The 71,390-nt window shown below is 49.2% G+C and overlaps 3 protein-coding genes across 3 annotated transcripts; all 3 read left to right on the top strand.

The window, feature by feature from the left end:
- Positions 1-35,392: 35,392 nt before the first annotated feature.
- On the top strand, positions 35,393-40,480 carry LOC123116373 (aspartyl protease family protein At5g10770-like). The gene is made up of 2 exons (XM_044537341.1): positions 35,393-35,666; positions 39,027-40,480. The coding sequence occupies exons 1-2, from the start codon at positions 35,474-35,476 to the stop codon at positions 40,280-40,282; spliced, it is 1,449 nt and encodes a 482-aa protein (XP_044393276.1). The 5' UTR covers positions 35,393-35,473; the 3' UTR covers positions 40,283-40,480.
- Positions 40,481-48,306: 7,826 nt separating this feature from the next.
- LOC123112347 (protein UXT homolog) lies at positions 48,307-52,352 on the top strand. The gene is made up of 6 exons (XM_044533304.1): positions 48,307-48,580; positions 49,722-49,873; positions 50,015-50,116; positions 50,751-50,858; positions 51,903-51,957; positions 52,054-52,352. The coding sequence occupies exons 2-6, from the start codon at positions 49,737-49,739 to the stop codon at positions 52,096-52,098; spliced, it is 447 nt and encodes a 148-aa protein (XP_044389239.1). The 5' UTR covers positions 48,307-48,580; positions 49,722-49,736; the 3' UTR covers positions 52,099-52,352.
- Positions 52,353-64,075: 11,723 nt separating this feature from the next.
- LOC123116372 (condensin-2 complex subunit H2-like) lies at positions 64,076-67,305 on the top strand. Its single transcript, XM_044537340.1, has 6 exons — positions 64,076-64,379; positions 64,846-64,945; positions 65,353-65,456; positions 65,610-65,746; positions 65,838-66,833; positions 66,925-67,305. The coding sequence occupies exons 1-5, from the start codon at positions 64,202-64,204 to the stop codon at positions 66,354-66,356; spliced, it is 1,038 nt and encodes a 345-aa protein (XP_044393275.1). The 5' UTR covers positions 64,076-64,201; the 3' UTR covers positions 66,357-66,833; positions 66,925-67,305.
- The last annotated feature ends 4,085 nt before the right edge of the window (positions 67,306-71,390 follow it).

Here is a 71,390-nt window from a genome sequence, read left to right as displayed (position 1 = left end):
CTTAAAGTAGCCAGCATGATACCAAGTTTGATTTGCTCAAGGTTATAATCTGCCAAGTGCCCACAAGATCTGCAAATTATAAAGACTTCGGGATAATTGCATTCTTCAACCGCGGTCTCGCCTATCTGACAGGTCACTGCGGTAAGTGGACAAATCTGCACGTCCATCGCAGGATCATACATCCTCCATGGTTCTCTGATGCCATTACACACAAGGGCTTCATTTACACTGTCGACTCCTACTATGGCTGGACGTATTGCTGGCCTACTCCAGTCATCGCTACAATCGGCTGTTACAGCAGTATGTTACTTTCCTATGATATCATGATGGCTTGCTTATATTATTGTCAATATTTAGTGAAAAAATATTCATGCTCATAACATGTTGTTCTTAAGATTGACTACATCAAGAGCCCTTTTTATTTGACTCCAACTTGATATGATGTTGTAGGCCGCCTGGTGTCCCTACCCTTCCTAATCCGAGAACCTTTCAAAGAAAAGAGGCATGGTAGTTGCAGCTGGTTCCTGGCTCGATCAGACGATGGCGAACGATTGACGATCGTTCGCACGTACCGGACGTGTTGTTTCACGGAATACAATCACAGTCACTGCAAGGTCTTTGAGCAGGATCCCAGCTTCTCTGGGCCTTCAAGAATTTTTGACTGGAGGCTGGTAAGTAGCCTTGGTACACGCTCTCTGTTTGTCGGACTGAATTATCCGATTAACCAGGATATAACCGATGGCAAGGATCATGATGGCAGCACGGTTTCGTTCATCAGGCAAAACTGTGTGTACACATCGTACCATGCGTCTCTGCATGCACCATACCCCGATATGTGCCGCCACGCTCTGCAGCCCATAGTAGGAGAGAGGGTCGCAAGTATCAGACTTCGACCTGCTGGCTGGAGTTTCCGCCGTCAGGCACCCATCTGGTTCAAGCCGTCAGTCAATCTCCACAGATTAATAAATAGTAACGTCTAACTGAGCCAGTTAGTTAGATGCGTACACTTGGTGTAGTAGGATCTTTATTTAGTTTGATGCATACACTTGTTCTTATTTGGTAGCCCTTTTGTAATAATGGCTAATGTTTGGTTTGGAAGAGAGAGCTGCGTCTTCACTCTTCTGGCCTGCTTACTGCTTCTGTTGCACCCCCAGCCCTGGTTGTTGCTGCTGTTGTTTTCAATGTACAATCAGTAGTATATTTCGTCTATTCGTTGAATAAGTGTGTTGTTAGAACGACGAACACAATGTTTTGGAAATCGTTGCACGGTTTGATCCTTAGTGCCCGTACTGTATGTAACGCATATTATTTTTCATACAGAACACATTTTCCACTTGTTGATAACATGCAGCCCACTGATGAAGGCCCAATAGAGGAGCCCATAATTAAGTGGAAGGGAGGCTCTCACATGAATCCGGCCCAGGTACATGCTCATGGTCCCCTAAAAATAAATAAGTAAATAAATAAAGCTAAATGCTCATGCCCCTTTCAATTTGTTGCTTGGGTTCTGTTTCTAGCCTTCCCCATGGACTATCAGACAGACCACTACATCAACAAGGCGGTATCTTGCTTTGGCAAATTAGATCTATGGCACGGACCGGGGCAGAACAAGGAGAGGGATCTCGTCAGAGTTCTTCTCAGTAACATTGCGCAGGTGCCACACAGTCTGGTTGTCAAGCGTATCGGCACCTTGCCGGGCATGGGAAGATCTTGGTCCATTCCGGTGTATGTCCTTAACAGCAGAAATGTTCTCCCCGAGCTGGTTGGTAATGAAGATGAGGCTCCTCCAATGAATGCATCACCCCATCCTTATGAGTTGCCCTATTTGACAGCAGCACAGCAATGGCTGCTTGATCACCAGCAGATCGATGCGGCATGGGAACAGCAAGCTCCTCTTCAACAGCAGCAAAATGATAGCTGGGGAGTTTGGCCTGTAGCACCCCCACCGTACAGAGGATTTAGCTTTAGAACCTTGTTCCAATACAATGGACCCTCGCTAATGGATGGAGTGGAGCAGGAAAGTAACATATCTGATGATTCACAGGATGAATGGTCTGTCTATTCTGAGGTTGAGGAAGTTGTTGATGCTCTGATCAATGGCAGGGAAGTGCCTGGAGCACTTTTCGTTCGAGCTATGGTCATCTCTCACACGATGAGGGTGGGAGTTGAGGATGATTTTTCTTTGCTGGAATTTCTCTGGATGATCTCTCTGGGCAGATTCACTCGCTGCATTGAAGGGCCCGAAAATTGCTCTGTTTCAACACTGTACCATGGGTGCCTGCCGATAAACCCCCTCGCTTTCTGTATTGCTGTTACTCAGGCAGTCGCCAGAGGAAGATGTGCTGTGAGCATTGGCCGTGGCTGCCCCATGCCTGCTAGTTTTGACATGCCTGTCATCATCAAGTTGGAGGTCTGGGACAGGTATGCTACACAGCTCTCCCCTGCAATTGTTGGAGTCGGCTTGGCGTCTTAAACTTCTGTTGAAGCTCCTGACACTTTTATGCCGGAGTTACACACTGCCAAGCCAACCAATCAGTATCTACGGAAGATCATCACAGCAGAAAAGGCCCCTATTGACACTGCTTCTCTGCGCCGCAGCTCTCGCTCCATGAAATACGACGGATTCAGAATTCCCCAGGTCACTGACATGAAGAAGGGGCAGTCCAGGGTCAAGCAGCGGGGCGCGCCTTCTGTGGTATGCTCTTCCAAGGTAACGGCTCCATCCACCAACCTGCTGATCAGTGACCCTCTCGCGGCCGACGACCAGGTGCCTCCCCGATTCCTATCCAACAGCTTCAATTTGTTAGCACTACTCTCTGTGGGATTTCACCTGATGATCTGAGCTCCCAGAAGCTTCTAGATGGCGAGCAAGGGGAGGCAGACCCGAAGCTGCACTAGGGGAGATGTCGCAGAATAAGCAGTGGAACGTTCTCTGCTAGAATGTTCGCGGGATCAACTCTGAAAAGAAGGAGTTGGCGATCTGTAATCCTATAGATATTAGTGGGTGTTCAATGGTTTGTCTACAAGAAACTAACCGCGACTCTTTTGATGCTTCCTTTGTTAAGCAGTTCTTTCCGAAGAAATTTGATATGTTTGAATATGTATCCTCTGTTGGGAACTCAGGTGGTCTTATTACTATTTGGATGAGTTCGGTTTTCACTGGTGTTACAATTTTTTCTGAAACCTTTGCGCTCGGCGTCAGGCTCACTTCGACGCAGTCTAATGATTCATGGACGTTAGTTAATATCTATGGACCATGTGTCGATCCTCGTCGAACGATTTTCACAAATTGGTTGTTTGACCTTGATATCCCCCACAGTGAAGATTGGCTCATTCTCGGTGATTTTAATTTTATTCGAGAACCAGACAACCAAAACAGGGGAGGGGGAGACGCTAATGATATGTTACTCTTCAATGAGTTCATCAGAAGGCAGTCGCTAGTTGAATTGCCGATCAAGGGGCGTTCGTTCACCTGGAGTAACATGCAATTAGATCCGTTGCTTGAGCAACTCGATTGGCATTTTACCATTGTTAACTGGGCCGCGAAGTATCCTAACACTGTTGTTATGTCTTTGGGTAAACCCACGTCTGACCATGTACCCTGCTATGTCAGTATCCAATCTAAAATTCCCAAGTCCAAAATCTTTCACTTTGAAGATTATTGGATCAAAATGCCGAGTTTCCTTGACGTTGTCAAATGATCGTGGGCCAAACGTTGCTATGCCCCGAACACAGTCGCGGTGCTGTGCAAGAAGCTTAAAACACTTTGATATGACCTCAAGCAGTGGAGCAAGAAAAACTCCAAGCTCTCGATGCTCATTGATAATTGCAACAAGACCCTCTTGGAGATTGACGGGCCGGAGGAGAAAAGAAGACTGTCTGTTCCTGAGACCAACTTCAGATTGATCCTGAGACAACACCTACTCCATTTATTAGACTGCAAGAAAGTTTATTGGAAGAAGCATTGCACGGTCAGATACTTCAAGTATGGAGACGTCAACACGAAATTCTTTCATAGAGTGGCCACTGAGCGGTACCGTAGAAACAGCATTGCATCTCTCAGATTGCCCGATGACTCGATCATACATGATCACGCAGGCAAGGAGGTTGTGCTTTTTCAAGCGTTTAAGGAAAGACTTGGGTGCTCCAACTAGAATAACATGAAATTTGACTTGTCTCGGATCATCAAGAGGGTAGAAGGGCTCCAAGCTCTGTCTGCTCCTTTCACCCACAAGGAAATTGACGAGGTGATCAAAGAGATGCCGGCCAATCGTGCCCCAAGCCCGGATGGTTTCAGTGGTAGTTTCATCAAATCATGTTGGCACATCATTAAGGGAGATTTCTACCGATTCTGCTTCGAGTTTCATGCAGGTACTCTGAACCTTGACAGCCTGAACACGGGGTTTATAACTCTTATCCCTAAAATCCAATCGCCACAAACTGCTAATGACTATCGAAAAAATCACCCTGCTGAACTATTGCCTTAAGATCCTGACCAAGCTACTCGCTAACCGTTTACAATGAGTCGTCCTCAAGATTATACATTGCAACCAGTATGGTTTTCTGAAAGGCCGATCGTTTCAAGACTGTGTTGCATGGGCGTACAAATTCATCCATCAGTGTCAGGCCTCGGGACGTGAGATTGCGATCTTGAAGTTGGATTTCGCTAAAGCCTTCAACACGATCGAACATGCCCCAATGATGGAAATTATGAAATGCATGGGTTTTGATGATCGGTGGCTTGGATGGATCAAGTGCTTGTTCTCGACGGCCAAATCCTCGGTTCTACTCAATGGGACACCAGGCAGACAATTCTTATGCTTGCGTGGAGTGCGCCAAGGAGACCCGCTTTCTCCTCTAATTTTTGTGCTCGCAGCAGATCTGTTGCAGGCTGCAGTCAATGACGCTTATAGAGCAGGTAATCTCCAGTTGCCCATCCCAGCCCGGGAGGATGACTACCCTATGATACAGTACGCCGATGACACAATTCTTGTGTTGCCCGCGGAGGAGAGCCAAGCTGAAACCATCAAGTCCATCCTTCAAGACTATGCATCGTCTGTGGGGCTGCACATAAATTTTCAGAAATCAACTCTGATTACAGTCAACACAGCCGCGGACACCACCTCTCGCTTGGCGTAGGTTTATGGCTGCTCCATTGGGTCCATGCCTTTTACTTATCTAGGGTTGCCCATGGGAACGGCCAGGCCGACTGTCGTGGACCTCATGCCGCTGGTGTCATCGGTAGAGCGCAAAATCTCTACGGCAGCCTCTCTGCTCGACCTTGGTTCAAAGCTTACTCTGGTGAACTTAGTGATTTCCTCCCTTGCAATCTATGTGATATGTTCCATCAGGCTCCCCCCCGAAAATACTAGATCATCTGGATAAACTAAGGCGATATTGCCTTTGGACAAAGAACACGGACGATGGATTGAAAGTTGTCTCCATGGCATCCTGGGAGTTAGTTTGGAGGCCCAAGCACGAGGGAGGGCTCGGGGTGCTAGACTTGAAGATCCAAAATCAGGGCCTACTGCTCAAACAGCTGCACAAATTCTATAACTGCATGGACATTCCATGGGTTCATCTTATTTGGAACACATAATATGAAGGCTTAGCCCCGCATGCTTCTGGTCCGTGTGGGTCGTTCTGGTGGAAAGACGTAATGAATCTAGCGCCAACCTACAGAGCAATCACTTCGGTTGAGCTTGGGGATGGGGGTTCAACCTTGTTCTGGAAGGATGCCTGGCATGGTGACATTCTGGCTGATAGTCATCCCCATCTCTTCTCCTTCACCAAGCACGAAGACATATCTGTCAAATTACTCCTGACATCACCTACGCTTGGCCAAAACTTCTATCTGCCACTTTTGGTGCAAGCCAGAGAAGAGCTCGATGACTTACAAACCTCCCTGGCTTCGGTGGAGCTCACGGAGGTGAACGATGCCTGGCGTCTGATCTGGGGTGCCGAGGAGCTCGCCTCCAGCAAATTCTATCTGCACTGTTTTCGGGACATGGAAGTGGACGTTGCATTTAAGTGCATCTGGAAATCCAAGTGCACCAACAAATGGAAGGTTTTTGCATGGCTGCTTCTTGCGGATAGGCTGAACACTAGGGGGCTGCTCAAGAGGAAGCTGATGAAGCTGAGGGATGACAACTATGCATGCCTACTGTGTCACCATTCACCCGAGGAAACGGTAGAACATTTGTTCTTTCACTGTGAATTTAGTCAAACATGTTGGGGGAAGCTGGGGATCACATGGCCACTGCATGGCAACCGGGTGCAACTTTTGCATGCAGCTAAAAGCACGTGGGGCAGGCCAATGTTCATGGATGTCTTCATCATAGCCTCCTGGAGCATATGGAAGGAACGTTACAATAAACTATTTAGAAGTGTGGCACCGACCGTCGAGGGGTGGACCCAGAGATTCAAAATGGACTTTGGCATGATGAGACACAGGACCAACCAGGCCTTGGTGCCTTTTGTTAATCAAGTAGTTGACCTGATCTAGCTACATATACCTTGTACCTTTGATGTATAGGGACACCCTAACTCCTCCTACCCCTATGTAATTGCTATCCCTTGTAAATTTGTGCCTTGAAATGTAATACAAAAGTCAGTGGGGGGCTGCCCTCACTGTCCCAAGTTCTCAAAAAATGCTCATGCACCAGTTCTTTAAATTCATGATTTAACAGGAGGATATTATTTCCTATGATAGTGTCGTTACATTCAGCCGATATTATTTTTAGGCAAAGATAGCGACCAGTCTTCTTTCTCCCAGCATTTTCTTCCTGCAACCAGTGGACCCATGCAAATCGTAGTCAACATTGTAAATAGTTCCGGTCCATTTATTTTTCAATAAGAATGTCCAACCTAGCCCGGCACATTGGTGACAGCACTTTATCCTCCACCTTGGTGCGCTCGCCGCGGCGCCGCCGTCTGGCCCTGTCAACATAGTGAATCGGGAGAGAACTATAGTTGTGAGTATGACAGTACAGACCCACTAGGTCCACTCCCGAACACAAGCAAGCGCCTCTTTTACTACTCAGATGCACCCCTCGTTTTTACTCTAATCCACCCTGCTGATATCCGGGACCCACATCATTTTTAACGTATAGTCAATTAACGACAGAATTGCACAACTTTTTTTTGAGTAGTAATTCGGAGGAGCAGGCTATAACTGGGTTGTGCGGTCTCTGTGGCCCGTCTAACAACATGACCAGCCCAGCAGGTTTTTCTTTGGGAAAATAGGTAGCCCAGTATTTCTTTTTGAAGAATACCTAAGCTAGGCCTATTTGTTTTCTTCGACTTACTATGCTGCAAATCTTTCAAGACAAGGAGGGATGCATTCCGGCCTGGCCAAAGAGTATGGTCAGTGTCTGTTAAAAGTAATATCAAAGGGGTTGAAAATTCCAAAAAAATTATAGCAAATGGGATATTAGTTTATTTTTTTGTTTTTGTTCTTCACTGATATTTTATAGTATTTCATTTGATTTAACATGACATAGTACTAATTTATTTTTAAATTTGTTTTAGTATGGCTACTATTTTTTGGATTAAGAATATTTTGTTCCCCGGCAAAAAATTGCGAATTTTCAAAATTGCGCACATATTTAGTTATTTTTTTAACCCTAGTACTGACCAGAAAATGGGTAGCAATTCTAAAAATGGAAAACGGGCTGCAATAAATTCCATATGAATTAGAAAATGAGTAAAAATTATAAAAATAATAGCAAATGGGCTATACACGCCATAGATTTCGAGGCTGACTTGTTTACACAAGGCTTTGTCAGTCAACACATGATTCTAGCAGTAGTGACTGTTGGATGTCCATCCAACGGCGGACATGCTTCTTCAATCTCTGATCTTCCTGCTCCAGCCGCCTAAACTAGCACCGACGGGACTGCCTGCTCCCTCCTCTTGTGGGCCGCTGTGATGCCGCACGGGCTTCCCCGGCCCACCCTACTCCCTCTGTTGGCCTGGCTGCACGCAATCAACTGCCTCTTTATTACGCGAAAAAAATGATTCCTCCCACTGACATCTGGGGCGCACCGGTTGGGACGCTGACCTGTGGGCCTACTAAGTTGACACGTATGCAGGGCTTGTCAACTTAGTCAACAAACGATTGTAGCAGCAGTAACCATTAGATTTGAATCGAACGGTCATACTGCTTCTTCAAGTGCTGCTCTTCTTGCACCAGCCGCCCAAACCAGCGCCGGCGAGACCGCCTGCTCCTGCCTCCAATGGTCGGATGTGTTGTCATTGATGCCTCACCGCCCCTACTACTCCCACCGCTAGCTAGGCCCTGCAGCAACGGCAGCCTCACACTGCGGCCGAACCAGTGAACCCTCATACTCCTCTCCGCGTGGGCATCCACTGCTGCGTCTTCCCCGGCTCCGCGTCGTCCCCTTCCTAGGCCTCGTCGTCGTCCACCGCCCTGGTGCTCTCGGCACGGCATGGCTGACGTGGTCATGGAACGACTTCCATCGGACGTGGACTGTACGTGGAGAGGCCGATAGCTGGGTCCACGGCCACACAAAAGGAAATGTGTCCTTATTACACGCAATACAATGATTCCTCCAGCTCACATCTGGGACCCACCAGAAGGGCCTCTGTATTTCGTGAAAAAAATGTTCCCCCCACTGACAGGTCGGACTCACCAGCTATATCTTCGCATGCAAGGAAGTGTCTCCTTATTATACACAAAAAATGAATACCCCCTGCTAGCTGGGACCCACCATAGTGGGTGGCTGACTTGTAGGCCTACTAAGTTGATGGGGACGGAGGGCTTTGTCAACTTAGTCAATACTCCAGTGACCATATGATGTCCAGCCAATGGCCATAGTGCTTCTTCAACCTCTGGTCTTCTTGCTCCAGCCGCCCAAAGCAGCGCCGGTCGTGCCGCCTGCTCCTGCCTCCCGTGGCCGGTTGTGCTGCCGCGGAGGCCTCACCGCCCCCATACTACTCCCACCGCTGGCCAGGCCATCCCTCTACTCACCCACACCCCCTATTATTCTGCGGTGACGGCAGCCTCACACCACAGCCGAACCAGTGAACCCTCGTACTCCTCTCCGCGTGGGCATCCACTGTCGCGTCTTCCCCGGCTCTGCGTCGTCCCCTTCCTAGACCTCACCGTCGTCCACGCCGTGGTGCTCTCGGTGTGGCGTGTTTAACATGCTCAAGGAACGACTTCCATCGGACATGGACTGTACGTGGAGAGGCTGATAGCTGGGTCCACGGCCGCAGCAAGGAAGTACCTCCTTATTATGCGGAAAATAATGATACCTCCACCTGACAACAGGGACCCACCGGACGAGCCACTGTATTTCGTGAAAAAAATGTTTCCCCCCTGACTGCTGGGACCCACCAGCTACATCTTCACATGCAAGGAAGTGCGTTCGGGCAAAAAAAAACGATTTGCCCCCCCCCCCCCGACTGCTGGGACCCACCAGCTACATATTCGCACGCAAGGAAGTGCCTGACAGTCGGGACCCACCTGGTCGAATAGTACGTAGCATTGTCATTCTGGTCGCGAACGTGTATGTACATACTAGTCGATGTAGAGGCGTGCACGTGTCGTAGTCGAGGCGCTCACGTGTCGTAGTAGAGGTGCGCACGTAGCATGTACACGTATGTACAATGGCCAGGGTGCAAGAAAGAAAATACGGCCACGTACGTACATACGGCGGTGAGGGAGTTCTGGACTAGGGGGTGTCCGGATAGCCGAACTATCATCTTTGGCCGGACTCCTGGACTATGAAGATACAAGATTGAAGACTCCGTCCCATGTCCGGATGGGACTTTCCTTGGCGTGGAAGGCAAGGTTGGCGATACGAATATGTAGATCTCCTACCATTGTAACCGACTCTGTGTAACCCTAGCCCTCTCCGGTGTCTATATAAACCAGAGGGTTTTAGTCCATAGGACGAACAACAATCATACCATAGGCTAGCTTCTAGGGTTTAGCCTCTTTGATCTCGTGGTAGATCTACTCTTGTACTACCCATATCATCAATATTAATCAAGCAGGAGTAGGGTTTTACCTCCACCGAGAGGGCCCGAACCTGGGTAAAAACATCGTGTCCCTTGTCTCCTGTTACCATCCGCCTAGATGCACAGTTCGGGACCCCCTACCCGAGATCCGCCGGTTTTGACACCGACATTGGTGCTTTCATTGAGAGTTCCTCTGTGTCGTCACCTTTAGGCCTGATGGCTCCTTCGATCATCAACAATGACGCGGTCCAGGGTGAGACTTTTCTCCCCAGACAGATCTTCGTATTCGGCGGCTTTGCACTGCGGGCCAATTCACTTGGCCATCTGGAGCAGATCGAAAGCTTCGCCCCTGGCCATCAGGTCAGATTTGGGAGTTTGAACTACACGGCTGACATCCGCGAAGACTTGATCTTCGACGGATTCGAGCCACAGCCAAGCGCGCCGCACTGTCTCGATGGGTATGATCTAGCTCTGCCGCCGAACAGTACCCTGGAGGCCGCACAAGTGTTCGCTCCGACCCTTAGCTCGGAGCCGACTGCGCCAATCGAGGACGGGTGGCTGGACACCGCCTCGGGGGTGCTACCTCTGGGGCGATAAAGCCGAATACCAACCCTGTCCTTTGTGAAGCTCGTGACTCCAAGGTGCCGGACTCCTCTCCAGACTCTGAGCCTTCCGCGCCCCTGCCAATCGAATCCGATTGGGCGCGGATCATGGAGTTCACCGCTGCGGACATCTTTCAGCACTCGCCCTTTAGCGACATCCTGAATTCGCTAAAGTGTCTCTCTTTATCTGGAGTGCCCGGGCCGGATTATGGTCAGGATGGTTGGGATGCAGACAACAAAGAAATTCAAAGCCCACCCACCACCCACTTCGTAGCCACTGTCGATGATTTAACCGACATGCTCGACTTCGACTCCGAAGACATCAACGGTATGGACGACGATGCCGGAGATGACCAAGAACCAGCGCCTACAGGGCACTAGAAGGCCACCTCAACTCACGATGTATATATGGTGGATACACCTAAAGGAAGCAATAACGAGGAACAACGGGATGCTGCGAAGGATAATTCCCTCGAAAAGTAGTCAAAACAGCGACGTAAGCGCCGCTCAAAGTCCCGCCTCGACAAAGACAGCACCCATACAGACCTAGCCATAGAGCAAGGCGAACCGGTGGACGACGAACATGCCCTCGAGCAACCATCCGAACAGGATAACTTGGATAAACAATCCGTCCCCGGCGAAGATAACAGTCCGGACGATCTCACGCCGGACACATTGTTGGAGCAGAAGAACCTCCACAAAAGGCTCGTCGCCACTGCACATAGTCTGAAGAAGCAGAAGCGGAAGCTCAAAACAGCGGAAGACGCACTCAGAATGAGATGGAGCAAAGTACTCAACACCGCAGACAAATACGGCGATAGTCTCCAAACAAAGAGCTACCCGAAGCGCAAACTACTGCCCGAATTTGACGAGGAGGCCGTAGAGCCCCCACAATCAAAGAACAAAGAGGCCACCCGGTCGGATAGACGACCACATGGCAAACATAGAGCGGCAAGCGGCGCCGCACACAAGCCGGCATGCGATCCGCATAAGGATCCACACCAAAAGGATGGCCCAGTCAGGTCAATCTATGGGCCAAGAAAGCAAGCTCTAGAAAGCAATGCAACACGTCGAGCATTCGAACATCACGGCACACCCAAATACAGGGGCACCGCACACCCCCTATGTTTCACCGATGAGGTGCTGGATCATGAATTTCCAGCAGGATTAAAGCCCGTAAACATAGAGGCATACGACGGAACAACAGACCGGGGAGTCTGGATTGAGGATTACATCCTGCACATACACATGGCTAGAGGAGATGACCTCCACGCCATAAAATACTTACCCCTCAAGCTCAAAGGGCCAGCCCGGCATTGGCTCAAAAGCCTCCCGGAAAATACCATTAGAAGTTGGGAAGAGCTCGAGGATGCGTTTCGGGCAAATTTTCAAGGGACTTATGTCCGCCCTCCGGATGCAGACGATTTAAGCCACATAACTCAACAGCCCGGAGAGTCAGCCCGCAAATTCTGGAACAGGTTCCTCACCAAAAAGAACAAATAGTCGACTGTCCGGACGCCGAAGCCTTAGCAGCTTTCAAACACAACGTCCGAGATGAATGGCTTTCCAGACACCTTGGCCAAGAAAAGCTGAGAACAATGGCCGCACTAACAAGCCTCATGACCCGCTTTTGCGCGGGAGAGGATAGCTGGCTAGCAAGGTACAGTACCAGCAACCCAAGTACGTCCGAAGTCAGGGATGGAAATGGGAAACCACGACGCAGCAAGGACTAGCGCCGGACCAAGGGAAACAGTCCGAAGAGCACGGCAGTCAACGCCGGAATCAAAAGCTCTCGGCAGAACAATAAAAAACTACCTCTTAAGGACAACAGCGACGAGCTATCCAACCTAAACAAAATCTTGGACAAGATATGCCAAATCCATAGTACTCCCGGGAAGCCTGCAAACCATACCCACAGAGATTGTTGGGTCTTCAAGCAGTCCCGTCGACTTAACGCCGAACACAAGGGGCTCGACACACCAAGTGAGGACAATGACGAATGCCACAAGCAGAGCTTCGGAAAAAAAAAGAATTTCCCACAAGAGGTCAAAACAGTAAACTCACTTCAAGTGACAAAAGGGAAAAACAGAGCGGCGTCGACTGAAATACGCCCCGCACGGTCCACCCCAGCGGAGTCCCGACACTGGATGTCAAAACCAATCACCTTCGACCATCAGGATTACTCCGGAAGTATCCGGAACGCAGGATGGACTGCTTTGATATTAGATCCTATAATCGACGGACTACAATTTACACAAGTCCTAATGGACGGCGACAGTGATCTAAACCTGCTATATCAGGACACAATCCGCAGAATGGGGATAGACCCAACCAAAATTCGCCATAGCAACACTTCCTTTAAAGGAGTGACGTTAGGCCCATATGCCCATTGTACGGGCTCTCTACTACTAGAAGTTGAGTTCGGCTCATCCGACAACTTCCGTCGCGAAAATTTAGTCTTCCACATCGCCCCATTTAAAAGTAGCTATCAAGCACTATTGGGACGCGAAGCTTTCGCCCGCTTTAACGCAGTACCGCATTACACATCTCTTACACTTAAAATGCCCGGTCCACGCGGCATCATCTCATTAAAGGGAAACTTCGAGTGTTCCTCGAATACGGAAGAACGTGAGACTGCCTTGACAGCCACACACTAATCCGGCTTTGCTGATCAAAGCACCTAAACAGGTCATTCAGACCCCGGACACGGTTAGGCGAGTCCGGCATAAATAAACAAGGGGCTTACTAGCCGCGTACCCCCTTACAAGGGGCTTTCCAGTCGCGATATCCCCGGCTTGACGTAGCTCCTCCTTTATAGCTCTCATCGCAGAGCGGGCATCCTTGGCTTCGGCGGTGGCCTTCTTCAGGTCCTCTTGCTCCACTCGATGTTCTTTTTCAAGAAACTCGCAGCGGTCGGTAGCATTCTTCAACTTCCCGGCCATCTCGGCCATTTCCTCCCTGCTTCAGCAGTGAGCAGCCTATTTGGCTTTTAGCTCTTCGGCCGCCCTCAAGACAGCCGCATCGCTTTTTCTGGCTTGCTCCTTGACTCGGGCTAGATCCGCCCGAAGGTTCTCCATAGCAGCGGCACCATCTGCATAAAGCATACATGTTGTAAGGCATGGGCGTCAAGCTCCCTTACCAGGTGTCCGCAGAGAAGTTGCATACCTTGTGACTCATCAAGCCGCTTATTGACAAGCGCGATGTCCGCATCCGCCACGTCAAGTTGCCGCTTCAGTTCGGCAAACTGATCAGTCCGGCTAGCCACCGGACGCTCCGCCACCTATATAGGATAGGTGACATCTTACAACTGAGATTATGATCCTCGGCGCGCTGTCACTCTCGACAACGTACCGAGTCTCAGGGGCTACTATCTATACAGGGCGCATTCTATATGCAAAACTGTCAGAAGGTATATCATTTTCACGTACCTCAAACCCCGTCAGTAAACTTCTGACGGCTTCATGCAATCCGCTCTCAGCGGATGAAATCCTTTCAATCACCGTACCCATTAACGCACGGTGATCTTCTGAGATAGACGCTCGCCCGAGCAGATCCTTCAGCTCCTCCGACCGTACACCAGTTGGTGCCGGACCTCCTGGCCCCGCCGGACTCGGGGAAACCCTCCACGACGACACCTCAGGGTCGTCCGCCCCACATGACGGTGTGGCAGATGGAGGCGTTTCGCTCTCCATTATCTCCGGACGAAGATCCCCCGAAGATGAGCTCTGCTGAGAAGGGCTGAGATCCGAACTACAAGGTAAAACTTTGGTTATCATCAGAAATAAAAACAGGGATGTCCCTTATTACAAAACTCCCCTTTCTACTTATGGCTCACTGGAGGGCTGATTCCCTTGGGGAAATAGTGCGGCTGGGGCTTCTCCTGGCGCAGGACCCTCTAGTGAAGATTTCTTCCCCCGCTTTGAGGCCTTGGCCTCCGGATCTTCAAAAGCGGTCCTCTTCTCCCCTTGGAGGGAGGGATTCTCGATCCCCCCTTCCTTGAAAGCCTTCTTCGCGGAGGCGGTAGCTTCCTTGTTCCCCCCTTTGCCCTCTTCCAAAGGTGCAGCCTCCAGCATCTTGGTTAACACAGGATCCGGCGTGGTCTCAGGGAGGGGGGCCGGACACCTTATTAGTTTTGCTTTCGCTATGCACTCCTGTTCAAGGGATAGCTCTTTAAAGGGCAAGTTTATGATAAATGTACGGATAGCGTGTCCGGGCACAGGGCTACTTACTTGAGTATCCGGGCGATTGCAGCTCAGACCTGCGTCCTCGGTCAAGTCTGGACATATCTCTTGTGATCCGAAGAACAGTTTATACATCCCCATGGGCGTCGCGCCCATGAAGTGTTGGAGAGCTCGTGGTCCCTCCGGATTAAATTCCCACAGGCGGAGGGGGCGACGTTTGCAGGGCAGAAGGCTCTGAATCAGCATAACCTGCGCCACTACGACCAGATTGATCTCTCTCTCTTGGAGGTCCCGAATACGGCCCTGCAGCAGAGGAACGTCCTTGGATGGCCCCCAGTCGAGCCCTTGGTTGACCCATGACACCAGCCATTGTGGAGGACCCGGGCGGAAGGCAGGTGGCGCCACCCATTTGGTGCCCCTGGGAGCGGTGATGTAAAACCACTCATGTTGCCATAAACCGAGCACCTCTTGAAAAGAGCCCTCGGGCCAGGGAGCGTCAGCATTTTTGCTTATAACAGCCCCTCTGCACTCTGTCTATTGCCCCTTGATCATCTTCAGCTCCACTTTAAAGGTCTCGAGCCACAATCCGAAGTGAGGGGTAGTGCGGAGGAAGGCTTCGCATACGACAATGAAAGATGAGATGTGGAGGATGGACTCCGGATCCAAGTCGTGGAATTCTAGCCCATAATAAAACATGAGCCCCCTCACGAAGGGGTCCGTCGGGAAGCCTAAACCCCGAAGGAAGTGAGACACGAACACCATGCTCATCGAGAGGGGTCTGGCATACCGCAAAACGGAGGAAACGGACTTGTGTTGGACCTCCTACGGTTGAAACGGGGTCCTGTTGATCGGGAGGGGTGTGGCGTACCACAAAACGGACGAAACGGACTTGTGTTGGAGCGCGACGGTCGAAACGGGGGTCCTGTTCATCGTGAGGGGTGTGGCGTACCGCAAAACGTGACTCCCCGGGATACTATTCATCTCCACCGTCGACCTCCTCCAGCCTCCACGAGCTACTGTTCATCCACCGTCGACCTCCTCCAGCCTCCACCTGCGACAGTTCATCCACGGGCTCCTGTTCATCCAGCCTCCACCACGCGCTACTCCACTGGCTACTGTTCAACCACCCCTCTCCACGGGCTCCTGTTCAACCACCCCTCCATGGGCTACTGTTCATCTAGCCCTCCATCGTCTACTATTCATCCATCCCTCTACGGGGTCGTCCTATTCATCCAGCCCTCCACATGGTCTTGTTCATCCAGCCCCAACCGGCTCGATCGATCAGGGCCCTATTCATCCAGAGGCAACGCCACGGGGTCCTGTTCATCCACCCCCACCGCTCACTGTTCATCCAAACCCCCCTGCAACGCTCACTGTTCATCCAGAGGCAGCATCGATCGGCTTCAGTTAGCAGCAGTAGCAAAGGAATCGCTCGATCGCTCGGGTTCCGTAACGCGTAGCCTCGAGTGCAATCGCTCGGGTTCAGTTAGGTGACGCCTCGCTCGGGTTCGGTTAGAGCCCAACGCCTCGCACACACGTGCGTACGTGTATGAGAGAAACACGCATCGCTCGGCCCCCGACCACCCACCGTAACCGGGAACTCCCCAAAATTTTCCTCGCCCTCGCTTCTACCACAGTTTTTTCCATCATGGACGGCCCAAAGAATGTCATGCAGCTGCGTCTCCGGCCCGCCCAGGACGAAAAGCCCATTTTCTGTCATGATTTTTTGTCATAGAAGTAGGAGCCCACCACATCTATGATGATACTGGGTGCTGTCACAATTATCGTCATAGAAGTGTCATAAGTATGACAGAAAAAAATTTGTTCGGCCCAAAAAATGTCATGGATGTGTCTTTTTTTGTAGTGTGACCTAGCGCGTCCTGAGAGTGACGCAAAGGGCTCTTCCCGCAGTGGCGCCCGGGGGCACCGACGTCGTGGTGTTGCTCATCGCGCGCGGCCTGGGAAGGTCGTAGCACAGACGCCGGTTGGGGCGTTCGGGAAGTCGCCGCACCGCCCGTGGGCAGCACAGTCCCGTCCCCGGGCCTAGCAGCATGTAGGTCGTCGTCTTGGACCCGAACGATGCCGCTCACTTGGCTCCGATTGCCAGAGTGTCATGGATGCTCGCGGGCCGCGCCTCCGGCGCCATCTGTGGCCACCCCGTTGCCCGCCCGTGCTGGTGCGGACGGGCCGGCTCCGGACGACCCGATCGCTATGATCCCCTTCTTCTTGGGGGCCATGGTGATGATGAAGATGATGTGCTAACTTCCAAACCGGATTTTCACAACTGCGCCCCCCTACCTGGCGTGCCCAAATTACTCTTTCCATCCCACGGTCAGCGTCATACACCCCCTACCTGGCGTGCCAAAGATGTCAGGGAAATGACACCTATGGGACCACGAGGATCCCTTCTACCGTTGGCGGGCGCGAGGCTGTGGAAAGAGTGGGTCTGGCGAGTTAGTATGAGGAGATTTTACCCAGGTTCGGGCCGCGAGGAAGCGTAATACCCTAGTCCTGCTTTGTTGTATATTTGAGTGTTCTTGAGTTCTTGAACTAGCTGTGGTGCATGCCTAGCCAAAAAGTCTGAATCCTCCCTTAGTACACCTCGAGCCTCCTTTTATAGGTTAAAGAGGTCGCCACAGCGCACACAGGAGGTGGAAAGTATGTACAGTGTACAAGCTTATCGCCTGACATCACAGGACAAAACGCATTTAATGCGCTACTTAGGTGTCCTCTTTCTTTATCGGGGACTGCAATGAAGCCCGTCCCGTCCATCGCCGCTTCGCCTTGCTTCGACACGCGTCCAGACCAATGAGGCATGTAGTGCCATGTAGGCTGGCAGGCTGCTGAGCTAAGGCGGTGGCAGTGTCTTCACGAAGATCTGCATGCCACCACGCAGGTGCTTGACTAGTTGGTCTAGAAGCCATGCACTACCATGTGGGTACTTGCTTAGTTGGTGGGTTGGCGACGGGGCGACAAAGCCTTGTCGCGGTCTTGCTGATATTCCCGGCAAGGGTCTTGCCGGGGCCTTACGAGCGCCCTCGGCGAGAGTCTTGCCAGGGCTTCGTGGATGTCTTTGGCAGGAGCCTTCCGGGGCTTCATGGGCGTCCTTGGCAAAGGGGCCTTTCCAGTGTCTTGCCTTCTGGTTCTCATCTAGCCCTCAAAGGCCTTTTGTCTTTACAAAGATCTGCATGTCACCAAGCAGGCACCTCCCGAGCCTTGGTCCCAACATTGTCGATGGTGTCGGAACTCTCAGGCTCAAGGGTGGTGGCCTTGCTGGTGTTGGGTAAGTTGCCCCGGCAAGGCTCTTGTCGGGGCTACGTAGGCCACTCTGGCAAGGCTCTTGCCGGGGGAAGCCCATCTTGTCGCTTTGTTCTTCGCGCCCTTGGTTTGGGCGTTGCTCTCGTAGTCTTGTACTTTGTCTCCTTTGCCCGGCCAAGCGCGGCCACCAGTGTGGCTACGACTGCCCGTGCACAAGTTAAGGGATACAGAAGAGACCCCTACTTTTGTACACCAATAGGAGCCCCCAGGCCTGGGCCACACATAAGCACAAAGCGTTGTCGGGCCAGGCCCAAAACGGTGCGCGGGCACCGAAGAAGGAGACGATGACAACTATCCTATGTTCCCTGAATACGGTGGTACTGCTGAAGAAGAGGGGGAAGCTGAAGATCAAGAGGCACCAGATGTGCCCGATGATGATCTTCGTCGGGTCATTGTTAATGCACATAGAGGATGCGAAAGTGAAAGGGAGAAGTTGAAGTTCGAGCGCATGTTAGAGGATCACAAAAAAGGGTTGTACCCAAATTGCAAAGATGGCAACACAAAGCTCGGTACCACACATGAATTGCTGCAAATGGAAGGCAGAGAATGGGGGATTTGGTTTGCTACTAAAATAATGAAAAAGAAGCTTCTAAAGGATAATGAATTGCTTGATAGTACGTACGAAGCAAAGAAGGTTCTCTGCCCTCTAGGATTAGAGGTGCAGAAGATACATGCATGCCCTAATTACTACATCCTCTACCGCGGTGAGGAGTACGAGAATTTGAATGCATGCCCGGTATGCAGTGCATTGCGGTATAAGATCAGACGAGATGACCCTGGTGATGTTGAGGGCGCGTGCCCCAGGAAGATGTCGGTGTCAAAACCGGCGGATCTCGGGTAGGGGGTCCCGAACTATGCGTCTAAGGCTAATGGTAACAGGAGGCGGGGGACACGATGTTTACCCAGGTTCGGGCCCTCTCAATGGAGGTAATACCCTACTTCCTGCTTGATTGATCTTGATGATATGAGTATTACAAGAGTTGATCTACCACGAGATCGTAGAGGCTAAACCCTAGAAGCTAGCCTATGATTCTGATTGTTCTTGTCCAACGGACTAAACCCTCCGGTTTATATAGACACCGGAGGGGGCTTGGGTTACGCAGAGTCGGTTACAGAGAAGGAGATCTACATATCCGAATTACCAAGCTTGCCTTCCACGCAAAGGAGAGTCCCATCCGGACACGAGACGAAGTCTTCAATCTTGTATCTTCATAGTCCAATAGTCCGGCCAAAGTATATAGTCCGGTTGTCCGAGGACCCCTTAATCCAGGACTCCCTCAGTAGCCCCTGAACTAGGCTTCAATGACCATGAGTCCGGCGCGCAGATTGTCTTCGGCATTGCAAGGCGGGTTCCTTCTCCAAATACTTCATAGAAGATTTTGAACACGAGAATCATGTCCGGCTCTGCAAAACAAATTCCACGTACCACCGTAGAGAGCACAATATTCCACAAATCTAATCTGCTGACAATTTTTCATAGCATGATGCCACGCCACGGCCCGGTCATTATTTGAACCGTTTTTCTCCACCACCCACTACACGCGCTGCCAGGCGGTTTTATTGGCATGTCTTGTCGAAGCAGAGATCGTGTTCCCCTTATCACGGGATTCTCATCAATACAGGTGTGGGTAACCCAACCACGCTTGTTTAATATGACTCCTCGATTTTAGGCAAGTTCCAAACGGTCACGCGGGGGACGCTTGATATTCGTCCTCTTTATAAGGGGGCCAAGGCCTGTCCTTTTCTTCCCATGCTCGATCCTTCCCCTCCTGCACCTCGAGTTCCAACACCCAAGGCTCAAGCTAAGCACTTCGGACCTTCAACCATGTCCAGATCCAACCTTCAAGGCCGGTGGATGGCCTCCTCCGTCACGGAGGAGGACGTCAAGAAGCTTAGGGAGGCCAGGTATCTCAACACCGAGATTCCGCATAGGCTGCCTGCTCAAGGGCAGGTCATCCCCACTCCCAAACCCAACGAGAGTGTCATGTTTATTTCCCACTTTCTCCGAGGGCTAGGTTTTAGTCTTGATCCCTTCGTGAGAGGGCTCATGTTCTACTACAGGCTAGATTTCCACGATCTAGCTCCGGATTCCATCCTTCACATATCGTCGTTTATCGTCCTGTGTGAAGCCTTCCTCCGCATCACCCCCCACTTCGGCCTATGGCTCAAGACCTTCAATGTGAGGCCGAAGGTGATCGACGGGCGTCACGTGGAGTGCGAAGGTGCTATAATAAGCAAAGGCACCGACGCCCCATGGCCAAAGAGTTCCTTCACAGAAACTTCAGACTTATGGCAGCGGGAGTGGTTTTACATCACAGCTCCCCGAGGTACAAAGCGGGCGGCCGCTCCAGCATTCCACTCGGGCACTCCGCCGCAATTGGTGTCAAGGGTCAACAAGGGGCTGGACTGCGGGCCAACCAATGACGTGCTGACGCTGCAAAGCCACATCCGAGACCTTCTAAAGAAGGATGTCAATCTTGTCAAGATAATGCAAGTAATGTTGGTTCGCCAGGTCCTGCCCTGCCAACGTCGACCTCTCCGTATGTGGGAGTTCAACCCAGAAGGACCGTGAACCATTCAACAATTCTTCGCCTTGACGCTCAAAGAGATGTGTGGGTCGTTCTTCGGATCACAAATAAAGTGTCCGGACACCACCGAGGACGTGGGTCTCAACTGCAATCGTCCGGATACCCAAGTAAGTAATTCCGCTACCGAACACATCATCGTTTATGTTTGTTATAACATCATTCTAAAAAATTGCTCTCTGCCAGGATTGGATAAGGAAGGCGGAGAGGATTAGGTGTTCGGCCCCTCTTCCCGAAGGCTCGCCGGATGCTTTATTGATGAGGATGCTTGAGCGTGCACCGTATTAGGTGCCATCAGGAGAAGATGATGGGAGGAATATAGAAGCCACCAGTGCTCATACTTTACACATCAAAATCGTGGGAGTAAGTCCTTCCGCGAAGGAGGATTATCTGGGAGGTGAATCCAAAAATCTCCTCTCCTTACGGTAAGAAAAGGGCCGCCTCTGAAAGCTTGGAAACGGAGGTTTACAAATGAGGGAAGAGACCCTCGCCAGGGGGCCCTGCCCCAGAAGGCGTCCTTACCGCACAGCGCCCGCAAGGGGGCCAGCCCTCAACCGAGTTGTAAGTGAAAAAAGGTACTTTGATAGGTATATCTTGTTTTGTATCTGAGAATAATAACTGAGACATACTTGTTGCAGTCCGGCTCGTAGCCCTTCTCCACAGAGTTCGTCTTCGGGGGATCTTCTTCCGGAGATGATGGAGAGCGAAATGCCTCCTCCTGCCTCCCCGCCACATGGGGCGGACGACCTCGAGGTGTCATCACAGAGGGTTTCTCCTGATCCGCCAAGGCCATAAGTTGACACTTCGGCTGCCCAAAGTCCGGAATATTCGGCTCCCAAGGAGAGCTTCGTAAAGAGTCCGGGATTGTCCGGCACACAGCCGGACACACTGATGGGTCTTCTAGAGCGAGCGGCCATCTCAGAGACACATCGTGCCTTAATGGGTACGGTGGTTGAGAGGATTTCATCCGCCAAAAGCGGTTTGAATGAAGCTTTTACGAGTCTGCTAAGAGGCTCTGAGGTACGCAAAAAATAATATATGTATCTTTTAGGGTACCGCACATGCTAGGTGTGCTTTGTATAGATAGTAGCCCCTGAGACTCTGGTTGCCATCCCAAGGTGACAAACAAAGGATCATAATCTCTGGTAATAATCATGCTGCTTTATGTGCAGGCGGCTGAGGGTCCGGCGGCTGACCGGACTGCTGATTTTGCCGAACTGAAGCGACAGCTTGACGTGGCCGATGCCGACATCGCGCTTGTTAACAAGCGGCTTGACGAGGCCCAGGGTATGTATTGTCAACAAATATTTAAGAGGAGCATGATGCTAGTATCTATAATATGTTGTGACTGCAGATGGAGCTGCTGCCGTAGAGACCCTTCAAGCGGAGCTTGCCCACGCCAAGGAGCAAGCCCGAGTAAGTGATGTGGCCGCTCCGAAGGCGGTCAAAGAGTTAAAAGCCGAACAAGCTACTCATCGCCAGTGCGAAGGAAAGATAGCCCAGATGGTTGCTGAGCTGAAAGATGTCTCCGACCGCCATGATCTCCTTGAAAAAGAAAACCAAGTGAAAGCGGCTGACCTGAAAAAGGCCCTGGAGGCCGCCAAGGAAACCCGCTCTGAAATGAGAGGGATAAGAGAATAGCTTCGTGAAGCCGGAGATATCACGGTTGGGAGGCCCTATTTGTTGTGAATGAAGTTCGGAGATCCGAAGTATGCCCCTCTCGATTAGTTGTGGAGCGCTGCAGACGCATATGCGGACCTGGCAAAGAGTGTTGCTGATGCGACCGAATTTTACAAGGATCGGAAAGACCATAAGGTAGAAAGGTTATTCTGGTCGCAGTTCAGTGCCCCGACGTGTCCGCTGCCATTGAATGAAAGGATGGCTGCATGGGCCGAGCTCCATAGGTTGTTCGGGCTTGCTATGAGGTCTGTCGTGGATCATCTTTGGCCACGGGGACCAAGGCCGGATAGTTATTTTGGATTAGTGCAACAATTCCTTGGTGTTGTGTCGCATATCGATGCTGTGAAGAGGTCGGCGTGCATAGAGGATGCGTGGATGGCTCTTGCCCGTGTTAAAACATACTGGGCAGGGATGGAAGCCACTGCTATTTCAACCCGGGGTCCGGCGGGAGGCCAGGACCCGGCCGAGCACTATTTTGAAGAAGTCTTAGAAGGCGCCCGTTTAATAGAGGCTCAGTGCTCGAAGAGTCCCATGTTCGAGGGACATGTATCTCGATTGTAAAAACAATGCTATTTTGATTATAAAGGTTGTGTTTATACTTTTGCCCAAAAGTATTATAGCGCCTCATGTGCGGCCATTTATGTATGTTTGTATATAACCTGAAAGTTTGCAGTCGTCGGCTTCAGCCCCCATGCATATAATGCGGGAGTGTTCGGAAAAGCGCGTAATCACACTTGATCCAACGTCTTGGTCCGTTAAGGAGGTGATAGCGCGGCGAACTAGGCAATCAGACTATATAGCTTTAACACTTTTACTTAGCCATAGGAGTTTGACGATGGGGCTACTATATAGCCCCTGGTATGTCCACATTCATCCGAATGTGGTGCGCGTATGTACATGACCGGGAAACCAGTCCTTCGTTAATGCAGAGGAATCGCGAAGATTCCGCTGAGTCATCGAGTGGTTGACCAGTCTCGCGCTATATCATGACAGTCAGTTTTTGGCTTTCTCTACTGAGGTGCTCACCCAGGTGAACCAGGGCACAATCGCAGTAGTTCTCCCGGTGCCCCCTTAGCCGGTAGAGCGGAACGTAAGGTAGCAAAACACGGGAGCCGGGCAAACCCAACATTTGACCAAAGACATGATTCGGAGCTGATGCATATAAGGCCAAACTCGTGACGCCGAACACTCCCTAAGGTATTCGTACTTTAAGACATATACTGGGCTGAGTAACGCCCACGATAATGAGCCCTATGTTTCCAGGCACATGCATTAGTCTGGTGTGACGAAGTGTCCAGAACGCCAGTATCCCTCCCAGTTGTGTTAAGTGTCCGGAGGGTATGAAGCAACAAGAGACATTAAAAAGGTTTATGCAGGGTCTTAATCTAAAAATAAACCTTTGAGCGGGGCCCTGCTGCATGTCTGCGCCTTTATCTCCGTTGTGCCGTATCCTGGAGGGGTGTAGCACAATGATCATCTGTAAAAAGGGGAGAATCCAGGTGAAAGACTATTGCGAAGAGTTGGTTAATCTGAATGAACCATGAAAATGCAATATGTATTGTATTAATGGGGTCGAGCCGAACTATGGGCTTCGTTTTGTTTTGCGAGCAGCCCCTAGCACCACTTATGGGGGTATCCCCAGCTCAAGTTTATCTGGGCTGTTACATCTTGGTGGAGCGCCGGACTCGTTGAACCGTGTCCGTGGTCTTGATGACCGACCGTTTATTCTGGCTGGAGGGGCCGCTCAGTGTTCGGCTGCTAGAGCCGCCAAATATTCTTCCGCGCATAGGGAACTCTCTGTATTTCCGCTAATTGTGATGACGCCATGTGGACCGGGCATCTTAAGTTTGAGATAGGCATAGTTCAGTACTGCATTAAAACGAGCAAAGGTCATTCTTCCGAGTAGTGTGTGATAGCCGCCTTGGAACGGAGCGATGTCGAAGATTAGTTCTTCGCTTCTGAAGTTGTCGGGAGAACCGAATACAACCTCTAGTACTAGAGAGCCCGTACAGCGGACCTCGACGCCTGGTATCACTCCTTTAAAGGTAGTGTTGCTTTGGTTGATTCTTGACGGGTCTATCCCCATTTTGCGGACAGTGTCCTGATATATCAGGTTAAGACTGCTGCCGCCATCCATAAGGACTCGATTGAGATGGTATCCATCGATTATTGGGTCGAGAACCAAGGCAACCGATCCTCCATGCCGGATACTAGTCGGATGATCCCTGCGATCAAAGGTGATCGGGCAGGCCGACCAGGGGTTGAATTTGGGGGCGACGGGCTCCACAGCGTATATGTCTCGGAGTGCGCGTTTGCGCCTTCTCTTTGGAATGTGAGTTGCGTAAATCATATTCACTGTTTTGACTTCTGGTGGGAATTTTTTCTGTCCCCCAGTGTTCGGCTGGCGAGGCTCATCCTCGTCTTCACTTGGCGTCTCCCTCCCCTAGTGTTCAGCATTTAGCTTGTCGGCCTGCTTGAAAACCCAGCACTCTTTTATGGGTGTGATTTGCAGGTTTTTCGAGGGTGCCATGAATCTGACATAATTTGTCTAGAATCTTATTTAGGCTGGACGGTCCATCTCTGCTGCCTTTAAATGGCTTCTTCCGTTGACCGGGTCGAGAGCCCCTGAATCCGGCGTTGACCTTCGTGTTATCTAGGTTGTCTTCATTGTTTTGATGCTTGTTTTTATTGCGTTGCGGCTTCCCGTTGCCATCTCTGACTTCGGATGTGCCCGGTTTGCTGGTGCCACTACGGGCCAGCCAACTGTCCTCGCCCGCACAAAAGCGGGTCATGAGGCTTGTTAAGGCTGCCATTGTCCTCGGCTTTTCCTGGCCGAGGTGTCTGGCAAGCCATTCGTCCCAGACACTGTGCTTGAAGGCCGCTAAGGCTTCGGCATCCGGGCAGTCGACGATTTGATTCTTCTTAGTAAGAAATCTGTTTCAAAGTTTTCGGGCTGACTCTCTGGGCTGTTGAATTATGTGACTTAAGTCGTCTGCATCCGGAGGTCGGACATAGGTCCCTTGAAAATTGGCCCTAAAAGCATCCTCAAGTTCTTCCCAACTTCCAATTGAGTTTTCGGGGAGGCTTTTCAACCAGTGTCGAGCTGGTCCTTTCAACTTGGGGGGTAGGTATTTAATGGCGTGGAGACCATCTCCGTGGGCCATGTGGATGTGAAAGATAAAGTCCTCAATCCAGACCCCCGGGGTCTGTTGTTCCGTCGTATGCCTCTATATTCACGGGTTTAAATCATTCCGAAAATTCATGGTCCATCACCTCATCGGTGAATCACAGGGGGTGTGCAGCACCCCTGTATTTGGACGTGTCGTGGCATGCTGTCGATGGTTGTTGTGTTCGGTGCAGATTCCTAGCTGGTATTCGATCAATGTGATCGTTTTGGTAGCTCTAATCTTGTGCCGAAGCATGCTTCCTAGATCCATATATGGACCTTTCCAAACTGGACTTTTGTTCCAGGAGCTCACGTAAATCGTGTGCTAACTTGTGTGCAGCATCATTAGCCGTCCTGTCGCGGCCATGGGGTGGTCGGCCCGGCTGATCGGCCGTTTTCGGCTGAATGGGCTCTATGGCCTCGTCGTCGAATTCGGGCAGCAGCTTGCGCTTTGGATAGCTCTTTGTGTGGCGGTCGCCACCGTATTTCTCTTCAGTGTCAAGCACTTTGTTCCATCTGCGGTTGAGCGTGTCCTGCGCGGCCTTAAGCCTTTGCTTCTGCTTCTTTAGGATCCTCGCGGTGGCAATAAGCCTTCTGTGGAGGTTCTCTTGTTCCGAGTGTTTTTTTGGGATGATGAGTGCATCATCGTCCAGACTGTTCCCCTCTCCGGAGACAGGTTGATGGATTTTACCCTCGAGATTGGCGTCATCTGATGTCGGCTCTGGACTATGTTCACCGTCCCCTGGATCATCCTACTCCATCGCTAGGTCCATGGGGTTGTCGTTTCCTTTAGAGTCGACCGGGGTATTATTCTTTCTTGCGCTGTTGTCGCTGTTTTTACTGTGGCGGGATTTAGAGCGGCGCCTATGGCGTCGCTTTGGTGGCTTATCGAGGGAATTATCCTTCATTGCCTCATCACCATCGCCTTCTTTTGGCGTGTCCACCATATATATATCATATGATGAGGTGGCAGTCCAGCGCCCAGTGGGCAGTGGTTCCTGTTCTTCTCCTACGTTGTCGTAAATGCCGTCGATGTCTTTGGAGTTGAAATCGAGCGTGTCAGTTAAGTCATCGACAGTGGCTATGAAGTGGGTGGTGGGTGGGGAACGAATTTCTTCGTCGTCCGCTTCCCACTCGAGCCGGACATAGTTCGGCCAAGAGTCTCCCGACAAGGAAAGAGACCTTAATGAATTTAGCACATCACCCAAGGGCGAGTGCTGAAAAATATCCGGAGGTGAACTCCATGACCGGTGCCCAATCAGATTTGATAGGCACAGGCGTACGCGGTTCGGATCCTATAGCCGGAGACGAGTCCGAGGGTCTGATGACACCATCCTCTTAGGAGGTGGGATCAGTTTCGGCTCCAACGCCGATGAGTGTGCGGCCTCCGTGGCGGGTCCATCCACCCATCCTCGGAGGGCGTGATCTGCTCCGGATTGATTCCTGGGGCCACCGCAGGTGCGATCTCCCGAACACTGTCTGATGACAGATCTAAGTCATGCTCGTCGCGACTGTTCGGCGTACCTGACATGGGCTCGAATCCGTCGAAGATCCAGTCTCCGTGGATATTGGCAGCATAGTTCAAGCTTCCAAACCTGAGCTGATGGCCAGGGGCGTAGCTATCGATCTGCTCCAGGTGGCCAAGCGAGTTGGCCCGCAGTACGAAGCTGCTGAATACGAAGATCTGTCCGGGAAGGAAAACCTCCCCCTGGACCGCGTCGTTGAAGATGATTGAAGGGGCCATCAAACCCTATCGCGACGGCACAGTGGAACTCTCAATGAAATCACCAATGTCGGTGTCAAAACCGGCGGATCTCGGGTAGGGGGTCCCGAACTGTGCGTCTAAGGCTAATGGTAACAGGAGGCGAGGGACACGATGTTTACCCAGGTTCGGGCCCTCTCGATGGAGGTAATACCCTACTTCCTTCTTGATTGATCTTGATGATATGAGTATTACAAGAGTTGATCTACCACGAGATCATAGAGGCTAAACCCTAGAAGCTAGCCTGTGATTCTGATTGTTCTTGTCCTACGGACTAAACCCTCTGGTTTATATAGACACCGGAGGGGGCTAGGGTTACACAGAGTCGGTTACAGAGAAGGAGATCTACATATCCGAATTGCCAAGCTTGCCTTCCACGCAAAGGAGAGTCCCATCCGGACACGGGACAAAGTCTTCAATCTTGTATCTTCATAGTCCAACAGTCCGGCCAAAGTATATAGTCCGGCTGTCTGAGGACCCCTTAATCTAGGACTCCCTCAGAGGGTTCCTGCCAAGGTGATGTGGTATGCTCCTATAATACCATGGTTGAAACATCTGTTCAGAAACAAAGAGCATGCCAAGTTGTTGCGATGGCACAAAGAAGACCGTAAGAAGGTTGCAGTGGAGAAAAATCGAGAAAAAGTGGGCGGACTTTGCAGGTTATGCAAGGAACTTATTGTTTGGTTTAAGTGAAGATGGCATTAATCCTTTTGGGGAGCAGAGAAACAATCATAGCACCTGGCATGTGACTCTATGTATCTATAACCTTCCTCATTGGTTGTGCATGAAGCGAAAGTTTATTATGATGCCACTGCTCATCCAAGGCCCTAAGCAACCCGGCAACGACATTGATGTGCACCTTGTTAGGGAATGTAGCATGCAATTTCAAAAAATTCCTACGATCATGCAAAATCTATCTAGGAGATGCATAGCAACGAGAGGGGGAGAGTGTGTACACGTACCCTTGTAGACCGAAAGCGGGAGCGTTAGGTTAACGCAGTTGATGTAGTCGAACGTCTTCACGATCCAACCATCTAGTACTGAACCTATGTCACCTCCGAGTTCAGCACACGTTCAGTTCGATGACGTCCCTCAAACTCTTGATCCGGCAGAGGGTCGAGGGAGAGTTTCGGCAGCACGACGGCGTGGTGACGGTGATGGTGATGTGATCCGCGCAGGGCTTCACCTAAGCACTATGATGCTATGACCGGAGGAGTAAACTGTGGAGGGGGGCACCGCACACGGCTAAGAGAATAACTGATGTGCTATGGGGTGCCCCCTACCCCCGTATGTAAAGGAGGAGGGGAGGAGGCCGCCGGCCTAGGGGCCGCGCCAAGGGGGGAAACCAACTAGGACTCCTAGTCCTAGTAGGTTTCCCCCTTCCTTCTCCCGGAGGGGGAAATAGGGAAGAGAGAGGGAAGAGGAGAAGAAAAGGGGGGCGCGTCCCCTCCCCTAGTCTAATTCGGACTCCCTATGGGAGGGGGTGATACGTCTCCAACGTATCTATAATTTTTTTTATTGTTCCATGCTGTTATATTATCATTCTTGGATGTTTTACAAGCATTTTACAGTCATCTTATATCATTTTTGGGACTAACCTATTGACATAGTGCCAAGTGCCAATTGCTGTTTTCTACTTGTTTTTTACATCGCAGAAAATCAATATCAAACAGAGTCCAAATGCAGCAAAACTTTTTGGAGAACTTTTATGGACCAGAACACCTAGGATGGGCCAGAGCAGCACCTGGGGGGTGCCCTGAGGGGGCACAGCCCACCAGGGAGCGCCTCGGTGGCCTCCCGCACCCCCTCTTCGCCCTATAAATTCACAAATATTCCAAAACCCTTCGAGGTTAACCTAGATCAGAAGTTTCGCTGCTGCAAGGCTCTGTAGCCACGAGAAACCAATCTAGACCCTGTTCCGGCACCCTGCCGGAGGGGGAGATCATCACCGGTGGCCATCTTCATCATCTCGACGGCCACCACGATGAGGAGGGAGTAGTCCACCCTCGGGTCTGAGGGTTTGTACCAGTAACAATGTGTTTAATCTCTCTCTCGTGTTCTTGAGATGTCATGATCTTGATGTATCACGGGCTTTGTTAATATAGTCGGATATTATGGTGTTTTCCCCTCTCTATCTTGTTGTGATGAATTGAGTATTTCCCTTTGAGATCTCATTGTTATCGGATTGAATACTTTTATGGATTTGAGAACACTTGATATATGTCTTGCAATTGAATACTCGTGGTGACAACGGGGTATCGTATTGCTTCACTTGATATATGTTTTGGCACTCAACTCGCGGATTCCCGAGGTGACATTGGGGTAATCTATGCATAGGGGTTGATGCACGTTCTTGTCTTTGTTTCTCCAGTAGAAATCTTGGGGCACTCTTTGAAGTTCGTTGTGTTGGATTGACTATTATGAATATGAATTTGCTTTGGTGTTATTTTAGTACAAACTCTAGGATAGATCGAATGGAAAGAATAGCTTTATGTTATATTAGTACGAACTCTTGGATAGATCGAACGGAAAGAATAGCTTTGAGGTCGTTTCGTACCCTACAAACAATTTATTCTGATGTTCTTCGCTAGATAAGAACTTTGGAGTGATTCTTCGTTGCACGTTGAGGGATGGTTATATGATCCAACTATGTTAGCACTGTTGAGAGATTGCACTAGCGAAAGTACGGACCCTAGGCCTTGTTTCTAAGCATTGCAATACCATTTTTGTGCCCATTTACTATTTTATACCTTGCTGTTTTTATTTATTCAGATTATAAAAATATATTTCTACCATCAATATTACACTTTTATCACCATCTCTTCGCCGAACTAGTGCACCTATACAATTTGCCATTGTATTGGGTGTGTTGGGGACACAAGAGATTTCTTGTATTTGGTTGCAGGGTTGTTTGAGAGAGACCACCTTCATCCTACGCCTCCCATGGATTGATAAACATTAGGTCATCCACTTGAGGGAAAATTGCTACTGTCCTACAAAACTCTGCGCTTGGAGGCCCAACACGAGTCTACAAGAATAAAGTTGCATAGTAGACATCACGGGGCGCGACCACCCCTTGTGGGCTGCCTCCCCTCTCCACTAAGGCCCATATAGGCTCAATATTTCCCCAGGGGGTTCCGGTAACCTCCCGGTACTCCAAAAAATACCCGAAATGATCCGGAACCATTCCGGTGTCCAAACACCATCGTACAATATATCAATATTTACCTCTCGACCATTTCGAGACTCCTTGTCATGTCCGTGATCTCATCCGGGACTCCGAACAATCTTCGTTCACCAAAACACATAACTCATAATACAAATCATCATCGAACGTTAAGCGTGCGGACCCTACGGGTTCGAGAACTATGTAGACATGACCGAGACACATTTTCGATCAATAACCAATAGTGGAACCTGGAGGCTCATATTGGTTCCTACATATTCTACGAAGATCTTTATTGGTCAAACCACAATGAAAACATACGTTATTCCCTTTGTCATCGGTATGTTACTTGCCCGAGATTCGATCGTTGGTATCTTCATACCTAGTTCAATCTCGTTACCGGCAAGTCTCTTTACTCGTTCCATAATGCATCATCCTGTAACTAACTCATTAGTCACATTGCTTGCAAGGCTTATTGTGATGTGCATTACCGAGAGGGCCCAGAGATACCTCTCCGATACTCGGAGTGACAAATCCTAATCTTGATATATGCCAACCCAACAAACACCTTCAGAGACACCTATAGAGCATCTTTATAATCACCCATTTACGTTGTGACGTTTGATAGCACACAAGGTGTTCCTCCAGTATTCGGGAGTTGCATAATCTCATAGTCAAATGAATATGTATAAGTCATGAAGAAAGCAATAGCAATAAAACTAAAGATCATTATGCTAAGCTAATGGATGGGTCTTGTCCATCACATCATTCTGCTAATGATGTGATCCCGTTCATCAAATGACAACACATGTCTATGGCTAGGAAACTTAACCATCTTTGATTAACGAGCTAGTCTAGTAGAGGCTTACTAGGAACACCATGTTTTGTCTATGTATCCACACATGTATCAAGTTTCCGGTTAATACAATTCTAGCATGAATAATAAACATTTATCATTATATAAGGAAATATAATAACAACTTTATTATTGCCTCTAGGGCATATTTCCTTCATACCTAAGGCCATTAATTGAAGAACTTTTACAGCTATGGGATAAAAAAAGGTGTACGTGTGTGGGATGAGCACAAACAGAAGGAATTTGACCTACGAGCATTGCTGTTTGTAACCATCAATGATTGACCTGCTCTTAGTAACCTTTCAGGACCGACAAACAAGGGATACAATGCATTCACACCCTGTTTACATGAGACTGGAAGTATATATTTGGACAAATGCAAGAAGAATGTGTACCTGGGACATCCTCGATTTCTTCTGACCAAGCATGCCTTAAGAAAGAAAGGCAAGCATTTTAAAGGTGAGGCAGATCACCGTAAGAAGTCTGTCCTCCATACTGGTGATGATATACTTGATATGGTCAACGATTTACAAGTAATCTTTGGAAAGGGTCCTGTCGGACAATCTGTTTCGAATGACGCTGATGGACACGCACCCATGTGGAAGAAGAAATATATTTTGGGACCTACCCTATTGGAAAGACCTAGAGGTCCACTCTGCAATCGACATGATGCACGTGACGAAGAATGTTTGCGTGAACCTGCTAGGATTCTTGGGCGTGTATGGGAAGACAAAAGATACACCGGAGGCACGAAAGGACCAGCAACGTATGAACAAAAAATACGGCATGCATCTAAAGCAGTATCAAGGTCCTACTAGCTACGCTCTTACCAAAGTAGAAAAAGAAATCTTTTTTGAATGCCTGCTCAGTATTAAGGTCTAGTTTGGCTTCTCGTCGAATATAAAGGGAATAATAAATATGCCAGAGAAAAAAATCCAGAACCTAAAGTCTCATGATTGCCACGTGATTATGACGCAACTTCTTCCGATTGCATTGAGGGGGCTTCTACCATAAAATGTTCAATTAGCCATTGTGAAGCTATGTGCAGCCCTCAATGCAATTTCTCAGAAGGTAATCGATCCAGAAATCCTACCAAGGTTACAGAATGATTTGGTCCAATGTCTTGTCAGTTTCGAGTTGGTGTTCCCACCATCCTTCTTCAATATTATGACGCATGTCCTAGTTCACCTAGCGACAAGATTGCCATTCTGGGTCCTGTATTTCTACACAATATGTTCCCCTTTGAGAAGTTCATGGGAGTTTTAAAGAAATATCTTCGTAACCGTGCTAGGCCAGAAGGAAGCATCTCCAAGGACCATGAAACAGAGGAGGCCATTGCATTTTGTGTTGACTTTATTCCTGACCTTAAGTCGATTGGTGTTCCTCAATCGCGGATGAGGGGAGGCTGGGTGGAAAAGGCACGCTAGGAGCGGATTCAATAATATGTACGGGCGGGCATTCTTGGGCACCTACGCGATTTCATTCTACTTTGATCCGACAAAAGAGGGAACTCTGGAGTGATTCTTTACTGCATTTTTTGAGGGTATATATATTTGCGGTGGTTCAATAGATTAACATTAGAAAGACGACTTTGAGGTGTTTGCATATTTGCGCACCTACGCGATTTCATCCTACTTTGATCCAACAAAAGCGGGGACTTTGGAGTGAGTCTTTACTGGGTATATCATATTGTTTAACTATGTTAGTTATGTTGGGAGTTGGCCATAGTAAAAGTACGAGCCCTAAGCCTTGTTTCCAAGAATTGAGATACTGTTTTACTCATGTTTGCTACTGTTTATCTTGCTCCCTTATTTTTTCCAAAAATACAAAAATATTGTTACCACCCAAACTACCAATCTATCACACAAATTATTAATCTCTTTATCAAACTAGAGCATCTATACAACTGACAATTGTATCGGGTGTGCTGGGGACACAAGAGAATATCGGGTGTGCTAGGGACACAAGAGAATATCGGGTGTGCTGGAGACACAAGAGAATATTTTTATTTGTTTGCAGGGTTGTTTCAGAGGGACTACTTGCAATCTATGCCTCCCACAGATTGATAAACATTAAGCCATCCACTTAAGAAAAATTTATTGTTGTCCTATAATCCTCTGCGTTTGAAGGCCCAATAAAATCTTCAAGAATAAAAGTGTAGAGACATCAATGACCATGTTCCACTAGAAAATGGCGTACACCTCCCCCTCGGTGGATGCTTGAATCAGCTAGATGACTGGCTAAGGAGGGAGCTCATCCTAAACCAAACAGTTATGATTTGCACCATCTCATCATAAACCACACATGTAGACATTGATACAATAGTCACAAATGCAGACAACCAAACTACTTGCACACCGTAGCCGAGAGACTGTTTCTATACAACCACAAGTACATCCAAACAGCCCCCCCCCCCCCCTCTCCCTGCCTTTTATATGAATATAATAGAGGTAACGTTCATACTAAAAAAAAGGCCCCCCTTAAGAAAATGCACATGCTCCTTTATTTCGTTGTCGTGCGCGCGCGTACGTGTCTGAACAAAGAAATGGCAAGCTAGCATGTGAGTGCTCGGTTTTTTGTCTCCCTCTGCTCTTTGCAGTGCACGCATCAGGTCATGCCATTCGCAAAGTTCCAGATTTTTTTTAAAAGGATAATTTTGAAATAGAATGTTTAATAATTTATAAATGTTTGTGGATCCAGAAAATGTTCGTGATTTTTAAAAAATGTTCGCATATTCAAAAAATATTCACAAATTTGAAAACAAGTTTGGGAAATCAAAACATGTTCATGATTTTTAAATGTTCGTGTATTAAAAATGTCCATGAAATTGAATAAAATTTTGGCAATTCAAAAAATGTTCATGAATTGAAAAATATCCTAAAAATTCAAAAAGTGGTCTTGACTTACAAATAGTTTATTGGTTCATAAAATATTTGCCGATTCAAAAAATGATCATGCATTTCAAAAAGTTTTCTTAAATCAAAAAAATGTTTGTGAATTTCAAAGACTGTTCCACCAAACAATCTCCAAAAAAATGTTCGTCGATTCTAGAAATGTTCGGCTATTCTAGAAAATGTTTGCAAATAGTATAAAATGTTCTTGATTTTATAAAATGTTCAAAAATCTGTAAAAATGTTCACGAATATGAAAAATGTTCACAATTTTAGATATGTTCACAAGTTTGAAAAAATGTTCATGATTTCACGAAAATGAGAGTGATAGTGCATGTCAGTGATGCAGCAAAATATGGTCATCACCATTGGAAATTATGTTATTTTCTCCCGTTGCAACGCACGGGCCGATTCGCCCCCCTAAAAAAAAGTACATGCTCCTTTATTCCGTTGTCGTGCGCGCGTGCGTGTCTGAACAAAGAAACGGCAAGCTAGCATGCAAGTGCTCGGTTTGTTGTATCTATCCCTCTGCTCTTTGCAGTGCACGCATCAGGAGATCGTCTGGGTCTGTACCATCAAACAAAAACCACGACCCGTACCACGTGTATATACATCTAGTTTGGCTGCTGCTGGCTAGCTGACGCCGCACACTCAAAAACCGCCGTCTCTTTCATTTGCAACGATCTCAACATCATCACGCATGAGTGATTACACATGCACCTCCCGTCCGTCAGTGCATGGCCACTGCATGCTGTCGGCTCTGTCTCAACCGTAGTGGGCGAAAGCAACGTCCAACACCGTCGATCGGAACCCAAATCGGGGCGAAAGTAACGACGAGTGCGAGGGAAAAAGCCGCACATCTCGACGACCATATGTTTGTTTATCGGTGCGTGCGATCGCGTCCGAGGTGACAGGGGCCCTCGCCGTGCTCTGGTCTGGTCTTTGGCTACGTAGAGGCATGGAGTGCCGGCCGGCCCGTGCTCTGGCTGGCGGTGGCACACCACCGAACTTTTCCACGTACGGGTCGCCGGGCCGGGGTGGTGCCTGCTGACTTCGACGCCGACCGGTTTTTTCCACGCACGCACGGGCATGTGTGGTGGCCGGTGCACGGCTACGGCTAGCTTGGCTAGCTAGCCAGCCAACGCTATATAAGCACGCGGCGTGCGGCATCGGATCGCTCGCTCAGATCACACCCAGAGCAGCTACGAAGCTGGCCTTCGTGCACTTGTGCGGTGCCCTATGCCCGTGACCGATAAGCTAGAAGCTCCCGGTGGCTCGAATGGCTTCCGACGCGTCGCGTCGAGGCGCTCCGTTCAGGGTCTCGGTTATCCTCATCGCCGCCGCCCTGGTCCGCCTCGGCGCGTCGGCTCCTGATGCGGCGGAGAGGACGGCGGCGAGCGGCCCGGACCCGGACTGGCACGTCGTCAGCGTCGCCTCGCTACTGCCGCCCGCGGCCTGCACGGCGTCCAAGGGTACGTACGTACGTACTCCATGCACCGTGTCTCCGTTGTGTGATGGTTTCCTTCCTACGTAGTACGTTTACTCTTTCAAAAGGTATCATTCGAACTGTGTATAGTGGTCAGTACAAACGTAGGCTGTGTATGTGTACTACTCACTCCGTCCAAACTAAAACCACAACATTTATTTTAAACGGGATTGCTAAATCTCAGTCGAATGAGATTTAATCAAGTCATACTCGATGCTATAATCATAAGATCTTACGTGAAGATCCGTGATTCTTTTAACTTTTTGTCTCTTCTTTATATGTTATGTCACTTGACAGAGACTTGGTTAAATCTCAATCAACTGAGTCATGTTAAAATGTGTTGCCTAGTCATTTTCATCAGTTCGGACATTTGAGAAATTTGACTAGCGGATTAGTTCAATATGGTACCAGAGCCGAGAGGTCTTGGGTTCAAGACTCGGCCAACGCAGTATTAAAAAAAAAGCTTCTGCGGCCTACATTAATCCCACGTCTAAGGACTAAATAAGGCTAGGCATGAGGGTGAGTGTTGGAATATATTGCCTACCTTCTTTCATCTGTTCAGACTTTTAAGAAACTTGACTAGCACATCAATTTAATAAGCGAAGCGACTCCTTGGCGAAATCAAAACGAAAGGAGTGGCATAATTTGGAAGCAGGGAGATGGAGGGTAGGAAGGGAGTGGCATAATTTGGAAGCAGGGAGATGAGGGTAGGAAGGGAGTGGCATAATTTGGAAGCAGGGAGATGAGGGTAGGGTGGTGCATAACATGTGACGTGTCTAATGAGCGATATGTTTAACATTTATGGTAGAGCGAGGATTAAAAATGGCATCCCATCTCACGTGAAGAAATAGGTTATATCTATTCGAAAACAAGAATTCTAAGAAAGAACCTTTAAATCCGACATAAAAATAAATGGATTGTGAGATTACCAGTACCTGATTATAGAGATACAAGAAAAGGAAAGCCATAATGCACTGAAACTTCTTAAAAAAAAGTGGATTTTGATATTACCAGTATAATTTTGCAAATCTCCTTGCGGAATTTAGATGGACACGTGTACACCTTGATGTTAATGCATACTCCTTTTGTATCTAAATGTAAGACATTTTTGTAGTTCAATTTGAATGAAACATTTAGAAACTACTAGCAGCACTTTTTTAGGGTAATAAGGGCATGTACAATGGTGGCATATGGATACATATGCCCCATGACAAAAAGTAATTTGAGGCATCTGCATTTATTTTTTCTCCCCAATGCAAGCTACCACTAGTGGGCCTCATTAAGAGCATCTACAACGGCCGCGCCAAAAGACGCGCGCGTGCGGTAAACCCAGTTTCTAGCGCGTGCGGGACGTTTTGCCGCGCTCGAGCGGTGGCGGGAAACTCGCGCGCGCGGGAACCGCTTGCGCGCGTGCGCGAAAAGGCGGCAGCTCGCGCGCCATTTTTGGCGCACCGCTTCCGGCGCGCCTATAAAATGCGGCGCTCGCCACGCGCCTTCTCCACGACTCCTCTTCCTCTTCCTCTGCCACGCGCGCCTCCACCGCTCCAGCGCCCCGCCACCGACGCGCCACCATGCCGCCGCGCCGCCGAGGAGCGTCGGGCTTCCGCAGTGTCCGCCTGCGCCCCAACGGCGGGTACTACTCCGAGATACGCTCCGGCGATCTCCGGCTCGGCCTCGGCACCTACGAGACGGCGCGCGAGGCCGCCCGCGCGTACGACGTGGCGGCGTGGCGCCTAGGCAGGCCGCGCGGGCAGATGAATTTCCAGGACGACTACACGCTCCAGCAGGCGCTGGACGTCGCCCCGCCGCCTCGTCTTAACACGGCAGAAGACCGTGCGGAGCACGCTGAGCGGCAGCGCCGCCTCCTCGTCGCCCAAGAGGACGAGCGGGTCATGGGGGAGTGGCGCCGGCGCCACCCGGAGGACGTCGCCTATGAGCAAGCCTACTAGGCAAGGCGCCGCGAGGAGGACACGCGAAGGCGCCGCGAGTCGTGGTTGGACAGGCGTCGGCGAAAGGCATTGGCGAATGCGCAGTCGGATATTGTTGCAGCATGTGGGAGGTCATTCATCACGAAAAACGATGATCGTTGGTTGGACATATGGCTCGATACCTCGGACGACACCGACGAGGATGATGATGGTGATGATGATATCGACTTGGAGTAGTTTCTATCTAGTTGCGCCGGAGTTTATCTATGCTTTCGAACTATCTGTCTAGTTGCACCGATGTAAAATACCTTTGTATCGTTTTTTATTTATGCAATCTATCTAGTTTTTATTTATCTATGCTTTCGATTTATCTAAAAATAAAAAAATGTTGTGCGCGCGCTGCATTTTTTGCGCGCTGCTGGAGCGGCGCGCGCGCTGCATTTTAGCGCAGCTGCTGGAGCCAGCGCTGCACGCCGCGCCAAACCAGGCGATGAGCGCGCGGCAAACCAGTTTTTTGCGCGCGGCGCGTTCGGCGCCTGTTGGAGATGCTCTAAGAAACAGAAAATAAAGACTTTAATACACATGCATCTCTGCTTTTCACTTCAACCTTTTCAGCTTTTGTCACCGGATCACACTTTTTCTCTTCAAGCACCCGTCTCCTGGAGAGGATCCCGCTTCCCTCCGAACCTACTTTACGTCATTCGATCCTACATGGCATGTGAGGCATCACCTTGAGGCTATGCATTGTACGTGCCCTAAATGTACTCGGTAATTATAGTAACCGCATGAGCTGACACGGGCCATCTAGGCCAGAAAAGGAAAATGATGTATCAGTCTGGATGAGTCAAAGGTCGCTAACCTGGTCGCTTTAGTCTCTCCGTGAACGGAATCGCCACTTGATTTCTAAGACTACCCATAATGCATAGTAATATACACTAGTAACATACACATATCCCTAGACTATGTTACTATCTTCATAGTGGGTAGTAACATAAGTGTGATAACATACAAAGCTTCATTTATTAGGTTATAGACTCATATTGCATTGGGACATGTGATGTTACAGTAACTAGCTAAGTTACTAGTACTACATCTCTTCTCATTAACTCATTGCCACATAAGCAAATTTGCTGAGTTGGGCTCGATGTTACTACCGAAGTTACTCCCACTGTGGCTAGTCTAAACAAGTGCGCCTGTCTGAATTAATACCCACAAAACTCCTGGCCTCCTGCAGGGGACGAGGATCCCCTGCCGCAGGGTGATCACATCCTGATCCAAAAAACAAATAGGAGTAGTATTTTTGTTGTTATAATTTATCAGATCACTGGAAAGTGCAAACAGCGGTCAAAATTAAAATGTGATTGCAGTGTGCGTTGAGTTGTACACTAGTAGCTAATTTTGGTTCTGTCGCCCCGCAGCACCAGCATCAAACTCGTCGGCCCTCAACGTCGTGCACCGGCACGGCCCGTGCTCGCCGCTGCAGGCTCGCGGCGCCCCGCCGCCCCACGCCGAGCTCCTGAACGACGACCAGGCCAGGGTCGACTCCATACACCGCAGGATCGCGGCGGCGGCGTCGCCCGTGCTGGACCAAGCCCGTGGCCCCAAGGGCGTGACCCTGCCGGCGCAGCGGGGCATCTCCCTCGGCACCGGCAACTACGTCGTGTCCGTGGGCCTCGGCACCCCGGCCAGGGACATGACGGTGGTGTTTGACACCGGCAGCGACCTGTCGTGGGTGCAGTGTACGCCGTGCTCCGACTGCTACGACCAGAAGGACCCGCTCTTCGACCCGGCGCGGTCCTCGACGTACTCCGCCGTGCCCTGCGCCGGGCCGGAGTGCCAGGGGCTGGACTCGCGGAGCTGCTCGAGGGACAAGAAATGCCGGTACGAGGTCGTGTACGGCGACCAGTCGCAGACCGACGGCGCCCTGGCGCGCGACACGCTGACGCTGACGCCGTCCGACGCGCTCCCGGGGTTCGTCTTCGGGTGCGGCGAGCAGGACACCGGGCTGTTCGGCAGGGCCGACGGGCTGGTCGGGCTCGGCCGGGAGAAGGTGTCGCTGTCGTCCCAAGCGGCGTCCAAGTACGGGGCGGGGTTCTCCTACTGCCTCCCGTCGTCGCCGAGCACCGCAGGGTACCTCTCCCTCGGCGGGCCGGCGCCGGCGAACGCACGATTCACGGCGATGGAAACCCGCCACGAGACGCCGTCGTTCTACTACGTCGGCCTCGTCGGCGTCAAGGTCGCCGGGCGGACGGTCAGGGTCTCTCCCATCGTATTCTCCACCGCCGGCACGGTGATCGACTCGGGGACGGTGATCACCCGCCTGCCGCTGCGCGCGTACGCGGCGCTGCGGTCGGCGTTCGCGCAGTCCATGGGCAGGTACGGGTACAAGCGGGCGCCCGCGCTATCCATCCTGGACACGTGCTACGACTTCACGGGGCACACGACGGTGCGCATACCGTCGGTGGCGCTGGTGTTCGCCGGCGGCGCCGCCATGGGGCTCGACTTCAGCGGGGTGCTGTACGTGGCGAAGGTGTCGCAGGCGTGCCTGGCGTTCGCGCCCAACGGCGACGGCGCGGACGTCGGCATCCTCGGGAACACGCAGCAGAAGACGCTCGCGGTGGTGTACGACGTCGCCAACAACAAGATCGGGTTCGGCGCGAACGGCTGCAGCTGATGGCTGGCTGCTACTTGGTCGATCGAGCTTAATCGATCACCAATTTTTTTTCCTGATGAAGTGCCACATGGAAACGGAAGAAATCCAATATATCATGGTAATGCAAATACTGTATTTCTTTGTGTTGGAAACGATTGTTTTGGCAATGCTTCACGATGTATTGACCGGTGCAAAGCGCACGTATATATGGAGTACAAGATGGGCCACAACCTCAACTATACAAAGACTAGGAGGTGGGCCAGGCTATAAAATATGCATGCACAAACCATATATTCAACACCCCCCGCAGTCGAAGCGTCGCCGGAGACGCAAAGACTGGACCTGAACTCCTCGAAAACAGAAGTAGGCAATCCTTTCGTCATGACGTCGGCGAACTGCTGCGCTGTCGGGACGTGGAGGACCCGGATGCGCCCAAGAGCCACCTGCTCACGAACGAAGTGTATATCGAGCTCAATATGCTTCGTTCGACGATGATGGACCGGGTTGGCGGAGAGGTAAACGGCGGAGACGTTGTCGCAGTAGACAAGCGTAGCCTTGTGAACATCACAAAGCAACTCCTGGAGCAGCTGATGGAGCCAAGAGCATTCAGCAACGGCGTTAGCCACTGCTCGATACTCAGCCTCGGCACTCGAGCGGGAGACGGTGGGCTGTCGCTTGGAAGACCAAGAGATCAGGGACGGCCCAAGGTAGACACAGTACCCCGAGGTGGAGCACCGTGTGTCGGGGCAGCCAGCCTAGTCCGCATCAGAGTAGGCGACGAGGTCGGTGGAGGCGGAGGCCGTCAAAGTAAGTCCCAAGGACTGGGTGCCACGTATGTATCGGAGGATACGCTTCACCAGAGTCCAGTGAGAGTCGCGCGGAGCATGCATGTGAAGACAGACCTGCTGAACGGCATACTGCAAGTCGGGGCGCGTCAGGGTCAGGTACTGCAGGGCCCCCACAATGGAGCGGTAGAAGGCCGCATCAGATGCAGGCGAACCCTCCAAAGCGGAGACCTTGGCCTTGGTGTCAACTGGCGTGGGAGCAGGCTTGCAGTTAAGCATGCCGGCTCGGTCGAGAAGCTCATGGGCATAGCGCTGCTGATGCAGGAAGAACCCATCTGGCCGTTGAACCACCTCAATGCCAAGGAAATAATGCAAAGGACCCAAATCCTTCAGGGCAAACTCATCACGAAGACGAGCAGTAAGCCGCTGGAGGAGCGCGATAGTGGATGCCGTCAGAATGATGTCGTCGACGTACAGCAGCAAGTAGGCCGTGTCAACTCCGTGATGATACACGAATAGGGACGCATCGGAGCGAGTCGATGTAAATCCGAGCGTCTGCAGGAAGGCGGCGATGCGCTGGTACCAGGCTCGAGGTGCCTGCTTCAGCCCGTAGAGAGAACGGGAGAGCAAGCACACATGATCTGGATGCGTGGCGTCGACGAAGCCGGTGGGTTGCTCACAGAACACCTGCTCAGCCAGGTGGCCGTGCAAGAAGGCATTGGACACGTCCAACTGATGCACAGGCCATGCTCGGGACACGGCGAGCTGGAGCACGGCGCGGGTCGTGCCCGGTTTAACAACCGGGGCAAATGTGTCAGTGAAGTCCACGCCCGTGCGTTGCCGAAAACCCCCAACCACCCAGCGAGCTTTATAGCGCTCGAGAGTGCCATCCAGACGAGTCTTGTGCCGAAAGACCCACTTGCCCGTGATAATGTTGGCACGAGGCGGCCGAGGGACGAGCTGCCAGGTACGGTTCCGCTGGAGCGCATCGAACTCTTCCTGCATCGCAGCGAGCCAATGAGGATTACGAAGGGCGGCTCGAGCTGACGATGGGAGAGGAGACGGCTCAGAGACGGAAGCAGCGAGAAGATACTCATCGCTGGGGTACCGCGTGCTCGAGCGAAGGGTGCCAGCCCGAGAGCGAGTCATCGGGCGGGGCAGCGGGTCCAGAGGGGAGGCGGGCGAGGACGAAGATGAGCCCGCCTCCGATGTGACCGCCGCGGGCGAGGCCTCCGCGGACGAGGCCGCCGACAGGGTCGAGGCCGGGGACGCCGAGGGCGTCGCGGGCGTCGAGGGAGGTGCAGCCCCTAGGGCAGCCAAACGGGGAGAAACTCGACCCGTGGCGCGGGGGGCATCCTCAAAGCCGGGAGGCGGCCCAAGAGAGGCACGTGGGCGGCCATCACCGGGAGCGGGCAAGGCCGCATCATCCGAAGGTACCTGCTGAAACGGAAAAACCATCTCATCAAAGTAAACGTGTTGTGAAGTGATCACCCGATGAGAGATAGGATCATAGCAGCGGTAGCCTTTGGTGTTAGGAGGATAGCCGAGAAAGATGCAGGCCACAGACCTAGGTGCGAGCTTATGAGGAGCGGTGGAAGCGATGCTGGGGTAGCACAGGCAACCGAAGATGCGGAGCTCAGCATAGGAGGGTGGCGTGCCAAACAAGAGATGATGAGGTGCGAAATTCCCGCGAGTGCGACAGGGACGAATATTTATGAGTAGTGATGTAGTGGCAAGCGCGTCGGGCCAAAAACGTGGTGGCACGTTGGCGTGAAAGAGGAGGGTGCGAACGCAGTCATTGAGAGTGCGTAGCACGCGCTCAGCGCGGCCGTTTTATTGCGAAGTGTACGGGCAAGTGAGACGAAAGATCGTGCTGTGTGTGGCGAGAAGGTTGCGGATCGCAAGGTTATCGAACTCCTTCCCGTTGTCTGTTTGCAACGCATGAATGGGACGTCCAAACTGCATGGAGACATAGGAGTAGAAGGCGGTGAGAGTGGCAACAGAGTCCGACTTTCGCCGCAACGGGAAGGTCCACACATAGTGCGAAAAATCATCAAGTATGACGAGATAATAAAGATAGCCCGTGTTACTTGCAATAGGAGAGGTCCAGACATCACTATGAATTAACTCAAACGGGTATGATGCGACATGCGAGGAATTGCTAAAAGGAAGACGAACATGTTTGCCGAGGCGACAAGCATGACAAGTGTGATCGTCGATCTTATTACACGTGAATGAAAAACTCCGAAGAATATGATGAAGGGTGGCGATGTTGGGATGACCGAGACGAGCGTGCCAAAGGTCCACTCCGGCGGAAAGCGCCATGGGTGCAGCAACGGATGAGGTAGGTGAGTGGACCGGGTAGAGCTCGTCGGGGCTATCACATCGGTGGAGCACCATCCGGGTATGGGCATCCTTGACAGAAAAGCCAAACATGTCAAATTCAACGGTAACAGGATTTTCACGTGTAAGAGAACGAACGGAAACAAGATTTTTAATGATGTCAGGAGAAACAAGCACATTAGAAAGATATAATGGCATGGAGTTAGAAGGAAAAGCAGCATGGCCAACATGAGTAATGGGCATGGAAGAACCGTCACCCACGGTAATGCGAGCAGCGGTGTGAACGGGGTGAGCGGCAAGAAGGTTACCGGGGTTGGCGGCCATGTGAGCCGTGGCTCCGGTGTCCATATACAAGTCGCCACCGCCAGTGTACTGTTGCGGCGTGGGGGCGATGTGGAGAGCCGCTAGAAGCGCGGGATCCCAAGGCGCCGGCGGGAGGGCCGGGGCAGACGGCGCCGGCTGAGGCGGTGGCGCCACATACCCATAGCCCGAGGGGCCATAGAGCGGCGCGGGCTGGTACGCCTGAGGGGCCGCGTACAGGGCCTGATGAGGGGCCGGGCGGGCGCTAAAGGAACCGGGAATGGGGGCACGCGGTATAGGCATGGAGTACGCATGCACAACCCCCGTCCAAGGGTTCTGGCCGGCCTGCCAGGGCGCCGGCGGCAGCGGGTGCTGCGGCTGGCGGGAGGCCCCGCCGTGGGCAGCTGGCTGCTGCGGCTGCTGCTGCTTGCAGCCTCCGCGACCGCGACGCCCGCCCCGGCGCTGCTGCTGCTCGGCGGGGGGCGGAGGGGCCTGCGGCGGCGCCGGGTAGGGAAACCCGGGCGGCGGCGGCGCCTGGAAGGGGCCCGGGGCGGGCCACGGCGGTGGGCGGCGCACCGCCACGGGTACCGGCGGTGAGGGCCGTGTGGGTGGCCCGGGTACGTGACATCCGCATCCGCCGCTCCTCCAGCTTCAGGTACGCGACGATCTTGGGGAAGGTCGGGTTGGTGATGAGGGGGATGTTGGAGGCGGCATTCCCGAAGTCATCATTCAGGCCGGCGATGAGGGTGCTGAGGAGAAGCTCATCGGAGACCTTCTCGCCGAGGTCACGGAGCTCGTCAACAAGCTTCTTGAGGCGCATGCAATAATTGTCAACGGACGACTCAAGCTGCTGGCACCCAAAAAACTCGCCATGCAAGAAGACCTTGCGTTGGAGCACGTTGTCGGTGAAGAGGCCGTTGAGCTTGGTCCAAACGGCGTGAGCGTCATCGTCGGCGGAGACCACCGTGTGGAAGAGGTCCTTTGAGATGGTGGTGTAGAACCAACGGATGAGAGTGGCGTCGATGGCCGTCCACTCCTCATCGTCCTCCATGAAGCGGGAGTCCATGGAGCCATCAATGTGAACCCGAAGATTGTACTCACGGCAGACGAGGGAGAAGTACGTCTTCCAGACATAGTACGTGGAGGTGAGGTGGTCGAGGATGACGGGAACCCGGGCGAGGATGTTGAGGTCGCGGATGACGACGGGATCGGGACCTTCGAACGGGTTGGTGCGGCGGCTGCGGGAGGTACCGGTGGAACCGGGGGAGGCCATGGCCGAAAGGGGGTGGTGCGGCGGCGCTGGAGCGGCGACGCGGCAGGGAGGAGGGCGGCGCGGCTTTGGGGCGGCGCGGCAGGGAAGAGGGCGGCGCGGCTTGGGGGCGGCGCGGTGGTCGCTGGCGGAAGCGCGGGCGGCGGCGGCAGACCAGGGCGGCGGCGCGGCGGCGGCGGCGGCACGGGTTAGGGTTAGGATCGTAGGTATGATACCATGTTGGAAACGATTGTTTTGGCAATGCTTCGCGATGTATTGATCGGTGCAAAGTGCACGTATATATGGAGTACAAGGTGGGCCACAACCTCAACTATACAAAGACTAGGAGGTGGGCCAGGCTATACAATATACATGCACAAACCATATATTCAACACTTTACACTGTACAATCGAAATAGCTCACATACGCTCAGTGCATACACGCACACCCTACCCCTATGAGCACCTTCGAGATATTGGGCCAGCATAGCATCTTGATATTTTACATTTTTCTACAAATATTATATGTGTTAGCGAGCAACAATGCAAGTAGAAGCTGAAATCAAACATTACATTTTCTACCACTATGATTCATGTGTTCTAACTGTTGCCATCAATTTTATTTTTACATTGTGTTTTTTTAAATCCAAAAGCAAATTCTTCTTCTCCGCCTTCAATAGCAAGTTACCACGTGACATATGTGGTAAGCAATTCAAACTAATTCAAAAGAAATAGCAAGTTGTACACATGGAAAAAGACAATATCAAATGACATAGAATATAGTCGGCCAACAACTTGCATATCCGGTCAAATAACATAGAGCATAGCCGGCCAACAAGTTACATATCCGGCCAAAAAACGTAGAACATATCCAGCCAACAAATCGCATATCCGCCAAATGAAGAACACATAGAACGTCTTAACTTGCTTGGTGAGTTATGTGAGTTGTTTTAGATGGCTGCAATACTTGCTCACGGCCTCTTGGATGATGTATCTTCGTTGGTCGAGCGACTTTGTCCCACGATCTTGGATGAGTTGGTTACGGCAAGGCTTGACTGCAACGTCGTACACCACCGCGCCATAGGATGTATCCGGCCAACAAGTCACATATCCAGACAAAAGAGCAGAGGAGGCATATGTAAGGCAGAGGTAGGAGAAGGAGAGGGGTGCTCCCCCCTATATCCTCCAAGAAAAACGGAAGTGTTTGGCTTGACTGCGCGACATGTGCCCCACGTCTCCCGCGGTTTCCCATTTCGCGAGATGTAGGTGTGGGAATCCACGCATTAATCTGAAATTGACGGGCACCACGACGGTCCTCCTTCCAGTTATGACAAGACGAGATGGGGCTAGCTAATGATGTCTCGTTGCGTGGAAGATAAGGACCCCACTTGGGTTTCTCGTTCCTAAAGACAAAGACACTCCAACTCCAGACACGCTTGGGGCCTATTGACGGTGTAGTACACCAGGGATGGCCTCTCAAAAGGGATCCCAGCCTTCCATGGGGCCCAAGAGGCCTAACAAGTATCCTGTGACAGGTTGGAGCCCTGGAGCCCGAATAAGCATCCAGAAATCATCTTGGCGCACAAGTCAAGATGACAGTGGCTTAGATCAAATCGATCTCCTATAGACCCTAGCCCCGTCATCTATATTAGATTGGTGATAGGAAGGGTAGCCATTTTCATCTACTCTCATGGAACAACTCTTGGTAGTCATAACACCACCCCCCCATTGTAACCCTCTCACGAGGTGCTCCATCGTAAATACAAACTAAAGGCAGGACGTAGGCTATTACCTCTCCTAGAGGGCCCGAATCTAGGTAAAATCCTATTGTGATCTCCGTTCTGGTACTTCCGAGCACGTTCGCCACCCTACCGAGGATACTGACGGTTCCACATATCGTCAACCATACCTCTATGGAAGAGACCCTGGCGAAAACAGATAAAACGGGTGCACGGACGCGGTAAACCCCAATGAATCCTAATGCTACACCAAAAAAGGGTATACAACAACGCACAAATTGGACTCATCAGCATTATAACCTCATTTTCTTATCTAGTTACCTTAGAGTTCTAGGGTTACTGTAGCAGCTAGAACATTTCCCCAAATTATCTCTCGATCGCCTGCATTATGGCAGCTCGACTCTGATCCCTTCCGAGACATGACATCTACTGCTCATGGCGGTGAAGCAAGATCGGTGGCGCTGTCCACGACGACGGCGATGAATGGACATAGGTGCAGCTGCTACCCATGCCTCGTGAAAAGAGATATCATCGACGCTGCTACTTGGTCCTCGCGGTGAAGAAAACAATCAAGACGAGTGATATTACTCTACACCGGCCTATATTGGGTGTTTACAATTTTGTGAAGAACGGTTCACGATTACACGGGAACTGAAACCGGCGCAGTCAAAACAAACGCGGGTAATGTAATCACGAGCTGGTTTAATTGAGAGACCACCGCATATTCTATGGGTAGGTGTCCACCAGATAGACCCATCCCTCCACAAAAGAAGTGGCGTAGCCAAATGAAACCAACATTCGATAACGTTAGGTGTTGCCGTTGCCGTTGGAGATGCCCTAACCACGGTATATTTGTGGGTACGTGTCCTCCAGACACACCATCTAGACCCACCCCTCCACAAAGCAGTGGTGCAGCCAATGGGTAGGCCGGGTGCGGCCATGGCACACCCCAAAATTTCAGGATTTTCTTTTAGAGGAAAAAAGGCCTCACGCCCTGGCTCCATTTTATTGAAAACGAAGCCAATAGCCGATAAATGTTACAAATCACGCGGAGAAAACATCTGAGTACTGTCTCGGCAACAAGCCCAAAAAACATAACAGGCTGAACACAACTACGCTACGTTCCACAGACACACAGAGGACACCAAAGCAACCCGCTGACATGTTACATTCTGCAAAATACTCCCTCTGTTTTTATTTAGTCCGTGTATTAGCTTTAGTCAAAGTCAAGCTTTGTAAACTTTAACAAAGTTTGTAAACAAAAATATTAACATATACAATTAGAAATCGATTTCATTAGATTCATTGTTGGATGTACTTTCATGTCATGTAGATTTGTTATGGTAAATGTTTATATTTTTTTTATAAACTTGGTTAAACTTTATAAAGTTTGACTTTAGTCAAACCTAATGTGCAGAGTAAATAGAAACGGAGGGAGTACTTCTATGAAGTCTTTTCTGCCTTTCTGCTCCCCAACAATGGTGCAAGTCGATTGCGCCTTCGGCTTTATCATCACCTCCCCAGCTCCGATTTCAGGATTTTTTTTTTACCCCCATACTATTTTTTGTTTTTGAGGATTACCCCCATATTATTTGACCAAGGCCCATAAACATCCAACCGGCCCAGCAGCTGAGGTGAGCAGCCTGCAGTCTCTGCAGCCCACTTGAATCCGAGGCTCGCTCGCAAGGACCGACGCACGCCGCCGCTCCCTGCCGATTCCCCTTCCAGCCTGGTGCCCGCCGGCCGCCGCCCTCCTGTAGCTCGACTCCTCCTGCAGGGCTGCAGGCTCCAGCCTCTGCCGGACGCCGTCCTCCCGCAGCCTGGTGCCCGCCGGCCGTCTTCGGGTCCCCTTCTGCTCGCCCTCCCGCAGCCCCGTGCGGTGGTGCCCGCCGACCGCAGCAAGGTGAGGGTCAGGTGCTTCTGCTTTCTTCCCAGCGTTAAATTCTTGAGTGACAATGAGTATTGAGTTGAATCTCACATATAGGCTCATTTGTGTAGAATTGTATGGTGCCAATTAGTTGATGTTGATTTTGTTTGACCATGAGTATATTGATGCTTCCTGCTCACCTGTTGTCTGTATATGGGCTCATTTGTGTAAAAATAATAATTGGAGTGCCCTGGCTACGTCAGTGTGCCCAAGACATCATAATGCTGCAAATCCGATACGTTTTTTGTTGGCCAACAATAGGCAAGAAGCGTGTTATTGTTGCGTATTCATACTTGTGGCGCGGGTGTTTCCATTGGCAGTAGACATCGAGCAGCTGGACAGTCAAACTAAATGCCGTCTATGACCCTTACCATGTTAACTTAGTATGGAGAGAAGTTTGTGCAATGCAATATTTGCAACCGTGTCAGGTTTTATGGATGGTTGATATGTATAGTTTGCCGATTTTGCTAGCTTGGTTTGTTATGCTGTTTCTCAAAATTTGAAACTCTTGCTTTGGCTGGTGTTGCATCTATAATCCTACATGCACGATTTTCTTTTCATTAGTCGCTTCAGATTTTCACAAAGAGGTGGTAATATTCATGCCATGTTAATTTGACTCTTTTAATTGTTGGATTAGCCCTGGTTTTAAACTTTTAATTCATGCCAGTAAGCGATGATTTTTGGTGATGGTAATTGGGAGAAAGTTGAAAATTTAATGAGGCAAAGTGTCATCTCTGTGTCGTCAATTTGACAGCAACTATGATATATGCTATATTTGTGTCGACTTGACTGTAACTATGATACATATGTAAGTTGTAACATCTTTTTTAGCAAAAACAGTAGGGAAGACCCCTACTGCGCCGTTTTTTTGTTTTTATAAATGAGGGACATGTACAAATGAGGTTACATGGGGATTACATAAGTTGTGACAATGGGTTAAGCTTATTGTGATATATGCTATATAAAGTTGCGTGGGTACACCATGTCCTGAGTTGCCGATTATTTTAGCATGGTTGCATGACAACCTTAACTCATTGATTTTAAAATTTCACTGCCTTGGCAATGACCGCTTAACCCAGTACGGCATTATATATTTTGCGATTCGCAAATCTCATAGGAAACAGCTTAGGACATGGCAATGGCTGTGGAGGCGCGTCTCCGGCAGGAGAAGGTGAAGAAGTTTGAAGATTTCGTTGACCGGCGGCTCAAGCCTGACCTCGTTAACGCCATAGCCCAGCGCGATAACTTGTTCCAGCAGCAGAAGACATTGTAAGACTCGGTTCTCTCCTCGTCTTCCCTTGTGTTGTAACTGTACTGAAACATTTAGGCCCCTGGATTCTTGTTATTCAAATATATGGCCTTAATATTGCTCATTCTTCTGATCAATGAACCTTCATTTGGTGTTGGCAGCTTGGATTTGAAGAAGAACATCGAAAATTTGGAAAAGAATGGTGTAACGAGTATGCGATCTATGGTCAATCTTGGGTCAGAGGTGTACATGCAGGCAGAAATGTAAACATCCTTTTCCCTCTCCCCCGCCTAAACAATCTGAAGTATAGTAGCAAAAACTCTCTCTCGCTTTCTCTATAATCTCTAGAAAAGAAATTTCTCTATCCTAATGCTAATGTAAGACAAGTCAGAGACCATAATATTATTAGTGTAGGTGGTTTGCACTGTTTAGGGGCCAGTCTACATTACTCAACTGGAGTAGCTCTATGCTTGATGTAGCTTTTGCAGTAGGATAGACATGAGAAAGGCGTTCCTATATCGATCTGAAAAATACAAAAAAGGTCAGCTGCCTTTTTAAGAAAAAGGTGGTGTTCGCATATGGAGATGGCATGCAAGTGAATTAGTTTGGTGTTCACTTCATTTATTGGAAGAATGCAGTTGGCCATTACATAGTATAACAAGCAGGAACTTCCTTTGATATGTCCTTATGCTGCTTCTTTATTTCAACTCCATTCCTAACTGCAATTGTTTAACCAGATGTTAGCTTAAAATTACAAATTTGGAATAGCTTCATATCATCATTGTGAAGCGCTAATGAGAATTGACTGTTTCGAACATAACATAAGTTCCTACAGTCAGATTTCTTTAACTGTTGAGAGATCTTATTAATGCCATTATTCTGTGGTGATTTCCGCAGGCCGGACACGAAGCACATCTTTGTGGATATTGGTCTAGGTTTTCATGTGGAGTTTACTTGGCAAGAGGCTTTGCAGTTTATATCTGTAAGAGAAGCAAGGTTGGCCAGGTAACTCAACTCGAACATTTGAATATCAGATCTTGCTTTTGCGCAGCAATTTTTATTACACATGCAGCATGTTTTTATGAGAGGGGAGTTATGCTAAAGAGATATTGATGATTGAGGGTGGTTCGGGTGCTTCATGTTCTGTTCAACACAGTTTGTGTGGATACTGGATAGTATATACCCAGTACTTGTTTTAGGCATATTATGGAACTTGGTCGAAAATAGTGGTTTAGGTGAAGTGCTTGGATTCTCTTTTTCTTGTGAAGCAAAGAACAAGAGAAAGAGATGGTATTCTTGAGCCTTGTGATGGCTCTTAGATTTCTAGACAATATTTGTATCTAGCTATTCATGGTATCCATTTCTCTATTGGAGCTTGATGCTTGCTTCAGCCATCAGATGACGAATGGAAGCTACTGATTAGTTATTTATCATAAGCTAATACGTATACATTGTACAGAGGCAAAGCTGATTCTACTAATCTGGTGTGTTACTGATCTGCATCTAATATTCACTTCCGTAGACACCTTTGGAAATTTTATGAACATAACATACTTTATGTAGCATTAGTTAGCATTGTATAAACCATTATTATTCACCGTCGGACCATATTAGTGGTTTGCCTCATATGTGGCTAATAACATGTACTCCCTCCGTCCCGAATTACTTGTCGCTTAAACGGATGTATCTAGCACTACAATAGTGCTAGATACATCCGTTTGAGCGACAAGTAATTCCGAACGGAGGGAGTATGTATGTTCTTATGTCTCAACTCTTGAATGGGTTTATGTTTATTGACATTCCAGCATACAGCTAACTAGTACGGCCCCAGTTCTATAGACACATTATTCCATTCTGTCAGGCGTGTGGTTAGGTAGGTTGCAGCTGTTTGTACTAGGGTGACAGCCCTTGCCAATGTTTGGCCCTTAGACGACATTCATATGCTGTTGTAATTTCCCTTTTTATGCTTGAACGTGCTCCTGATTTTCTGTAGTTGACATTCATTCACTCACATGTTAATGTTGTAAACTTTTGCGTGTTTGTTTGCAGACAAATAGATGAGTACACACACCTCATAGCGAGCATAAAAGCACAGATCAAGTTGGTATGTACAATGAACTAGGTGCTTTGTGTGATGCAGTAGATGATGTGAATCTGCTTATATTCAGATGTTACCTCCTCTTATGTTGTTTAAATGCAGGTGTGTGAAGGTATCCGCGAACTCCTGCAATTACCAGCGGAGTAAGCGGACGGGATAAAATTAGCGGCAGAGAGATGCTTACACACCAAACTTGCGGTAGAGAAATTCTGATAGAGATGCTTGGTAGAGGGATATGATGTATCTTTCCATGGATTTTTTTGAAGATTCTTGCAACAAGCTGTATGCCAAGAATGCAGCTCTCCCAAGTCCCTATGTTGACTAGGAGGCTTTGTGTAAACTAAATATAGGTAAAAGAAGTGGCAAATGAGAATACTGCGATCATTGAACTTTTGTTTAAACCCTGCGAAGCTTGTTGCAAATCATCAAATGTCTACACTTGGTGTGAGTTGGCGGCAAATGCAATGTGTTGGGGAAATGATAACATTTCTTGCTGCCTGAAGGCTCTACAGTTTTGCTAGGAAAGAACCAGCTGCTCATTAATAACTACCGTACTCAAATTCATCGAAGGTATGGATAAGCTCACTCGAGCAGCGTGAGAGAAGGGAATTCTTTGTTTCGTACGCTACATGCATAGCGGTGCTTAAGATGTGCGTCCGTCTGTGTGACATAATGGCTTTAGAACCTAGCAGATCCCGCAAACCCGGCAATCCGGTATAATAGCTGCTGGTTTGCGGGAAGGGGCTGTACACTCGTCCCGAATAGATTCTTCAAATCCGGTCGTCCTGACTTTTTTTGTGGGATCCCGAATCCGCGAGCTCATTTCCTATATATCTACGGGAATTCACTCGATTTTGTTGGGCCCCATTTTCGTTGGCGCGAACCCACTTCCGCCGGCTTCAATTCCTACCTTCCGCACCGCAGCCGCCTCCAATCCCACCTCAAACCTCACCGCGCGGCCTCGCAGCGCCGGAATTCGTCCGGATGGGGTGCCCACCGCTACCCGGTGCCCCATACCATGCGTCGGCCGTGCCACCACCGCCGCTCCGTCCGCCCGCACCGGCAACGGCCCCAACTCCTCCCGCCACCGCCATCGAAAGGAAGAGGCAGGCGAACCACACCGTCCAAGGCGGCGTGACCAGTGTGACACCACCAACCTTCGGCCCCGCTTCGATTCCACCCGCCAAGGGTGTAGGTGGGAGGAAGAAGACCCCCTTCATCGGCCCGCGCCCGCCTGGAAGAAGGCGATGGCGACAAGGGGCTGGGCTCCTCCTCCGCCTCCGGCCGACGACGACATCCACATTCACGGCAAAGCCGCCGGCCACGCTTACAATGTGTTCAATGAAACGGGCGGGAGGTATAAACTTGTTCTTTTGCTTGGTTGGTGGTGCTTCGGCAAACCATGTGAATGGTGGTGGTGGTTGTTGGAGTTGTGTCGAATATTGTGTACAAGGTAGGTTACAGTTGGACTTGTAGTTGTATTCTGTTTACATAGGAGTTGTATCGTGTTCTAATAGGACACTTGTATCCTAGGCCTCTCATATATAGCGGGGGTAGACACACGATGTAACCTATGCCAAAATAATAGCACCGGAACGCAGGGGAAGCCGGTGGCATGTGCCGGTGTCCAGGGCGATCGGGTGCGGTATTGTGACGGTGTCACGGGGAGGAGCGCCCGTAGTCATGCCCCGGGGATGTAGCCATATCGGTGAACCTCGTTAACAAATCTCGGTGTCGTCATTGTGCTGTGATTGCTTGTTCCTCGGTGGATCAATCGTGTACCTCGGATTTATTCTAACAAGTGGTATCATGAGCAAAGGTCGAAGAGGTAGTTGTGCGTCGATTTAGAGGAAGATCAAAGTTGAGTTCGTCGTGGAGATGACGTGGAAGTCTATCTTGTACCACGGTCGATTTATACTATGAAATCTCAGTGGAGATTGCAAGCATCGCGACGGAAGGATCGTGGTCGGCGGTGGCAGCAGCAGGCTCGAACAAGCAGTCAGGCAGGCGCCTTGTCGATCAGATCGATCTGGAGCGGCGAGGGGCGTTGTGCCGTAGAAGTGCGAGGCGCGTGCTATGGAGGCAGGAGGCCGATGTTTGGCGCGTGGATGCTGGGGATCAGGGCCTCGTGGGACACCGTGGCTAGGTGCAAGTGCGTTTTGCGGCTGAGGAGGGCGTCGGGCGAGCGATGCAGGCTGCAGAGGACAGAAGCGATCGGACAAAGATTTGCTTTTTGAAAAAAGGAGACCGAGTCTCTATAGTACTATACGACACAGGCAGATCAAATCTTGCGAAGGAATAATCCATTGATACATCCATCGGGGATGAAAGTGCAACTATCCCTAGGTGGTTTTGGTAATTCATAACAACATATAGCTCATTGAGCTAATGATATTCCAAGACTATTATTTCAGGAAAGTTCATTGAATGGTATGGCATGGATGATGAAAGTGGATCCCTCAAAATGTGAAGGACAAAAGATTGGCTCAAGCTCAAAAGTTTAAGACTCTTCATTTTACATTTTAGTGATCCAAGATCACATTGAGTCTATAGGAAAAGCCAATACTATCAGGGAGGGATGAGGTGTTGCTTAATGAGCCTCTTGCTTCAAGTGCTTAGTGATATGCTCCAAAAACCCTCAACTACTTTCTCACATCCACATATGACCTAAACCCAAAGTCAAACTCGGCCATACCGATTCTTTCTATCCGGCGCCACCGAGTTCAAATGTCATAGCCACTGCCACAAACCCTAGGAAAATCGGTCTCACCGATAGGGATCTCGGTCTCACCGAGATGGGATCATAATCTCTCTGTTTCCCTTCGTAACGTTTCGGTCTAACCGAAGTGAGCGATCGGTCCCACCGAGATTGCAATGTAAACTCTCTGTTTCCTTTTCGTAACATTTCGGTCTCACCGAGAAGAGCGAATCGGTCCCACCGAGTTTACCTGACCAACTCTCTGGTTAGCTTATTACCAAAATCGGTCTCACCGAGTTTGTGTAATCGGTCTCACCGAGATTACGTTATGCCCTAACCCTAACCATATCGGTCCTACCGAGTTGCATGTCGGTCCCACCGAAAATCCTAACGGTCACTAGATTTGCTAAATCGGTCCGACCGAGTTTGTTGATTCGGTCCCACCGAGTTTGGTAAATTGTGTGTAACGGTTAGATTTTGTGTGGAGGCTATATATACCCCTCCACCTCCTCTTCATTCGTTGAGAGAGCCATCAGAACAAACCTACACTTCCAACTTACCATTTCTGAGAGAGAACCACCTACTCATGTGTTGAGGCCAAGATATTCCATTCGTACCATATGAATCTTGATCTCTAGCCTTCCCCAAGTTGCTTTCCACTCAAATCTTCTTTCCACCAGATCCAAATCCCATGAGAGAGAGTTGAGTGTTGGGGAGACTATCATTTGAAGCACAAGAGCAAGGAGTTCATCATCAACGCACCATTTGTTACTTCTTGGAGAGTGGTGTCTCCTAGATTGGCTAGGTGTCACTTGGGAGCCTCCGACAAGATTGTGGAGTTGAACCAAGGAGTTTGTAAGGGCAAGGAGATCGCCTACTTCGTGAAGATCTACCGCTAGTGAGGCAAGTCCTTCGTAGGCGACGGCCATGGTGGGATAGACAAGGTTGCTTCTTCGTGGACCCTTCGTGGGTGGAGCCCTCCGTGGACTCGCGCAACCGTTACCCTTCGTGGGTTGAAGTCTCCATCAACGTGGATGTACGATAGCACCACCTATCGGAACCACGACAAAAACATCCGTGTCTCCAATTGCGTTTGAATCCTCCAAACCCTTCCCTTTACGTTCTTGCAAGTTGCATGCTTTAATTTCCGCTGCTCATATACTCTTTGCATGCTTGCTTGAATTGTGTGAAGATTGCTTGACTTGTCCAAAGATAGCTAAAATCTGCCAAAGTCTAAAATTGGGAAAAGTTTAAGTTTTTAATTGGTCAAGTAGTCTAATCACCCCCCTCTAGACATACTTCAAGGTCCTACAAGTGGTATCAGAGCTTTGGTCTCCATTTGCTTTGATTTTCATAGCTTTTGGTGGTCATAGCCTTGGTTTCACAACCTAGGAGAGTATGGCGTCTAGTGAGGGAAATTATCACCGTAGAGGTCCTTACTTTGATGGTACTAATTTTGCTAGTTGGAAGCATAAGATGAAAACGCATATTCTCGGACATAACCCCGCCGTTTGGGCTATTGTGTGTATTGGCTTGCAAGGTGAATTCTTTGATGGGAGAGAGCCAAACCATGAAGCTAGCGTGGATGAATTGAAAATGCTGCAATACAATGCTCAAGCTTGTGATATCCTCTTCAATGGCTTGTGCCCTGAGGAATTCAATAAAATCAGCCGTCTTGAGAATGCAAAGGAAATTTGGGATACTTTGATTGATATGCATGAAGGTACCGACTCCATCAAGGAATCCAGGTTGGATGTGCTCCAAAGTCAGCTTGACAAGTTCAAAATGAAGGATGGTGAAGGTGTCGCTGAAATGTACTCTAGGCTTGCTCTTTATCACGAATGAGATTGCCGGCTTAGGGAGTGAAGAAATGACTGACAGATTCATCATCAAGAATATCCTAAGAGCATTGGATGGAAAGTATGATACCGTGTGCACATTAATCCAAATGATGCCAAATTACAAAAATCTCAAGCCAACGGAAGTCATTGGAAGAATTGTTGCTCATGAGATGTCACTCAAGGATAAGGAGGAACTTCACAACAAGTCAAGTGGTGCTTACAAAGCCTCATGTGAAGCCCCCACATCATCAAGTGAGAAACAAACCTTCAATGAAGAACTGAGCTTAATGGTGAAGAACTTCAACAAATTCTACAAGAGTAGAAGCAAAGAAAGAAGCTCTAAGTCAAGGTCCTATAATGACAAAAGATCTTCTAGTCGAGAGAGCAATTGCTACAATTGTGGGAGACCCGGACACTATTCCAATGAGTGTACGGCACCCTACAAAAGAAGAGAAGATTCTCCAAAAAGAAGAAGTAAAAGAGAAGAATCACCACCAAGAGAGAGGAGGAGTAGAGATGATCGTTATGAACGAAGACCCTCACGGAGAAGCAGGGATTCGGAAAGGAAGGACAAGTCATCAAGGAGCTACACAAAACGAATACATCAAGCTCATGTTGGTGAATGGGTATCCGGCTCCGACTCCGACAATCACTCCGAGAGAAGCTATCACTCCGACTCCGACAATCACTCCGAGAGAAGCTATCACTCCGACTCCGAATATACTCAAGATGAAGGTGTTGCCGGTCTAGCACTTGTGTCAACCAACTCCTACGACATATTTGATTCACCAAATGAAGGAATTGGAAGATGCTTCATGGCCAAAGGTCCAAAGGTAACACACTCTGAGTATGTTGATTTCAATAGTGATGAAGATGACTTGCTAGGTGATGATGATTTACTTGTTGAAAACTCTAGTGATGAATACTATGATGAAATGTCAATTAATCATGCTAATCAAGATAAAACGAATGACAATGATAAGGAGAACATTGAGCTTCTAACTAAAGAACTAAACACTATTAAGTTAGCTCATGAAACTATCTCCGAAGATCATCGAGAACTTTTAAGGGTTCATGAGAAGTTACGCTTTGAAAAGCTCAATCTTGAGCAAGAACATGAGTTCTTAAAGGCAATCAATGATGATCTCTGTAAGAAAAGTTCTTCTTACATTGCCAAGCGTTTACTCTTATCTACTTACATGCCTCAAGTCAAGTCTAGTAACAAGAACAAGAAAGATCCTTCCTCTAGTAGTAACAATAATAATGCCAAATCCAATATTGTTGCTTCTAGTAGTTCTCTTGATTCCACTAATGATTCTCTTAGCCAAGTTACACTTGAGCAAGAAAATAGCTTATTGAAGGGAATTATAGAGAAAGGTGTATACAAGAGCCTTGCCGGAAGTAAGCAATTCGAGGAAATTGTACGCAAGCAAGGAAGGCACCGGAAGAATCAAGGTGTTGGTTTTGAACGAAAGTTCAATGCCAATGGAGTTGAGTGGGAAGAAGATCAATACCCCAAGACGAAGTTTGTTCCTCAACAAGAGAAGTGTGATCCTACTTCCTTCAAGGGAACACAAGCACAAGATGATCTTCCACCACAAGACCACAAGAACAAAGGCAAGGACAAGCTTCAAGAGGAGATTGATGCATTTCAAGAAGCACCTAAGGCCTTGGTCAAGTGGGTTCCCAAGACTACATCAAGTTCTACTTCATCAAGTACAACTACAACTCCAAGGATTCCCATCAAGATGATGTGGATCCCGAAGAAGAAGAACTAGAGAGTTCTTGAGGGTGACTCCGCCAACATTCTTCACTCATATCATTATGGCAAGGACAAGTGCAATCAACTTTTATATCTTGCACTAGTTCAAGGAGTCACAAACCCTCATGTTGGTAAGGCAAGGGACAAGGTAACCTAATTATTTCATGGACATCATCTTGTGTGTGCATCACTCTATGTCTATGGATATTCTTGTTTGTTCCTTGTGGGACTAACCCATGTAGGTATTGAAAGTGCAACTCACTCCAAAGGATTGCTCCAAATGATCTACATCAACACTGAGCATCCACATCTTCAACACCTATATGAAGTCATCATCGACAAAACCCAAGGTTAGTTCATCCCTCTAAGGGGGGATCTCACATCTAGGGGGAGTTTAACTCTAAGAATTGAGTCAAAGCAACTCTAATGATGTGAACACATCAATGCATTATGTAAAAGTGGTAACGCCACTTGATCTTAAACGATGAGTATGACCTATGATCAAATGTTCTCATTTGACTCCTAAGTCAATATACTCATATATAGATGACCTAGTTATCGCCAATTGTTTGATAGATGCTAGAATTGGTTGTGCATGCTTTGCCACATATTTCATTTGCCATTTTATTGTGTGAGCATGTTGGATGCATATTTTACTCATTCGAGGACATCCACTTGTTGCTTTGATTGATTGGCTTCTTTTTCTTTGGCCAAGTGGATGGACAAGAATGCCTAAGAACCTTCTCTAGCTATCTATGTTTTTCTCGTCTCAAACTCTATTCATGCTACATCACAAAATTTGATCAAGTCAGATTCAAACCACTCTGTGTGAGGAGCACTCGGAGTCCCCGATTCGTCATAGACTTAAAACTTCCAAAACTTCTTTGTAATTCTCGGTCTGACCGATTCCTCCATTTCGGTCCTACCGAGATCACTAAGTCGATCTAGGTTTTCAATCTCGGTGTGATGTCTACTACACAACCTTCTTCTTGTAGACGTTGTTGGGCTTGCAAGTGCACAGGTTTGTAGGACAGTAGCAAATTTCCCTCAAGTGGATGACCTAAGGTTTATCAATCCGTAGGAGGCATAGGATGAAGATGGTCTCTCTCAAGCAACCCTGCAACCAAATAACAAAGAGTCTCTTGTGTCCCCAACACACCCAATACAATGATAAATTGTATAGGTGCACTAGTTCGGCGAAGAGATGGTGATACAAGTGCAAAATAGATAGTAGATATAGGTTTTTGTAATCTGAAAATATAAAAACAGCAAGGTAACTAATGATAAAAGTGAGCGTAAACGGTATTGCAATGATAGGAAACAACGGTATTGCAAGTTCTCTCAACAATAATAACATATATAGATCATATAACAAGCCCTCAACATGCAACAAAGAGTCACTCCAAAGCCACTAATAGCGGAGAACAAACATAGAGATTATGGTAGGGTATGAAACCACCTCAAAGTTATTCTTTCGGATCGATCTATAAAAGAGTTCGTACTAGAATAACATCTTAAGATACAAATCAACCAAAACCCTAATGTCACCTAGATTCTCCATTGTCACCTCAAGTATCTGTGGGCATGATTATATGATATGCATCACACAATCTCAGATTCATCCAACCAACACAAAGTACTTCAAAGAGTGCCCTAAAGTTTCTATCGGAGAGTCAAGAACGTGTGCCAACCCCTATGCATAGGTTCCCAATGTCACGAAACCCGCAAGTTGATCACCAAAACATACATCAAGTGGCACATGATATCCCATTGTCACCACAGATAATCACGGCAAGTTATACATCAAGTGTTCATAAAAGACTCAATCCGATAAGATAACTTCAAAGGGGAAACTCAATTCATCACAAGAGAGTAGAGGGGGAGAAACATCACAAGATCCAACTACAATAACAAAGCTCGGGATACATCAAGATCGTGCCATGGAGGAACACGAGAGAGAGCAAGAGAGAGAGAGAGAGAGAGAGAGAGAGAGAGATGAAACACATAGCTACTGGTACATACCCTCAGCCCCGAGGGTGAACTACTCCCCCCTCGTCATGGATAGCGCCGGGATGATGAAGATGGCTACTTCAAGGGGCTACAGGGGACTAGCAAGGATGGTTGGCAAGGCAAAAGCAATTAGCTTAGCATCAGAAGTTGAAGCCAAGGAGACAAGTTCACGTGAAGCGAAGGCTAGTACTTGGGCATCGCGTGGAAATCTTGTTAATTCTTTTTTCACAGAGTCAGCCGTACAAAGAACTATGGCGCCAACGGGTACCAAGTTTGAGGTGGAGAAGTTCGACGGAACTGGAAATCTTGGGTTGTGGCAGACATGGGTGAAAATTTGTTGGCACAAGAGGGATGCTTGAGGGTGTTGCGAGAAGTCATGTCACCTGAGATGGAATTATGTGATGGACAGAAATTCGCGGAAGACGATTTGGGAGCCTTGAGCGTGTCGTGCAGTCGAACAAGTTTGGCTTGGTCGGACTAGACAGTCTGACCGATCGACGTAAGTCGGTCGGTACAGAAGACGGTGGTGGGATCAGCAACGACGACGTAGGAGCGTGATGCTGATGGTGACCGACTTCTGGGCGTGGAAACACGTGGCACAAGCCTGAGGCTTGTGTGGCTTCGACAAGACTATGGTGCGGGGTTGATTCAAGGTGGTGTGCACACGGAGCTTGAAGTCGACGGGGCGCGAGGGTGGACTGATCTTCTACCATGGAGTCATGTTGAAGGTGGAGCTGGATTGAGGGGCTACGATGTAAGGATCCAGGGAATCGAAGCCTATTCAGCAAGGGGGGAAAGCGAGTGACATGCAGTTTGGACTGGAGCCCAGTGGTCTGATGGAAGCGTGAAACTCGTCATTGTTCGGTGATGATCGGTGGTACTCTGCAGTGGGGGTTGAGTGGTGTGGGTTCGTGACCCTTGAGACTCGACCGGGACAGCGGAGGCTCGATGCGGTAATAGCGGCGAGGCGTGCGGCATGCACGGGACATGGAGACGGGCCAGGGCTCTGGTGGTCATACATGTGGTGAGACAACTGCGAATTTGACTCGGTATGACTACAAACAATGGTGAAATTCCTTCAAGTTTCAGACAGACGGTCAAGAAAGGAGCGGTGTGTTGAGTTCAGGTAACTCTTATGTGTGACACCCAATATGTGAGTTGTTCACTTTCACGCAGGTCAATGATCGGTGTGTGATGGCGTTGACGGATACTCCGGAAGTTGGCAGCACAAAGTAGAGTAACGAGGAACTTAATTTTTCTCGAGCGTTGACTGTGGTCAAGAAAAGAAGGGACTCCAAGTTGCAGGTGGAGTCATATGGAGTCTTTGGAGTAGCAGCGGTACTCATGGGATAAACTCAAGTCCAATGTACATGGAAGTTTGACACATTGACGAATTCAAGGTGGTGGAGAATATTCGCCAAGGTGGACTTTGTTGGAGTTGTGTCGAATATTGTGTACAAGGTAGGTTATAGTTGGACTTGTAGTTGTATTGTGTTTACATAGGAGTTGTATCATGTTCTAATAGGACACTTGTATCCTAGGCCTCTCATATATAGCGGGGGTAGACACACGATGTAACCTATGCCAAAATAATAGCACCGGAACGCAGTGGAAGCCGGCGGCATGTGCCGGTGTCCAGGGCGACCGGGTGCGGTATTGTGACGGTGTCACGGGGAGGAGCGCCCGTAGTCATGCCCCGTGGATGTAGCCATATCGATGAACCTCGTTAACAAATCTCGGTGTCGTCATTGTGCTGTGATTGCTTGTTCCTCGGTGGATCAATCGTGTACCTCGGATTAATTCTAACAGTGGTGTTCACTCTCTGGTCCAAGTTCGTGAGGATGGTGGTGCTCACTCTCCAGTTCAAGTTTGTGAAGATGGTGGTGCTAACTCTCTGGGCAATATGGATGATGGTGATGGAGGTGCTAGGGGCAGTGTTGGTGGCGATGTTCTTAGCAACAATGAGGATGTTGCTTGATTGCTCTATGTCATTTGAGCATCTTTTGTCTTGTTCTACCGTGCATTTATGAGGCTAAACTTGATACCTCGTATGTTGTGCATGATTTTGAATGTGATGAACTAGTATGATGATCAACCAGTGATGTATATATATGATGATGAACTAGTTATTATGCACTAGTGATGATGAACTTGTCAATATTTGCCTATGATTGTATTTGTGGGACTGCGAGCCCTTCGGCGCGAAACAGATCCCCCAAACGCGTCCCTTGCGGGATGGGTTTACGGGAACTATTTCACCGAAGGCTCGCGGTCCCGTAAAAATGTTTTGCATGAGCCCTCAAACAAGTTTTGTGGGACGGGCGGTTGCGAGATCTGGTAAAGATGCTCTTAGCTTTTAGATTATACAAATTGTTTTTCTTTTCTTTTGGAATGCTTGCCAAGGCAAAGGTAGGAGCTCGACCATTTCATATTGTAATTCTTGTGAGAGATGTCTAGGTAATTTTAAGAACGAATGTATTTACTGAAAGTTGTATACATTGTATTTTTTTTCGAAACGGAGGCAAAAGTTTTGCCTCATCAATTAATTAAGAAGAGAATTGCTCAGTTAATTTACGGAAAATCAGGCAAAAACCAATACAAATGAAGCACATACTAACTCTTCACATGGCAAGAAACCCCACAACAACACATGCGGCCCCTCCCAGACTCTTCGAATACACAACATCCACAAACCCCGATATTGCTACTACGCCAAAAGACCCCCGACAAAAACAGCTCAACACAAGACATCATGCACCTCCCAACCCTCAACGACAACCCAATCAAAGCGGACAGGCCGAGAGATCGAAGGTCATCTATCAAGCAGCGAGAGACGCCTTGCCCATGTCGCCACTCTTTCCTTTGCCCACCTTCTTTTGTTTGCCCCTTATTGGTGTCCCCGTCAAGAGGCAAGCAATCGACCTGCCCAAACCAGGTCTAGCAACCTCCACACTAGCGAGCAAGTCACAAAGTTCCTTCACGAAGAGAGCATCTGGATTTGGAGTAGGTGCCAACACACTTGGCTCAATGGTCATGTCACTCACTGGCATCACCTGCTCCATGGTCGCAAACGAGGGAACATCAGCAACATCTAGAATTCCATGCTCCATGACACTAAGAGGTAGACTGGTTGACGCCTTACACCCAATGGACTTAGGAGATCGAGAGATTGAAACATCAAAATCACCACACTCCTCGGCATCAAGTATCTGGCTAGAATCTAGGGGTGACGCTGGCGATAAAGCCACAATTGAGATCTCAGGAGGGTCGTGTGGAGGCTCGGTTCTGCCTCTGTCCGTCGAACATTGTATTTTTCATTCTTTAAAGAAAAGGAAAATTGAGCGAACCAACCTGTGGTTGGGTGGTTAGAGGGATAGTGGTATCCCAGCCCATCAGGGTTCAAGTCCCGGTGCTCTCATTATTTCTGGATTTATTTCAGGATTTCTGGCAATGCGCTTTTAGGTGAGGAGATGTTCCCGTCGACGACGAGACGTCTATAGTGATTTCGTAAATCTTAAGATGATATGCCGTCTCAGTCTCTGAGAGGTGCTCGTAGAGGTAGGGTGTACGTGTATGCGTTCACAGGATTGAGTGTATGCGCGTATATATGAGCACTTGCGTCTGTACTTTGTAAAAAAAAGGAAATTGCGAGGGAAAGGCCAAAATATTTGACCGCTCACTCTTCACGCATACTCCTCGTTTGTTTGGAAAATTGTACAATGGACCTTCACCAAAACCGAGATTCCCGCCCGCCGTTCCAAACTTCCAATCCATCGAAATCAAGAAATTCCCCGGTCCTCTCCCAGCCCTAACCCCCCTGCTCTCCATGCGTCCGAGCACAGCACCCGCGCTGCACTCCTCTAGGATTCCGAGCCACCATTCCACAAGAATGCATCTTTGCGCCCAGTAGCTTCCCCGTCCTTGTCCGAGGGGGGAGTCATGGAGGAGGGCAGCGGCGGCGGGGAGGGGAGCACGGGCGGGGGGAGGTTCCCGATACTGCAGGCGGGCCGGGACCCCGAGTCCAACTGGGAGGTGGACGTCGCCAAGAGCCTCGAGGAGTACCTCCTCAAGATCTGCTCAGGCGAGATCTCCGGCGAAGACTTCAACTTCGCCGAAGGTACGGCGCCGGTGTGGATGGCAGCAGCTTCTTTTTTGGTGGATTTTGTCTTTCTTCCATGGGGCACGTGGCGTGCAGAGAAGGTGGCGAACGCGGGGCTGCGATCCGTGGAAAAAAATTCTATGAGACCAGGTCTCACGGATTAGCAGGTGAGACCCATCCTGATGGATGACACGTGTCATTCACAAATCACAAAGCATCCACCCCACCCCCCACCTGAAATCAGGGGGGGAGAGATTAGATGCTTTGTGATTTGTGAATGCCACATGTCATTCATCAGGGCGGGTCTCACCTGATTTATATGAGACCTGGTCTCATATAATTTTTTTCCGCGATCCATCATGTGATTTATAGCCTTTCCCTAATTTAATCAGGGACTTTGCATCGAAAGAATCGAAAGAAAGTTACTTTCTTTTTGTGAACCCTTCTCCCGCGCTGCTAATTTTATGGCCACTTTCATGTGCAGCGGCGCTATTGCTCCAAGGATCGGTTCAAGTTTACAGCCGCAAGGTGGAGTACTTGTACTCGTTGGTGCTACATGCACTGGAATTTCTATCGCAAAATAAGTAAGAATATATCAGTCTTGTCTTAGCCTTATCTTCTGTATGCTACCTTGCTGAGACTGGGACATTGCATATCTTACCTGAAATGGGCCTCAAACTGCCAGACAGTGATATGTATGTGCTGGCAACTATTACTTTTCTTGCACATCTTATTTCGGAGCATGACATGCCTGGTTAACAGTCGGGGTGCTGATTTAGGGAACTATAGAATCTCTAAACCAATTAATTATGTCAAAATTGGCAGCGCAGAAACAAAAATTGGTGTCTGCTAGATACAAACCCTACTAGAGTTTGGTTTTTGTCTAAAATATCAGCCCTTGCCAAATTATCGGCTTGCAAATTCTCCTTTGACCATCCTAGTGCATTTTTTCAGTTTATCCACAAATAGTTTAATATTCGAACTATACCAGGCCAGATCGACAAGAAAAGGGTTCTGCTGAAGCTAATGAAAATGACCCTAGCACTACTCCCAACAAAGAAGATGATATGTTTCTGGGTTTGGATGATGTCCCAGGTAAGTGGACCTTATATGGTTCTACCAGTCTGGTGGGGGTGCCGGTGCTTAGGCAGACGCCCCCATTGTTCATGATGTTGCAATGAATCCAGTGGATATGCTTGCTTTGAATGACATGGCGCTAAGCCTGTATCGTACCTTCTAAATTACCAGCGGAAACAAGGACCACTTTGGATAATAATCTTGACCGGGATGACTTGCGAAGAAAAATTGTGAGGCCACCAGCAAATTTATTGGTGTTCGAAGGAGACTGTGTCGATAGCGAAGCCAGTGAGCTGGATTCGTATTTGGTAATCTTCTATTCCTTTACTTCCAAGTTCCAATTAAGACTGATAACATGTACTGCCATACTGAACTAGTCTAGTTGTTTCTTTATTGCAGTTAGCAACATGTGGTTTCTATGGAGATTTCGTCCTGCTGGATCCTTGTGATGCACCAGCTGTTTTTGCCTTCCTGCAAGGAAAAAAATCATGCAAAGAAGATATTCTGCCTCATAGAGGTGGCTCAGCACCATCTAAAGCCCGACACAAAGCCTTCACTTCCCCAAATGCAAGATCAGGGGGTACTGCTCGTAGAAAAACTCCTGGTGAAGTCCTGGGAAATGCAGTTCAACCGGAGATTGAAAAACCTCAAGAAATGAATCCAGGTAAAAGTCCAGCGAAAGACTGGAGTGATCATCCTGGTGACCTTACTCCTGATCCCAGCATGTCCCAGCCAGATTATGTAGACCCTGGATCCCCAGATCCTGGGGATGATTCCGATGACGAGGATCCTTATAAATCTTTGGATCCACATGAACCTGGCAACCTAAAGATCAATAAGAGAGGTATTGGAAACTGTTGTTTCCCAGAAAAGGATGTTTTATTTCCTTATATATTATGTTCACTAACTATATATTGAATCTCCTTTCTTGATCTGATTGGAACAGTAAAATGTTTTTCAAGGCAAGTTATTGGCGCTCCTGAGAAGAAAACTCTTGCATATGTATTTCCTGTTGCAAGGGTGGACAATGTTGTTAGTCCCGAGCTAACAAAATATTTTGCAGTACATATTTCTCAGCAGGAAAAACTCGATGTCTCCCAATCAGTTTATGAAACGGTGCTCATCATTGTTGCAAAAATGTTTATTTTATTATTATGCATGTTAGATATTTTCAAGGTAGTAACTTGTTGCAACACTTCCATATTGCAGCTTAGGATGTCATTTGAAACTGGTGACGAAAAGTGTGAAACAGTTGGAGATCCAAAGGATGACAATCATCCCAATCCTAGTGTGCATTATTTCAGTGACGATGATGAGCCAGACATCCCAAATGATCCAGATGTTCCATATCCAGATGATGAGCCTGACATCCCAAATGAGCCTGCAGTCAATAAGGTTGATTTTCTTTAGTTTTCTATGAGTTGGCCACTGTCTTCACTCTCCCAACAATTGGCTAACATGACATGCTTATTATACCTCTGTTTAGAGTGATGATGAGGGTCGAGTTACACAGCGGAGATTGGTTGAACATAAAAGACTTGCGGATTTATGTCAGTCGCATCTGGTAAGTCGTAAGTACCAGTAAAAGCTCCATTCTCTTTCAAATTCGTTAGATGTGCGAACTTTATTTTTTCTCTACATGTTTGCAAGCAAATTTTTTTGTTTTTGTTTTTGCATTACAAGCAACTTGGTGCCATGCAAGTTGCCAAAATATATAGCGTGGCCAGGTTAGCCAGTGTGAAGCTGTTTGGAATAGCATGTTAGGGCTCAGCTCACATACTAAATTGCACAGATATGGTGATACGGATACAGACACTGCGGTACCTTGCTACTTCGATTTTTCAAAAACGCCGATAGGGGATGCATTTGTACATATATAATAATTATATAAAAAATTTAGTGATTTTGTATGAGAATTCAGAAAAGTGGCAATTTCTGACTTAGAAGTACTGAATAGGCTTATTTATTGCTCCTGTGGTGTGGCCTTGTCCTCTCCACCTAGCTACCAAGTGCCAACAACATACTCCCTCCGTTCCTAAATATTTGTCTTTTTAGAGGTTTCAAATGAACTACCACATACGGATGTATATAGACATATTTTAGAGCGTAGATTCACTCATTTTGCTCCGTATGTAGTCATTTGTTGAAATCTCTAAAAAGACAAATATTTAGGAACGGAGGGAGTAGTAAATTAGTACCCTAAAACAAATGTATGTAAGCATAAATGGAAAGGTACATCGTGCTTACATTTCAAATATAGAGTACTCCAAGTCTCCAACCATTAATCCAGTCTCGTCCCATTCATCTATTTCTGTACATTCCAAACACGAAACGCGAGGCAACAAATGAATCACAAAATAACAGTGCAATTCAACAACATAACCTAATTTTAGGTAGCTAGTACATAATATGATAATCTGATCATAATCCACAACTTAGAAAGTGCATGCAACAAACTGAAATCAGCTAATAATGTTCGAATATAGTAGGGCAGGTAAAATGACATGACAAAAAGACATCACATGAATGATGAATCTCAATTTGTTGAGTCAATCCGTCTCTCCAACTCCAGTGTCCAATGCCCCAATATCATCCAGCAAGGCCTCCAAGTCTGGTTCATCTAGTGAGAGCATGGCATCCTTAAGAAAATCTGCACCGCCACCAAATATCTCGCGGGTGTTTCCTCCAATATCCTAGAATCTTGACGGGCCAGTTGAATAGTCTCCTGATTTCCTTAAAGAGACGCATGTTTTAATGCACAAAGACAAGATTCTCAGCCTACAACAAATAAAATTGAGCTCTGATTCCAACTTGCAAGTAGGTGGTGAAATCAAGAATATAAGGAGAATAGACAATACAAGACCTGTTTCTTGTTGTACTGTTTATCAGACCATATGTGCTCCAATTTCTTTCAGCACAGGAATACGATGCTGGCTGTCCAAGTAATTTTAGTGCCAGCACCCGAAGTTCTGGGGCAGCATTACCATGGATACCCCACCATGTCTTGGGATCTAGGTAGGCTCTATCCTCAATTGAGTCAAAGTTATTGAATCCAGTAGCATACAAACTGAAATAAGCAAATTGTTGCTTTATCTTTTGCATTTCAGGACCACCAGGAAAAAGAACTCCTAAAGCATTTGTTTCTCTCAGTTGAAATCTCTTCATATGTATGTGGAGTTTGGTGGCCCGGAACCTCATTAATCCAGGCTTGAGTGTAAGACCTAAATAGCAGTAAAGACAACAACAAGAAAATGAGCTACATTAGTGACATTAATTAATTTATTATGTTACGGGCAGCAAGCTAGCAACTTACTTGGGATTCAATGTGTGCCTAGCAATGCAATGGAGTATTACCTTTTGCCCATCGACTCACTAAGATCTCATACACAAAAGTAGTGAAATGCAGATTCTTTTTCGAGAAAACGCAAATGGCTTTTGCGTTTCATTGCATTGGAAAGGAAGGGGAATATACATCCTCCTAGGAGGTAGTTTTACACAGCCAAGGGGGCCTCAGTGGACATCCCAGGATGGTGGCAAAACGACCCTGAGCCCTTGGGCTCCGGCCTTTGCCCAACATTTGGTCTCGTCTTTGATCCTGTCTACAAGCTCATTCAGCGAAGGCCTCACATGGTCGAAAACACACGCGTTCCTATGCTGGCGGTGTGGATTCCTTAGCGCGCAGCCACCAATCCATGAGCGAGCCGTCGTGGTCGGGCGTCGGTGCCGGTAGGCGTAGCCAAGAGAGGACCTCGTGCCAAGTCTGCCTGGTGAATGGGCACGCAAGCATCAGGTGTCCAATCGTCTCCGGTTCCTGGTCGCACAGGAGGCACCGTGGGTGGTGTTGCAGGCCGCGGCGCGCTAGTCTCTCCGCGGTCCAGCAACGATCTTGACATGCCAGCCAGTGGAAGAACTTCACCTTGGGCGGCGCCCAGCTCCTCCAGATGAGTTTCCAAGAATTGCAGCTCGTCGCGCCCTGGAAGGTTGCCCGGTAGCAGGATTGGGCCGTGTAAACACCATTGGTTGTCCATCTCCAGAGTAGCCTGTCTGGCTCATTGGACAGCTCGACATGCTGGACAAGGTGCCAAAGCTTTAGGTACTGGCCAATCTCCGGGATGCCGAGCAGGCCATGGATGTCACGCGCCCATCTGTTGCCGGCGAGGGCCTCCGCCACCGTTGTGGACTTCCTGCGCTGTTTGGGGATGCACATGATAAGCATGGGCGCTATCTCGTGGATGGATTGGCCGTCAATCCAGCGGTCCTCCCAGAAAAGGGCTGTCCTGCCATCACCGATAGCCATGGTCGTGGAAGCGTAAAAGAGCGCTCGCTCCTCCGTCGTGAATTGTAGGTCCAGCCCCTGCCAAGCTCGATCCGAGTCTGTGCGCGCGAGCCATAGCCAGCGCAGCCGGAGCGCTAGTCCCGTGCGCTCGAGGTCCCGGACGCCGAGGCCGCCATATTCGAGTGGGCGGCAGACCCGGCGCCAGTTGACGTGGCAGTGACCACCGTGGGCGTCCGCGCGGCCGGCCCAAAGGAAACCGCGCTGAATTTTCTCCAGTTGCTTCAGGGTTTTCTTTGGAGGCGCTAGCGCAAGCAGTTGATGGATCGGTATCGCACTGAGCACCGACTTGACGAGTGCTAGACGTCCCGCTTTGTTCATCAGCCAAGCTTTCCAGGAGGGTAGCCGCCCCGCCACCGCGTCGACGATGGGTTGTAGCTGGGCTGCGGATGGGCGGCGAGTGGAGAGCGGTATGCCCAGATAGGTGACCGGCAAGGCCACGACGGGGCACCCAAGTGGCTCCAGCAGCCCCTCGCCGTGGCCGTCGGCATGCAGGATCGTGGCCGAGCTCTTGGCGTAATTCACCCGTAGCCCAGACGCCGTACCAAACATGTCCAGGATTCCCTTGACCGCGGCAATCTCCTCGGCAGTAGCATGGCAGAAAAGCATCACATCGTCGGCGTAGAGAGATATCGTCGGGATGGCTCGCCGGGGATGCAGCTGCTGGAGGACACCCGTTTGAAGAGCGAGACACATCAGTCTCCCAAGGGTGTCCATCGCCAGCACGAAGAGTTGTGGGGAGGTGGAGTCACCTTGTCTCAGGCCGCGACGGTGCCAGATTGGAGGGCCGGGGACTCCATTGATCATGACCCGCGTGCTAGCCGAGGATAGAAGGATGGCCAACCACTCTCGGAATCGCTCCCCGAACCCATATTGGCGCAACACCTCAAAGAGGAAGGGCCAAGAGATAGAGTCGAAGGCGCGAGTGAGGTCGAGCTTCAGCATGATCCGGGGCGCGCCAAGTTGGTGCAGCATCTTGAGAGATTGCCGGACTAGAACGAAGTTGTCGTGGAGGCTACGTCCGGCAATGAACGCATTTTGGTTGCGGCTGACCAGGGTGTCGAGCTTGGGGGCGAGGCGCAATGACAGGACCTTTGCGAAGATCTTGGCCACAATGTGTATCAGGCAGATCGGCCGGTAGTCACCAAGCTTGTGAGCGTCCGCGCGCTTAGGCAGCAAGGTTAGCAGCGCTTGGTTAAGCTTGCTGAACCTGCGTCCATGCAGCGTGTATAGCAGCTCAAAGACATCCCATATGTCATGGCGGACGATGCTCCAACAGGCGCGCAGGAACTCCGCAGTGAAACCATCCGGATCGGGTGCTTTGCGCGCCGGCATGCGCTTGACCACGTCCCATATTTCCTCCTGGCTGAATGGCGCGTCTAGGCATGCGAGGTCGCCGGGCGCGATGAGTTGAGAGAGGTCCAGCGTGTGCGCCCGGTCTGCAGCAGTGCCCAGCAGGCCGTCAAAGTGTGAGAACGCGGCGTTGGCCATCTCCTCATGGTCCGTGAGCACCTGCCCGTCGACGTCGAGGCTATAAATGCGGTTCTTCTGACGCCGATATGAGCATTGCCGATGGAAGAAGCTCGTGTTGGCATCGCCGTCCTTAAGGGACGCAATCC

This window comes from Triticum aestivum, chromosome 5B (genome assembly GCF_018294505.1).
Source record: "Triticum aestivum cultivar Chinese Spring chromosome 5B, IWGSC CS RefSeq v2.1, whole genome shotgun sequence".
NCBI lineage: Eukaryota > Viridiplantae > Streptophyta > Magnoliopsida > Poales > Poaceae > Triticum > Triticum aestivum.
The sequence above is the reverse complement of the archived record's forward strand: the minus strand, read 5'-3'. Positions and strand labels throughout refer to the sequence as shown.

Bases quoted from the DNA above. Each gene is read 5' to 3' on its own strand.
- LOC123116373 (XM_044537341.1), top strand. From the start codon at position 35,474: ATGGCTTCCGACGCGTCGCGTCGAGGCGCTCCGTTCAGGGTCTCGGTT. The intron at 35,667-39,026 runs GTACGTACGTAC...GTCGCCCCGCAG, and splicing joins GGCCTGCACGGCGTCCAAGG to CACCAGCATCAAACTCGTCG.
- LOC123112347 (XM_044533304.1), top strand. From the start codon at position 49,737: ATGGCAATGGCTGTGGAGGCGCGTCTCCGGCAGGAGAAGGTGAAGAAG. The intron at 50,859-51,902 runs GTAACTCAACTC...GTTTGTTTGCAG, and splicing joins AGAGAAGCAAGGTTGGCCAG to ACAAATAGATGAGTACACAC. The intron at 51,958-52,053 runs GTATGTACAATG...GTTTAAATGCAG, and splicing joins TAAAAGCACAGATCAAGTTG to GTGTGTGAAGGTATCCGCGA.
- LOC123116372 (XM_044537340.1), top strand. From the start codon at position 64,202: ATGGAGGAGGGCAGCGGCGGCGGGGAGGGGAGCACGGGCGGGGGGAGG. The intron at 64,946-65,352 runs GTAAGAATATAT...GAACTATACCAG, and splicing joins GAATTTCTATCGCAAAATAA to GCCAGATCGACAAGAAAAGG. The intron at 65,747-65,837 runs GTAATCTTCTAT...TCTTTATTGCAG, and splicing joins GTGAGCTGGATTCGTATTTG to TTAGCAACATGTGGTTTCTA.